Raw genomic sequence first — 71,235 nt, 5'->3', positions numbered from 1 at the left:
TCCAAATGACCAACAAGCATATGAAAAGTGCTCAACACCATTAGTCATCAAAGAAATGAAAAGCAGGGGTGTCTGGGTGGCTCAGTTGGTTAAGCATCGACTTTGGCTCAGGTCATGATCTCACAATCTGTGAGTTCGAGCCCTGCGGCAGGCTCTGTGCTGGCAGCTCAAAGCCTGGAGCCTGTTTCCGATTCTGTGTCTCCCTCTCTCTCTCTGCCCCTCCCCTGCTTACACTCTGTCTCTGTCTCTGTCTCTCTCTCTCAAGAATAATAAACATTTAGAAAAATTTAAAAAAAGAAATGAAAATTAAAACCACGCGAGATACTACCAATCCTCCCTAGTGTGGCTAAAATTAAAGAGACCGATGATGCCAAGTGTGTCTGAGGATGTCGAGCAGCTAGAATTCCCGTCCCTTCTGGTGGGGGTGTAATTGGTAAAATCACTCGGAAAAACGCTTTGGCAGTATTTACTGAAGCCAATGTACATCTACCTTATGACTCAGCAATTCCCTTCCCGAGTATATATCTAACAGAAGAGAAATACCCAACAGAAATCTGTCCACCGAAAGACACATAAGGGGCGCCTGGCTGGCTCAGTTGGTGAAACACGCGGCTGTTGGTTTTGGGGTCGTAAGTTCTAGTCTCACCTTGGCCACAGAGCTTACTTTAAAAAAATGTACAGTTCATAGCAAATTTTTTCACAGTATGTCCAAACTGGGAACATTCCAAAAGCCCATCGGCCATAGCACTGATAAATAAATTCACATATGTTCTGTGGAACACTACGCAGCTATGGAAAAGAGCAAACTAATGCTAAATGCAAAAACAAGCGAATGAATCTCACAGATGTAATGTTGAGCAAAAGAAGCCAGACCCAAGGTAATAATACTCCATTTACGTGAAGTTCAAGAAGAAGCAAAATTAATCTATGCTGGTAGTAGTCAGGAGATTCATTGCCTCTGGTAGGGGGCTGTTGCCTGAGAGGGGGCGTGAGGAAGCCTTCGGGGGTGCTGGAAATGTTCTATCGTAGATCTTGTTCTGGGCCATAGTAGTACAGAATACACACACACGTACAGATATCCCCTGCTTTTCCAGAATACACACACACACACACACACACACACACACACACACACACAGTCACACGCACATACATATAGGTAGAGATATCCTCTAATTTTCCAGAATACACACACATACAAGCACACATATATAGGTACAGATATCCCCTGCTTTTCCAGAATGCACACACACACACACATACAGATATCCTCTGCTTTTCCAGAATACACACACACACATGCACACACATATAGGTACAGATATCTCCTGCTTTTCCAGAATACACACACAAACACACATACACACACACACGTATGTACAGATATCTCCTGCTTTTCCAGAATACACACACACACACACACACATATGTACAGATATCCCCTGCTTTTCCAGAATACACACACACACATGCACACATATAGAGGTACAGATATCCCCTGCTTTTCCAGAATACACACACACACAAATACACACACATATAGGTACAAATATCTCCTGCTTTTCCAGAATACACACACACACACACACACACACACACACACACACACACATATGTACAGATATCCCCTGCTTTTCCAGAATGCACACACACACATGCACACACATATAGGTACAGATATCTCCTGCTTTTCCAGAATACACACACACACACTCACATGCACACACATATAGGTACAGATATCCCCTGCTTTTCAAGAGTTCACCTTACACCACTTGGCTTTTGCGAAAGACCTACATTAGTACCTGTTTTCACTAACCAAAAGAAATCCAAAGAGGATTTTTGCTTTTACAGAAAAAAGGCGCTCAGTGTTTGTTTTGCAGGGGCTGTTAGTTACAGAGGCAGAACTCACTTGGAGCAGCCCCTCCAGGCTCCTTCCCTGGGAACCACACACAACCTCTCAGCATCAAGATGCCACAACTCTGAACTGTGTCTGGGAGCCTTTGTGCTTTATCTCAATGTAATCTGTGCATCTGTTAACAAGATGTGTCCCCAGGCATCAGAAAAGTCTAAGAAAGGTTCTTTTGGGGATCTGGGAATGTTCAAAAAATTTTCTGCTCAAATGAATGGTAATTGCTTTTTTGCTTTACACCCCTTTGGCTTGCAAAGTTTTCCTAGGAATGCTCTGCTTTCTACTTTCAGATAGCGGAACACTCCTGTACGCTAATCTTTTTGTATGTACGTATCTTCATATATGCATATATATGTGTGTGTGTGTGTGTATATAATTTGTATATATTCTGTGTCTATATATGTATAGTATATATATTCATTTATACAGCTCTACATTTAAGATAAAAAATTTTATATACATGGTCTCTTGTTTGTTAAAGAATTATTTTGGAAAGAGTGCATCTTAAGAACTGTGATAAGGAGATATGGGAAGATTTAGATATTTCAGAGTACTTCAAGCCGACAGAACATGCCAAGCCTCCCTTGTTAGCATAATGAGAACTTTTTCCTCCAGGCTGAGAAGGCTGCTGCTGTCTAAATATCCCTGTTATAGGGCACCTGGGTGGCTCAGTTGGTTAAGCATCCGACTCTTGATTTCAGCTCAGGTTGTGATTTTGTGGTCCCGAAACTGAGCCCCATGTCCGGCTCCATGCTGAGCATGGAACTTGCTTGCGTTTCTGTCTGTCTGTCTCTGTCTCTCTCTTTCTTTCTCTCTCTCCCTCTACCCCTCTCCCCTGCTTGTGCTCCCTCTTTCTGTTTAAAATTAAAATTAAAATTAGGGGCGCCTGGGTGGCGCAGTCGGTTAAGCGTCCGACTTCAGCTCAGGTCACGATCTCGCGGTCCGTGAGTTCGAGCCCCACGTCGGGCTCTGGGCTGATGACTCAGAGCCTGGAGCCTGCTTCCAATTCTGTGTCTCCCTCTCTCTCTGCCCCTCCCCCGTTCATGCTCTGTCTCTCTCTGTCCCAAAAATAAATAAACGTTGAAAAATAAATAAATAAATAAATAAAATTAAAATTAAAATTAAAGATCCCTCTTATAAACTTGTACACGGTTGTAAGGCGAGAGCCAGTCTCTACACCTACCATCCCACTGCCTCAACAGCACACCCCGCAGGGTCCCCAGCTGCCAAGTCAAACCCTAAGGGGAAACTGACATGCAAAAATAATCTAAAGGCTTTAACTAATTTACATGAACAAAAGCCTGTAGAATCTGTGTGGGAATGGACTCTGAGCATGTTCCTCCCGGAAGGGAGGAGCGTAAGTGTACATCAGACCAATCCATCTGTGTTCACTTATCCATATTCTGCCAGCTAGGTGCTAGTTGAAACATCTAGGAGTGGTTCTAAATGTCTGCCCAGTCCATTAGCTGAACCTGCACTCAGTGGTGCTACAGGGTAAATGAGGTTGAATGCCGAGAACTTTCTGGTTTCATCTAGAGGAAGAAATCCAGGGATTTAGGGAGAATATTCAGACAGCTCATCCACCACCCCAGCATGTTCTCTGGAGAGGTTCAGAAGAACACAGCATCTCCAAGGACTGGGAAATGCACTGAGAATCTGATCAGTCGAGGCAGCCCTGGCATCTTTGAAAAGCACTCTGTAAGCCAGAGACATGGGAGGAAAATTCTACGATTGAAACGGACTTTCGGATTTCAGAAGGAAAGAAGAAATGGGGTCCTAGAGTATAGCAGAGGCCGAACAGTAACACTTGGCCCCAGAGGCCATACAGTTACCATGATGGACAGCAAGGCCAAGTGGAATCAGAATGGTCAGGTCTGCAGGGATCTTAGGCGTGGCCGATTGACTGCAGGCTGTCTAGGACAAAAGTACGTGTTCAGCCTACTAAGGTCCCATTCGATCTGTTTAACCCAAAAAAGAAAACTCTAGGTATATCCAATCATTAAAAAAAAAAAAAAAAAAAAAAAAAAAAAGAGGCCCTCAACAATAAACGGTATTTTGTGTAGTCATGGTAAAGTACAGACTAATTAGGGATTGCACTAGGATGGTGATAAAATATATTGGGGGACTGCAGAGAATTAAGAAGGACCATTCCTCAGATAGAAAGTCACTATGTGAGGGGCGCCTGGGTGGCGCAGTCGGTTAAGCGTCCGACTTCAGCCAGGTCACGATCTCGCGGTCCGTGAGTTCGAGCCCCGCGTCAGGCTCTGGGCTGATGGCTCGGAGCCTGGAGCCTGTTTCCGATTCTGTGTCTCCCTCTCTCTCTGCCCCTCCCCTGTTCATGCTCTGTCTCTCCCTGTCCCAAAAATAAATAAATGTTGAAAAAAAAAAAAATTAAAAAAATAAAAAAAAAAAAGAAAGTCACTATGTGAGAGGCGCTTGGGTGGCTCAGTCGGTTGAGCGTCCGACTTTGGCTCAGGTCATGATCTCACTGTCTGTGAGTTCGAGCCCCGCGTCGGGCTCTGTGCCGACAGCTCGGAGCCTGGAGCCTGTTTTGGATGCTGCATCTCCCTCTCTCTCTCTGAACCCTCCCCCATTCATGCTCTGTCTCTCTCTGTCTCAAAAAGATAAATAAACATTAAAAAAATTAAAAAAAAAAAAAAAGAAAGTCGCTATGTGATATTTAAGGCAGTAAAGTCAGGAATAATATCACAAGCCTGTCAACTGGAAATATCGAGGTGAAGACCAGAAGAAATGCTTGACAGAGTTCAAAGTGATGGCCTCTTGGGGGGCAGAAACCCGGAGGAGGGGAGGCACAGTGGGAGCCTGGTTTTGGTAAACCTCGACGGTGCCAGGCATCATTTAAATTTGAAATTCTTGAAACTTTAAAGGTTAAAAAAGATCATAAATAACTTGCAGAGCTACGTTCTCCTCACAAATCTCCTTCCCCACGGCAGCCACTCAGCAATCTGCAGGACAGGGCCTGTGTCAGTCAGTTAGCTCTTCCCCAGGTCAGATGCCCCAGTTCCCATTGGCCCTACCTCCTCCCCCTCCCCTTCCCCCCTCCTCCTTCTTCTGCCCTTCCTCCTCCTCTCCTCCTCCTCCCCCTCCTCCTCCTCCTTTCTCCCCCTTCCCCCTCCTCCTCATCCTCCCAAAGGGAGGGTGTCGTAGACTCTAAGTCTAAAGTTCTCTTTTGGCCGGCAAAAGAGCGGACGCAGGATTGAAGCGAGAGATGGCTAATGTCCGGGAAAAGACAAGAGCCCCGAGTAAGGGTCCTTGCCCCGTTTGTATGAGGATCAGTCATCGGGAGGAGGGTTGTTTACAGCAGACGCAAGGCAGCACCTCTGTTTATCTCAGCCTTGGGGATGAGACAGGCAGGGGGAGTAACCTCAGGGTGACAAGGCACCTGTTCTTTTGTTAATCATCGCCACTCCGGGCTGCTTTGCCTGCTGGCAGCGGTCCATAGTCCAATTCACCAATTTACCTGAACTGGCCCTATCCTCCTGTGAAAGCAGCTTTTCTGCCATAGTACTTACTAAATTAGGGTGCTTTCACCCTGAATAGCTAATCTTGTTAGCTTCATATACCTGGGTCTTGGGCACCTTTGCGTTGTTTCTATCTCAGACCTTGGCCTCTCCCTCTCTATTCTGGGGCTCTGCACCCCCTCTCTATTTTGGGCTGCCTTTGCACCTTCCTATTCCTGGTACCTTTGTGCCTCCTTATTCTCGGGGTGTCTTTGCACCCCCCTATTCTTGGGGTGCCAATCTGGTTTACCCAAACTCAGGTGTGAGCATTTGATGACTTTGTATTTCTTTATGCCTTGTCAACCCATTGGTGTAAGCCTGGGAGATTACTAAACTTATCCCCCACAGGGGAGGTTACCTAACATGCCCAAAGTCACAAAGATAATAGGTGTCACAGTCCAGAGTCACGCCTAGGTTTCCTTTGGCAGACAGCACAATAGGGACTCCCCCTCCCCCCTCAGGGCCAGGCAGTTCCCTTCGGCTGTGACTCAGTTCCTCGGGGTGAGAGAGAGACTCATCCCAGAGGGACCATCCCACACTCACTCCTGCCTAAGGACACCCCCTGGGAGCAGGGCCTGCCGGTCCAGCCCCACCCAAGCAGCACTTGCGTCCAGGTTTCTGGGGCATGTTCCTACATATTTCAAAATAAGCAAAGAGGCACTTTCATGAACACAGCTAATGGGGAAGAAGGAAGTCCCCGCTTTGTGGATGAGGAGATTGAAGTTAAAAAGAGAATAAAAGGCTTGCCCAAGACACATTGCGGATAGGGGTGCCTGGGTGGCTCTGCTTAAGTGTCTGACTCAGTTTCTGCTCAGGTCGGGACCTCCCGGTTTGTATGACTGAGCCCTGCCTAGGGCTTTGCACTGACAGGGCAGAGCCTGTTTGGGATTCTCTCTCTCCCTCTCTCTCCATCTCTCTCCTATTTGCTCGCACGCGCTTTCTCTGAAAATAAATAAATGAACTTAAAAAAAAAAAGACACATTGCAGATACAGTGCCGATTGGGACCCAAGCCTGACTCCAGTGCCCGTGTTCTTAGGTCACTGGGGTGAAGCACACCAACCCAGGTTTGAACAACACGGGCCAAGCAGCAGCTGCTTCGTGGGTTATCGTGAAGGTCAAATGAGATCTCACACGCAGAACCCTCGGGACGGCTGTGGGCGCATCATAAATGCCTTATGCACCTTCACTCATGACGGTGATGCTCGTGTCTGAGCTGTGACATGTGGGTTTGACCTGTTCAAGCTCGTGTGAATCTGAAATTCCTGAGGATTGAAAGTTAACGACACTCATAAATGTCTTACGGAGATAAATTCTCTGATAAACATAGCTAATGAAGCCGACGACACTTCTGAATTAAGTCTCAAGATCATGGTTTGCACACGAAGAACCCCTCAGGTGCCCCAGCACCTTCGGTTTTCATCCATGAGGCTGTGAGGCCTCTGGCTGATATTTCTAAGGTCTCCTGCAGATTCCGAAGCAGGCATCTGGCACTTGCAAACGAAGGGCTGACTCTCCTGGAAAGCGAAGAGACCTCTGGTTGCCTTCTGGAAAAAAAAAGAGAGACGCTGCCTGTCTCCTCCGTGGCCTAACGGGACACGGCAAGATCCACCTCTGGAAGCCACAGGGAAACCACAGAATAAGTCGGAGCTCGATCTGGCCTGAGGCAGGGTGGTCTTTGCTGAATTTGCACTCTCGTGTACACGTTCCAGGGCTGGTCTCTTTTTTCTCCTCTGCACCCCCGTGGGGGTGTGTGTGTGTGGGGGTGGTCCACTCCCCTCCGTGGTTGTCATCCGCATCAGTAGTTTCTCCCCGGGGCTGCCTTCCAAACCACTCTGCACCGCAGACAGAGGGACCTCTTCAAAGGGTACACATGATCACGGTCCATTCCTTTTGAAAATCGGCCCGTTTGTTTTGAGAGAGAGAGAGAGAGAGCATGAGCAGGGAGGGGCAGAGAGAGAGGGGGAGACAGAGAGAATCCCAAGCAGGCTCCGCGCTGTGAGCGCAGAGCCCAATTCGGGGCTTCAAACCCATGAGCCATGAGATCACAACCTGAGTCAAAATCAAGAGTCAGGTGCTTGACCCACAAGCCACCCAGGCGCCCAGGCGCTGGGCGCTTCTCCCCATTCATCTTTTGGCTGTTGAGATACCAATTCATAAGAGGGGCTAACATCTGGGACAATAAAGACGATGTTGGAAGCACTATTGGATCAACTACTCCGGGTGGGAGTTCTCCAAAAGGCATGCCTCGATGAGAAGGCGCTAGGCTGCCTTCCTGGGAGACTGGGTCCGGGTAACTCCCCAGCTTTTGTTTGCTTAATTAGGGTGCACAAATGTGGGTCAGATCGAAGTCGCTCGGGACAGGATGTGAGAAGCCAAGGGCCACCAACAGGAGCCCTTCTTCTAAATTCCCCCACGCAATGCTCAGGGTCTCCTCCAAGTGTTCAATTCCAGTTTTAGTTGACATCGAGAGCAAGCCCCACACATGACAAAAAAGGAACTCAGAAGAAATTTTTAAAATGCAAAGAATGGGCCACAGGAATTAATATCATGAGACAAACGAGAGCTATCGGATGCCTAAAGCAAGAACGCTGTGCTATGGGAAAGAAACGCAAGGCAAGAAAGAACCGTCAGAAATGAAATGAACTGAACAGGGGCGCCTGGGTGGCTCAGTCGGTTGGGCGTCCCTTCGGCTCAGGTCACGATCTCGCGGTCTGGGAGTTCGAGCCCCGCGTCGGGCTCTGTGCTGACGGCTCAGAGCCTGGAGCCTGCTTCGGATTCTGTGTCTCCCTCTCTCTCTCTGACCCTCCCCCATTCATGCTCTGTCTCTTTCTGACTCAAAAATAAATAAACGTTACAAAAAAAAATTAAAAAAAAAAAAAAACGAATCTGAGCTCAGTGGTTTCCCACCCCATGATTCAAGATCCGCTGAGATCCCAGATCCAGCAAATAAAATTCTTTTTTTTTTTTTTAATTTTTTTTTCAACGTTTTTTATTTATTTTGGGGACAGAGAGAGACAGAGCATGAACGGGGGAGGGGCAGAGAGAGAGGGAGACACAGAATCGGAAACAGGCTCCAGGCTCCGAGCCATCAGCCCAGAGCCTGACACGGGGCTCGAACTCACGGACCGCGAGATCGTGACCTGGCTGAAGTCGGACGCTTAACCGACTGCGCCACCCAGGCGCCCCCCAGCAAATAAAATTCTTAACGTTTTAGAGTTCACCAAACAGGGACTAACTCCCCTTGATACTAGACCATACTTGGCTTTTGATTCCAATGAACCAGGTATCATGAGACGCAAGGAACTCTTTCGGCCCTGTTAGTTACAACGCAAACTGCGACCCACCGTTTTCTTGGGCCTTGTCTGAAAGAGGCGGTCTCTAGTCACCCAAAGGCGACCGATCCCCAGAGCCGGCGTAGCCCACGCAGCAACAGAAGCTAACAGGTGTTCTTGCCCACCACCCACAGCCAAACCCCTGCTGGAGCAACCAGGAGGGGGCGGGGAGTGGATTGGGGACAGACCACCCACCTTTCATTCTTTCACCCCAGGGTAGAAGTTCAGGTCCTTTTACCTGAACCAGAACACGGATGTGCAAGGCTTTGAAAGGCAACGTGGATACTGACAGAACCCTTAGCAAGCAGATGACTTAACCAGGAGTGGATAAAAACCCTTTACACCGCATAATTACCCAGCAGGAAAACAGTGTCAACCAAGGGCCTTAAGACTACATAATTCCCTTTTTCAGCATGAATCCTCCAACGGCCTCAGGGAAGGGAAGCAGCCGCTGTTGCGTGAGGTGGGTGACAATAGTCACTGTTGCGTGAGGTGGGTGACAACAGTCGCTGGCAATCTTTTCATTCCACCTGGGTTCCCTCCCCGGAGGAAAACTGTCACTTGACAGTGGAAGTGACAGGGGATCTCAGGCCACATGTAAGGGCTCTCCTATAATAGTTCTCAGGTTCCTTATCTTCAAAATAGGGATAATGAAAAGAGACCTAACAGGCAAGCAGGTGCTCAAAATCAAAGACGCGTAGAATCATGGGAGCTTACAGCCAGACTTTCAGGCCCCACCCCCCGCCCCTGCCCACGGCAAGCTTCTGACAATGTGAAGGTCGAGGTTGAGTCTGCTTGAGTCTTCTGTTCTCCATGGCACACGCCTTTAGTTTATTTCACAGATGGCAAAACCAAGGTCCAGAGAGATCCGAGGACTCGGGCAAGATCACAAGCCCCAATTCACGCCTGACAGATAGCAGAGCTAGGGTCTTCTCGGAGTCTGATTCATACCCAACAGAAATGAGGAGGGGCCCTTTCCCCATGCTCAGTGCCTGGTCCTTGTTAAGGTGCAGCTAGGTGTGGCCAGGACCCCTTCTCTCCTCCCTTCTTCCCCACAGGGAAATCTTTAAATTGGTGAGTATCATTACTAGACGTGTTTTTGTACTTCTCTATATGCACGTATCCACAGACAGTTCAGAGTGTTATTTTATGCATTAAAAAAAATAATAACATTAATGGTATCATACCAGGGGTGCCTGGGTGGCTCAGTCGGTTAAGCCTCCAGCTCTGGATTTCTGCTCAGGTCATGATCTCACTAGTTCAGAGGATCGAGTCCCACGTTGGGCTCCATGCTGACTTGCCTGGGATTCTCTCTCTCGTTCTCTGCCCCTCCCTTGCTTTCTCTCTCTCTCTCTGTCTCTCGAAACAAATAAATAAACTTTAAACTAAAGAGATAAACGGTATCACACCTTATCTTCTTGCAACTTGATGTTTTTCAATCTGTAGCGTGTTCTTAGGTTATCTTTATTGGTTCATGTAGCTCTCCTTAAATGGTTTCTAATAGTATAGAGTAGTCCATTATCTGAATAAACCTTAGGTTATTTACCCATCCTTAACTGAGTGCTTAGTAAGTTTTTCACTATTATGAACAGAACTGCAATAAACATCCTTGGACATGTTGCCCTGCACCTATGGGTGAGGCTTCTCTGGGGTGAACCTCCATCAACAGATTGCTGGGTCATAGACAGGTTCATTGTCAAGTTAATGCAGTATTGTCTCATTTCTCTCCAAAGCAATGGCCTCCGTATGCACCCTTGCTGTAGATATATGATTTCTGGCTCTCCACATCTTGCCAACACATGACTAATGTTTTAAAGAAATCTATTTGCCTACCTCTCTCTCTCCATCAGTTGTTATATATGTCATTCAAGTTTTTGTATTCTTGTTTTTTTATTGTCTGTTCGACATACCATTTACTGGAAGAAGCATATCTAAAAATACCATTCTAATTGTACAGCTGTAGATTTCTCTTTGTATGTCTATCGATTTTTGCTTTATTTAATTTAAGGCTACATTATTGGATCCCTATAGGTTCATTATAACTTCCAGGTGAATTTTTTTTAATCCTTAAATGATGACTCTCTTAGACCTGCAATAAAGACTTGCCTGTAAATCTATTTTGTTTGTATCAATACTGATACAACAGCTTTCTCTAGGTCAATATCTGCCCATTGTATCTTTTTCTATCAATTTACTTTTCTCTTTTATGTCATTGTGTTTTATGTGTGATCCTTGCAAGTGGTGTGTACATATATCTTTTATTTGTATTTTTTTAATGTTTATTTATTTATTTCTGAGACAGAGAGAGACAGAGCACAAGCAGGAAAGGGGCAGAGAGGGAGGGAGAGAAAGAATCCCAAGCAGGCTCCACGCTGTCAGCACAGAGCCCGATGCAGGGCTTGAACTCACCAACCGTGAGACCATGACCTGAGCCCAAATCAAGAGTCGGATACTTAACCGACCGAGCCACCCAGACATCCCAATATATCTTTTATTTTTAATCCTATTCGAGAAACTGGTGCGTGTCATCCTTTGCACCTGTTGCGTTTACTGAAAAACATGCATTTATTTCTACTGTTGTATTTTATGTTTCACATGTTAACTTTATTGACATATCATCTCTGTATAATAAAATATACCATAGTATTTGGCATTTTGTTGTCCATACTTTTTCTTTAATATTTTTTGTTTATATATAATGTAATAAGTGAAACCTGAAGGGACTTTTGATACATGTAAAGCGCTTAGAAAAAGTCTACCACAAATTAAGTGTTCAAAAAAAAAAAAAAAGAAAAGAAGCTTCTGGAGCAGCTGGGTGGCTCAGTTGGCTAAGCATCCACCTCTCAGCCTCAGCTTAAGTCTTGATCTCAGGCTCGTAAGTCCAAATCCCGTATTGGGCTCCACGCTGGGTGTGGAACCTACTTAAAAAAAAAAAAAAAAAAAGAGCTTCTACTATAGCAATTACACTTGACCCTTAAACAACACGGTTAGGAAAGCTGACCCTCCCATACAGTTTAAAATCCACATACAACTTTTGACTCCCCCAAAACTTAACTACTAGTAGCCTACTGTTGACCAGAAGCCTTGCCGATAACATAAACAATCAGTTAACACATATTGTGTATCTTATGTGTATTACATACTGTATTCTTACAATAAAGGAAACTAGAGAAAAGAAAATGTTATCAAAAAACAATAAGGAAAACACCTTTATAGTACTGTACTGTATTTATTGAAAAAAATCCACACATAAGTGGACCCACACAGCTCAAAACTGTGTTGTTCAAGGGTCAACTGTATTGTTATTTACAGATGCTTCTTCTATCCATATCAGTCTCTTAAGTGAGGTGGAGGGACAGAAGAAAATAAAATGGGTGTTTCTCTCAGGCATCCTGAAATCCAGTGCTGGAGACAGAGATGTACACCACGCAGCGAGGGGATGGTATGAGGAATGAAAACAAAATGATGCCTCAAAAGGGAAAATGACTTGCCGTGGTCTGCAAATGGTAAGTGACAGAAGTGGGATTCGAACCCACGACTATCACATTCCTAAGCCGGAGGTCTTGAGAATGAGTCCCTGCCTTATAATGAAGTTATGAGATAATGCATGCAAGGCATTCAGCAAAGAGTAGGAGTCCAATAAATTGTAGATGAGCGCGACTGTGGCGGTGATGATAATGTTGGTGGCGATGACGACGTTGGTGGTGGGGAGGATGATGGCGATGACGATGGTGGAGGGGGGTAGAGATGATGACTAGAGTCATGACGGTGGCAGTGATGGTGATTTTATGATTTTACGGAAGCCCAGAGATTACAGAGAAGGCTGGCTGACCAGAGAGACTGGCGGAACAGGTTTGCCCAGATCTGAGGGGGATCCTGGGGACTTTCAGTCTGAGGGGGATTGTGGGGATGATGAGACTTTAGTGCTAAAACTGGAAAGCATTTATGACCGATCATGATGCGTTCATGAGAGATCTACAGAAGTGGAAAGTAGGGGACGCTCCTTTGTGGCCTCCCCAGCGCCCACCCCCAACCTCTCCTAGCACAGAGACTTTCCAGTCATTAGAATCTGGATAACATTGACCTTACCTCCGTGTGAGGTGGCAATTACATCTTTATCTTCACCAGCAGCCCACTAAAACGTGTTGTTTTCTCAACTACGCATATCGATAGCAAAGCACAGTAACATGAGTGGTACCCGAGTCATTGTCAGCAGCATTGATGGGAAATCAAATATTCCCATCAGATTACAGTTGTTACAAACATCTCAAAATATCATCTATGCTCTTCATCACTTCTTTTTAAAACAAAATTTTTTTTAGTGTTTATTTATTTTTGAGAGAGAGGGAGAGATAGAGCGCAAGCAGGGGAGGGGCAGAGAGAGAGGGAGACACAGAATCTGAAGCAGGCTCCAGGCTCCGAGCTGTCAGCACAGAGCCCGACGCGGGGCTCGAACCCATGAGCTGTGAGATCGTGACCTGAGCCAAAGTCCGACGCTCAACCGACTGAGCCACCCAGGCGCCCCGCATGGCTCACCTTTTCATACACTATATGGTCAAAATCATCTGTTCGTCTTCACTAGAAAACAAAACCCATGAGGACAGGAATTTCGGTCTGTTTTATTCACTGCTATCCTCCCTTGGATCTAGAAAAGTGCCTGATACACGTCAGCCTTTAATAAGTACTTGTTGGTTGAAAGAATGAATAAATTAATGAATGTACTTGCTATTAGCTCTCCTGGTTAGCTTTCTTAGTGAGGAGGAGCCAGGGACTGATAAAATACTTGTGAAGTTTTAGAATTCTAAATATTCTTGAAGCTCTCTATTCCCTGGTGTATAAAAGAGAAAGTTACGTAACATCTACTTGACATAGAGTTGTGTGAGGATTTAATGAGGTAAGTTACATAAAGAACTTATCATAGTGCCTTAGAAGCTACTCAATAAATGGTAGCGATTATTATGCAAAACTATATATGGTATATGGTGTTTGTTATGTAGTCTATAGGATTAATCATACCAAACCGGATGTAAAATTAAGAAGTAAAAAAAATGAAGCCAACATCAGAGAAGTCAGACCAGAGAGATGACAAGAAATCAGTCTCTTGGTGACATTGTAGGGCAGCTTGATCAAGCCTCACCTGCCGCCATACCTACCTCTAACCTTCTTAGTCACATGAACCAATAGATTCTCTTTGTTTTGTAAACCCAGTTGAATTCTGTTGGCTATAATTAAAAGTATCCTAAGTGGGGGCACGTGGCTGGCTCAGTTGGAAGAACATGCAACTCTTGATCTCAGGGTCATGAGTTCGAGCCCCATGTTGGGTGTAGAGATTACTATAAATAAATAAATAAATAAATAAACAAACATTTTTAAAATTTTTTTAACGTTTTATTTATTTTTGAGACAGAGAGACAGAGCATGAACGGGGGAGGGGCAGAGAGAGAGGGAGACACAGAATCGGAAACAGGCTCCAGGCTCTGAGCCATCAGCCCAGAGCCCGACGCGGGGCTCGAACTCACGGACCGCGAGATCGTGACCTGAGCTGAAGTCGGACGCTTAACCGACTGCGCCACCCAGGCGCCCCAACAAACATTTTTAAAAAGGTATCCTACATGATACATGGGCCATAAGCAAAACATGTTTAATCAATTCATACAGCAAACATTTAACCAGCACCTACGTGGGACATACACAAAGGTTGATAGAACCCTGTCCAGGGCTGGATCTTCCTGTTACAGAAGCTCATTGGCTACCTTTCCGTCATCGCCCTTGACACATATACAACTGCACACGTTGCTGTTGGTTACCGAGTGTAGTGCATCTCCTCCGTCGGACCTTCAGCCCCCTGGTGGCAGGCACAATGTCTGCTCCCGCCCATTATGTTCTCAGTGCCTAGAACAAGCCCTGGCATAGGACAGGTGCACCACACATAGTTGGATTGTGTGAACACATCGAATGAAGGTGTTATCATTGCCGCTTTACAGGGGAGGAAACTGAGTCTCCATTTGCTCAAGAAATGTGTTCAAAGTCACCTTACTCACCTGTTGCCATTGTTGCACATCAGGGTTCATGTACATCAGGGTTCATGAACATCAGGGTTCCTAGTAGACAGTGGATCAATTGTCCTACCTTGGTTTTTAAATGTTTTAAAGACCCCCAGCCGAGTGGAGACATCCTACTCAGACTGTGATAGGTGATCTGAACAGAAGATCTAAGCAGTACAGTAAAAGGAGGTCATGGCTCGGGCTGGTCTGTCTCCAGGCCAGCTGTTAAGATGTTAAGATGCTGTTAAGCCAGCAGTTAAGATGTTGCCGGAGAAACGCTCTATGTGTACGCATTCTGGTTGACCACCCCGAGGAGAAGCAGGATTCTGTGGGTAGTGGTATCCCGCCTTGCCTCTCTCTGGGCAGCCAGTGGCATGGTGTGGCCTCATATCACTGCAGGACACCCACAAATTCACAAACACATAACATGAGTGCCTATTCCTAGGTATACGTATATCCAAGAGAAATGAAAACACATGTTCGAACAAGCACTCATACATGAATGTTCATAGCAGCATTATTCATAATAGTTTAAAAGTGCAGACAACCTGACTATTCATCAGCTGATTAACTGGCTAAGCAAGATGGGGTGTATCCATACAATGGAATATTATCCATAAACTGGAGTGAAATATTGACACCTGTTATGAGATGGAGGCACCTCAACAACATCATGCTAAGTGAAAGAAGCCAGACACAAAAGGTCACATAATGTATCATTCCATGTACAGGAAATGTTTGGAACAGGTAAATCCGCAGAATCAGAGAGCACATTAGTGGTTGCCAGGGACATAGGGGAGAGGGGGGTAGAGAGTGATTGTGTGCTGGGTACGAGGCTTCCTCTGGGAGTAATGAGAACATTCTAGAACTAGAGAGAGGTGATGGCTGTGCAACACTGTGAATGGATTACATGCCCCTGAATTGTACACCTTAAAATTGTTAATTTCACATTATGTGAATTTTACCTCAATTTTAAGAATTTGTTTTTAATAGCTAAAATCTGGGGTGCCTGGGTGACTCAGTCAGTTAAGTGTCTGACTTTGGCTCAGGTCACCATCTCATGGTTCGGTTCATGAGTTTGAGCCCCGTGTTGGGTTCTATGCTGACAGCATGGAGCTTGGAACTTGCTTCAGATTCTGTGTCTGCCTCTCTCTCTCTCTCTGCCCCTCCCTTGCTCACCCTCTCTCTCTCTCTCTCTCTCAAAAGTAAATGAACATTAAAATAAATAAAAAATAAATTAAAAAATAAATATCTAAAATCTGACCATGGAATTGTTATGGAATAGTCAATGAATTCATATATTCAAAGCATTCAGAAAAGTGTTTACTCCATTTTATACACTCAATAGATGGTTGTTACTATTATTAATGACTTAGTTCTATACTTATCTTAGAGATGGAAAAAATGGAGGCAAAGAGCCGTGGAATGACTTGCCCAAGCTTACACAGCTGAAAAAAAATGGATGAAAATTCAAGCCTAGATTCAAATTCAAGTTTGCCTGGCTCCAGGGACCCTGCTGTTTCTGCAACACAACCCTGTCACTGTCTGAAGGTTGCTGTATCAGCCAGCATTCCATCAAGACAATAAAAGCCACTCCAGGAATTTCAAGCAGGAAGGAACTGAACACAGGGAATTAGGTATTTGCAAAGAGGGAATCAGAAATAAATCAGGAGAGGCCACCAGCTTCTAGGGTCAAGGGTTATCATACAGGTAAATGTGCTGCCACCTGGAGTAAAGAAACTCCAGGACATTGTGGGCCCTTTTGTGGTCAGCACTGCCCTACAAAAACTCCCATGTGCAGAAGCCCACACATCTACTTTTGGTGACAAAGGAGGAAGAATGTCTTCTACCCCTCTTCCACCTTCCCCCTTCCAAGTGTCATGTGAACATATTTCTTCAGGACACTGTGAACTCTATCCATAACCTTGCCATAAAATCTGGAAAAAGTTGTTCCTGAACTTCCAGCCCACATGCACGGTAAGAACACAGAAGAGGGCAGTATGGCTACCAGATGCCAACAGCCAAGTTCATGCGCAGGTTCCAAGGCCAGTCCTATTTGGTTAGGCAACCAGGTAGGTATTCTTTCATTCTTTCCACCAACATTAATATTTATGGAGGGCCTACTATGTGCCATGCCCTGTGCTGAGCCCTGGGGTCAGAGCAGTGAATGGGCCAAAGCCCCTGCACAGTCTACATGCTGTGTTCGAGGGAGATGGAAGCGCCATCTGAGACCAACAGGTCAGACAAGGTCAGTCTGGCCACTAGAGGGGAGTCTTCTGCTGAGGGAAATTCATCAACACCCATCCATGGAGCACCTACTATATGGAGACTGTGTGAGGCACTGGGGACACAGCGGTGAATTCGCCAACATGCGTGTCCACATGCCTTTCCATATTCTCTCCCAGGAAGAATTCATACAATCTGGTAACTGTACATGTGTCTTCTTAAGTCAGTGCCTCCAGCCCTGGCCTCTGTCCTAAGCTCTAGACTCTTGTATCCAATTGCCTGCTTGGCATCACTATCATCCTCATCATCACCATCATCATCATCATCATCATCATCACCATCATCACCATCATCACCATCACCATCATCACCATCATCACCATCACCATCATCACCATCATCATCATCATTGCCATCATCATCACCATCATCATCACCATCATCATCATTGCCATCATCATCACCATCATCATCACCATCATCATCATCACCATCACCATCATCACCATCACCATCATCACCATCATCATCATCACCATCATCACCATCATCACCATCATCACCATCATCACCATCACCATCATCATCATCATCATCACCATCACCATCACCATCATCATCATCATCACCATCATCATCATCACCATCATCATCATCACCATCATCATCATCATCACCATCATCACCATCATCACCATCATCATCAAGCAACATATACAATACATACTTGGACCAAGCACTGTTCTAAGCACTGTACATAAATTAACTCCTTTTATCCTCATTCATCCTAAGAAAGGAGTACCATTATTATTTTCATTTTACAGATGGTAAAAGTAAGACATCAGTTGAAAGTAGATTAAAGTAACTTGCCCAGTTATTACTAGGTGGCCAAAAATCCAACCCAACTAGTCTGGCTGCAGAGATCTCACCAGTAGCCCTTATCAGATGCTCTAACGGCATCCCAAGAGAAATTTCAACCCCCTCCCTGAAACCAATCCCAAGCTTCTGCACTTTGATAATGACATTTGCCCTGTTGCTCAGGCCAAAAGCCAGGAGTCGTCCTTGATTCTGCTCTTTCATTCCCACCCTCATGTCTAACCCCCCAGCAATTTCCATCAGTTTTGCCTCCAAAATATTCCCCAGCTCCACTCACCTCACACCATCCCCACCACTACCGCACTAGACTCTTTCCTGGTCTACTGGTCACTCTCCCAAATGGCTGCTCTGTCCCCATTCTGATCTTATCCTCCCCTGTAGCAAGACTCTTGCACAGAGAGTCGTGACCCTGAGGCTTTTCTTTCCAGGAAGCAACTTTATTCGTGCCGGCACGGCTCAGTTGGGTTCATACCGACAGAACAGAGCCCTGAACTCCACGTGGCGTAGCTTTTTTTTATATTTTTTTCACTTCTCTGTCTCCCATATATGGTAACACACAAACATGTTGTCTGATTAAGTGGTCTCATGTTACAAGGTCGTGAGGGATGTTGTCACATAGGCGTACAGCTGGGTTGCCTTGAGGTTTATTTTTTTCTTTTCATTCCTTAGGGAGGGGACCCTACCACACCCCCACCCCCAACATCATACTGGTCTCTTAAAATATAAATCAGTCACGTCCTATCCCTGCTTAAGGGCCTCTGATGGCCTCTTGTTGTGTGATAGGGTCCCCTCCCTAAGGAAAGAAAAAACACAAGGCAACCTAGCTATATGCGTACGTGACAACCTCCCTCCCAACCTGTAACGCAAGACCACTTAATCAGACTGCGTGTCTGTGAGTTACCTCATATGGGAGACAAAGAAGGAGAAAATATATAAAAAAAACTACGCCACGTGGAGTCCTAGGCTCAGTTCTTCGGGTACGAACCCGACTGAGCCGTGCTGGCATGAAGTTGCCTCCTGGGAAGAAAAGCCGCGGTGTCACGACTCTGGAAGAATGCTGCTACAGTTGTACTTAAAATAAAATCCAACTCCTTGGCGTGGTGTCCGAGGCCCTACGTGATGTGGCCCAGCCTATGTCTGCCCCTCTCTGCCTTACTCCGCTCCAGCCACACTGTCCTGTCCACTGTTCCTCAAACACTCCAGACGCCTTCTGGCCTCAGGGCCTCCGCACTTGCCTGGAATTTTCTTCCCCAGACCCTCCCATCGCGGTCTCCTTCTTGGTCTCAGCTCAAATGTCGACCCCTCGACGAGGCTTTTCCCTAACTACCCTTATTTAGATAGAAACTGTTTCAACTCTCCATTTCTTTTTTTTTTTCTTTTTTAAAAATTAATTAATTTTTTGGAGAGAGAGCGAGCGAGCAGGGGAGACGGGCAGAGGGAGAAAGAATCCTAAGCAGGCTCCACGCTCAGCACGGCGCCCAAAGCAGGCCTCAGTCCCGTGACCCTGGCATCATGACCTGAGCCAAAATCAAGAGCCGAACGCTTAACTGACTGAGCTGCCCAGGTGCCCCCCAACTTCCCATTTCTTTACTCAGTTCTATTTTCAGAACGCTTCTCGTGATCTGAAATCACCTTATTTAGTAATCCGTTGACCTCTTTAGTGTGTGTGTGTTTTTCTGGGTTGTTGTTGTTGTTTTAATGTGAGTTTCCTTACCATTTACTGAGCCCCTGCTTTGTGCCACCTTGCGGATGGCTGTCATCTCCAGCACCAAGGACAGAGCCCACGTGTGCCCACTAAACATTTGTTGGGAGGATGTGAATATAGTCCAGGCTCTGAGAGAACGGACATTTGCGTAGCGGCCCCCTGGCAGACTCTAAACCGAGAGTGGGTGGAGCCTCGGCAAGACTGAAGGAATGACCTGACCCGGAGGCAGTGGTTGAGACATCGATTTATTGGGGAAACTTACCTAGAGGGAGTCCGGGAGCAGCAGACTGGACAGAGCGTCCCCTGCAGGTAACTGCGTGCAGCAAGCTTTGATAGTGTAGACTACCTTGGCAACTATCCATAGCCCTTCCCTCCCCTGCACGGCCAGCGTTCCAAGGAGACCAAGGCCTGCCATGCAGACATTCTTTGTTACCGAGGAGACACCCCAGGTTAGCAACCTCCCGGAGCCCCTGATCTTGAATGCTGAACAACACGTTTTTCTGCATATTCTGTTTGATGAGAACGTAGAGGGAAGGTGAGATCTGTACATTCCTAAGATAGTGATATTATCAGGGGCACTCAGGGTGTGCTTGTACAAAGCAGCCTTCCGAGCAGGAGCCATACGGCAATGGTCAAAGGTCAAACGTCAGGTGTCATTGGCGAATGGGAAGGACTCGGTCAAGCTTGGGCATCAGGACATATGAGCCAAGACCTGAAGGATGTAGGTGCAGAGAACAGAAAGTACTCTGGCTAGTTGAAACAGGAAGACCTCTATTACAGAGGGTTACATGTTATAAGCAGTCAGCAGACCTGAAAGATACAAATTTAACACTGAGCTTTGAGGAGCGACTCCCATAATCACACTGTGAAAGCCGGCTGCCAAGGGAGCCGCCCCTGTCTCTAGACCCTCATACCTGCTAAAGCCACCAGGATCAGGGAGCTTCTGCTGCTGCCCCTGCTCCTGCCACGATCAATCAATTAATCAATCAGTAAGACTAGCAGACGCACCACTCTGCCCCGCCTCTCACCTGCCTGGACCGCGTACTGGAAACGACCACAAAAAATAACAAACATCTCCAGACACGGCTTGTTTGCGGAAACTCACTTCCACCATCCAAAGGTCATGTGTCTCCAACTGGCTGAACTGAAGTCACCCAGAACTGGAGCTCTAACTGAAAGGCAGTCTGGGAAATGTGTTGGCAGCTTTCTAGCTCCTGCCACAGGGTGGGCCCAGAGAGGCAGGGTGAATGGATATTGACGGGCAGTCCACTGTGTGCATGCACGTGTGTGTGTGTACATGTGCACACGTGTGTCCAAGCTACACAGTGCAGGTACACGTACTGTGTACGTGTCTGCCTGTGTGTGCTTGTGGGTCATGTTTGCACACGTGTGTGCATCCGTCTGTGTGATGCGGGGCTGTATGGGGAGTAGCAGGCCATTGAGACCAGAGAGAAGGAAGCATTGATCAAAAAGACCATCATAATGGGGCGCCTAGGTGGCTCAGTCGGTTACGCGTCCAACTTCGGCTCAGGTCATGATCTCGTGGTTTGTGAGTTCGAGCCCCGCATCGGGCTCTGTGCTGGCAGCTCAGCTTTGGATTCCACTGCTTCGGATTCTGTGTCTCCCTCTCTCTCTGCCCCTTCCCCGCTCATGCTCTGTCTCTCAATAATAAATAAACGTCAAAAAAATTTTTTTTAAATAAATAAGGGAATTGAGACTCAGAATCCCTGACCTGGCCGAGATCACACAGCCTGTAAGTATCTGGGCCCAGAATTTGAACCCAGTATGTCTGACTCCAAATGCGTGGTTTTAGAATATAGGAGGCATGACAGAAGAGAGCTTGGACTTGGGTGTCACCCACACATGTCCAAATCCTAGGCTCTCCCCTTACTAGCTGTGTGTCTTGAATGAGTTATAAACCCCTCCTTGCCTTGGTTTTCTCACACCCAAAATGAGGCCAGGAATATTTCCTGCTCGTGGAGAAGGTGAGAGGGTTTGACGATGTAGTGCATGGGAAGGGCTGAGCCGGTAGGAAATCCCCATTAAGCGTTAGCTGTGTTTCCTCCTAAGTCCTCAACCTGCCAGCCCCAGACTGCTCAGGCTGGAAGTGTGGGCAGAGGCAGGGCGGCTCCTCTGAGACCTTCCGAGGTCCAAAAGTCATGTCATTTTCCAGACTGATCTTGTAAGTAATAAAGAATTTAGGGGCGCCTGGGTGGCACAGTCAGTTAAGCGTCCGACTTCAGCCAGGTTACGATCTCGCGGTCCGGGAGTTCGAGCCCCGCGTCGGGCTCTGGGCTGATGGCTCAGAGCCTGGAGCCTGTTTCCGATTCTGTGTCTCCCTCTCTCTCTGCCCCTCCCCCGTTCATGCTCTGTCTCTCTCTGTCCCAAAAATAAATAAACGTTGAAAAAAAATTAAAAAAAAACAAAAAACAAAACAGTTATTTTACCAGCCAAGAAATAGGCTTATTCGGGGGTTATCAGATAATTCGGGACAAGCAAGCTATGGCACAAACCGTAGGCTAAGCCAACAAACAAAAAAGAGGAATGTTGTTTTATGGAGAAGAAGGAAGTCAGGAGGGATGGTTTTGAACAAAAGTCCACTGGAGAAAAAGCAAGAACTCAGGGCAATGGTGGTTTCTCATTGGCTGAGTGGCTGAGGTGGTCAATTTCTTGTAGGAAATTGAATGTACAGCTTTTCCTGTGGGGGGCCTGTAACTGATGATTCTGACAGTTCTTCCTGGGATCCACACTGAGTTGGTAGCCCAGGAAAGCTCCCCCTTCTGGCCTCTCCACTCCACTTTCATGAGGTTTCCCTTGACTGATTTTCACAGAATCTTCCCTGGCTGATTTTCATCTTTGCCCCTTTCCTATCATAAACTGTAACCGTGAGTATAGCAGCTTTCAGTGAGTGCGGCGAGTCCTTCTAGTGAATAACCAAACTTTGAAACCCTTGACTTTGCCATTGGTGTCGGAACTGGGATGGTCTTGTGCGTGGAGTTCTGGCGCCCGGGGCACGTGGAACGAATGAGTGCTTGAGCAGGATGTCCGGCGCTGCTCACAGCTGAAGTTAAACAGGACCCCGCAGGGCAGGGACTCCCGTTGACTGGAAAGGAAGCTGAGGGGAGAGGAGAGGCCAGGACGGGAGCCAGGCCTGCCAGAATCCAAACCCAGGATCTGGCCACCACAGGGCACTGCCCGTCCCAAGGGCCCTTCCAGCCTGGGACCCCTGGGAAACAGAACAGGGAAAGGCTGAGGCCAACCAAGCCCATTGTGCCTGAGGCATTTCAGAGGAGGGAGGACAGGTCTCAGGCCCCCGCAGTGCCCCAGCCACAGTCCCCTGGCCCTGCATCAGGGCTGCAAACAGAGGTCATCGAGGGCCGGGCGGGGCACTGACACGATGAGGCAGCAGGCAGACACTGAGGAGGGGACAGGTTGAGGGAGGGTGTGCTCCACAGAAAGACACCACAATCCTTGCGATGGTTCTTGTTTTAAAGCCAGCGAGGGCCAGGGGTGCCTGGGTGGCTCAGTCGTTTAAGCGGCCGACTTCGGCTCAGGTCACGATCTCGCGGTCCGTGAGTTCGAGCCCCGCGTCGGGCTCTGGGCTGACGGCTCGGAGCCTGGAGCCTGTTTCAGATTCTGTGTCTCCCTCTCTCTCTGACCCTCCCCCATTCATGCTCTGTCTCTCTCTGTCTCAAAAATAAATAAACGCTAAAAAAAAAAAAAAAAAAAAAAAAAAATTAAAGGCAGCAAGGGCCAAACCAGACCCTCCAGTCTGCAATCTCTGAAGCCTGGGCCTTCCCACGTCTGCCACGCACCCCTCACCATGATGCTTCAGCCCTTCAGCCCCGGGGCGGGCCTGCCCTCCCACTGCAGAGCCTCGGCCTAGCCACGCTGTGAGTAGACCTCATCTACTCTGTTGGTCTCAGATTCAAAGCCAGGCCCGGGAATTTTCCTCGGCCCCTGCACATCTCAGTAATAGAACTCAGGTCTCTTGACCCAGCCCAGGACACCTCCCCCTCTTACTTGCCTACAAACTCTCCAGCCTCTGCGCTTTCCGGAATCAACTAATAGGTTCATTCCGATGGTCAATCAGTCAATCAACTAACATGGTTCTTTCTCTTTATCGCACTCTGTTCTAGGCACCAGGAAAACTATAAACAATGAGGGTAGGTTCTTGCCCTCATTGGCCTTAGGAAGAGTCAGACAATCTAGTGATAATCACACAAACGGACACGGAATCATACACAGTAACAACGGCTGTGCAGAGAATCAGGGCACTGAGAGAAACGGGGAGGCTGATTTAGAGTAGCGGGTAAGGAAGACTGGGGAGTCAGGGTCCCCATCTTCCTTTTCCCTAGCGGATTTCTTTCTCCATGCACTAACAGGCTTGCTTAGGGATTAAAGCTCCTTGCTCCAGGCTGGATACACAGGAACCATTCAATACACATTGGCACCCGTTATCATTTTTCTCCCCACCTGCTGCCACCATCATTCACACTCGCCTCGAGAGGGGCAAAGGGCTGCTGTCCCTGGAGGCAGAGGGAGGGCTCAGGTGGCCTCATCTGTTGGTCTAGCCTTTTGGCTCAGTTCCTGAGGACTGACAGCCAGGGACAAAAAGAAGCCACCATTCCTTCTGCTCCCACTCTGGGCCCGGAATGGTGCCAGGCCCTTTGTGGACATACATGCTTTCGCTGACCACGGCGACATCCCATAGGGTGGGTGCTACGATAACCCCCATTCTGCAGATGGGGACACTGAGACCCAGAGAGGCCACACAGCGGCTAGGGGCAAAGCCAAGGTAAGAACCTAAAGGGTTTTGGCTCTGGAGTCCATGCTCTTTCTGCAGCCCAGGAAGCGGCCAGAATAAACAGTATGGCTGACAGCAGCAAAGGCAAAAGAAAACAGAAAAAAGGAAACCGCTGAAGACAATGTAAATGCCCATCAACTGAGGCTCAGTGAAATAAATCATATTCATTCAATAGAATCCTCCGCTGCTGCTTGAAAAAGCGAAGCAGATAAATGCTTTTCACACTCTTGTACTGTTTGTTTGCCCCTCCAAGATAAGTGCAAAAGTCCTGGGGTCACGTGTAGCAGCGAGGCGGGGAGTGGGGAGAGGGGGCGAGACCAGTCGCCAGGTGGAAACTGAGCTTCCACTCCCTCCACACACACCCCTCCGCAGGTCCCAGCAGCTCCCCCAGGCTCTGCCCAGCTCCCCCAGCTCAGCAGGAAACCGGGACCCCCACCCTTGCTAACAGAACCCACAGCCCCCTACCCCCTCTTCTGTCACAGAGAACTTCTTTAGGGTCTGGGAGAAATGGTCTCATCTCTCATCGAGTTTCTGCAAGGGCTCTTCCTCTCTCCTCTCCCTCCAGGAGGCACCTGTGCTGCCCCCTCACTGCCCCTCCCCCACTGCCCAGAAGCTTCTCAACAGACTGGGCTTTTGGATACCAAAGGTAGGAGGGGAAGGGTTATTTCGCAGGTAACCTCTCCCTCCCGCTTCCCGCTCTCCCTCAAACCTCCCCCAAGGCAGCGAGATCTAGAACTTTCTTCTCTCGTGTGTGTTTGGGAGAGCACAGAAAAACCAGTGTCTCAAAAAACGATCTCGTCACAGTTTCTCCTGCTACTAAACAGACATGCATGGTATATAAGTACATAATATATACATTTATTTATAAATATATCTGTATCTATGAGTGTGCATGCTACACTATGGCTACCCAACAGTCCTGGGATAGTTTCTCTTGTTTATTGTTTTTATTATCACTAAAATTAACGATCACGTCACATGTTATGCCAGAAATACATTCAGCTGCAGGGAACCGTATACCCAATCAACAGGGGCTCCAATATATTGACATTGGTTTTCCTCGCGTCACAGAAGCGTGGAGACAGGCAGCAGCTCAAGGGCGCACCGAGGACCCAGACTCCTCTGTCTCTCGCCCCACGGTCCTCTCCCTCTGTTGGTTTCCCATCGTCAAGCTCGGTGCCTCACGGTCCCAAGGGAGGCTGCTGTAGCCCCAGGCATCACATTTTGTGTTCAGACAGGAGGGGGGGGCGGGTGGGGGACGAACAGTGCCTCGTAAGAGAAGCAGCCCCTCCCCTAGAATGACTCCTTACCATCCCACTTGGCTGTCATCGGCCACAATGTTGTCAGATGCCCCCTTCTCTCAGGGAAGCTGCAAAGTGACCGGCTGACTTCGCCAGCCCCTGCGAGGGTGGCAGGAAAGGGAGGAGGGGGTTGGGAACGTCTGCTGCGTTACCACACCGCGCGGCCCACCGGGGCACCATGCTTTTATGGTTCACAGAACCGCTACGGCTGCCATTGTACCAAAGCTGCAGCTGAGGCTCAGAGGCCGCGACAGAGCTGCCAAAGGTCCCATGGTGCGGCGGCCGTGCAGAGATGACCGGAGCGGAGCCCGCAGAGCTTTCCAGTACACCGCACTGCCCGTTGCCCCACGTGATCTGTGGGCTTCACGCTCGCTCGGCCCAGAGAGTCAGTCCATGGCCAGGTGAGCGAGTGTGGCCATCGCCTTCCTGGAGGGCAGAACAGGGACTGGGGAAATACCGCTGGGGGCCGAGAGAAACCCAGGTGGCTTCTCAGAGGCGGTGACCCCCAAGTTGGGACCTGAAACTCCTTAGCCAGAGATCCAGACTCTTCCGCCTGGCCTCTGCCTCCTTCCCTGCCAGGCCCGCCCCCGGCCCGGACCCTGGCCCAGAACTCACGCTCGGTGCATGTTTGTTGAATGAATAACTTGAAGACTATAGAGCAAGAGGACACAAAAGCAGGACAAAACGGTCCACTTCTACAAGCTTGTAAGAAAGGTTAGCAGGAGCACAGCGTGGGCTTTTTCTCCCGAAGGTGAAATGAGGAAACAAATGAAATGTTGGGTGGGGTGGGTGGGGGAAGGAACAGGCTGCCTCATGGAGAGGGTTTCCTTGGGCTGAAAGGCACCCAGGGCCAACAGCATCCCCGGGGTCTGTCCCAGGGTTGAGAGAAGCCTTCCTGGGCCCCGCTCCAGACCACACCCCCACCCCCTGCCTTCTTTCCCGGGCTCTGGCACCTGTCCCAGCTACCACACCCTCCATTTCATCCAGGGGAATCCTTCTAAGATAACAACCCGTCCATGTCACTGCTCAGCTCGAAGCCTTCTGGGGCTTCCCCGTGATTGCCTCCCACCTTCACCGCTCCTACCCTGCTCCAAAACCCTCCATGGTTCCCCTCTGCACTGAAGATAACATCTGATCTCTTCAACAACGGCCCCCAAGGGCCTGTATGATCCCGGCCCAGCCCATCTCTCCCAGCTCACACCGACTCCTGACCGCCCCCCACCCCCATGCCCTGCACACCAGCCACCCCGCACTCCTCATTATCCTGGAACGCCTCTCTCCCTCTCTCTCTCTAAGAATTTTTCACTTATTTATTTTTTGTTTTAGAGAGATTGAGAACATGCGCGGTCAGGGGAGAGGCAGAGGAAGAGAGACAGACAGACAGACAGACAGACAGAGGGATCTATCTCATGACCCTGGGATCATGACCTGAGCCAAAATCAAGAGCCTGATGCTCAAGCTACTGAACCACCCAGGCTCCCTCCCCCACTTTCTCTCTTGCTCACATGATGTCCCCTCTGCCTTCTCCCATTCCTCTTGACCTGGCTGGCTTCCACGCATTCTTCAGGATGTCTGGCCTGACTCCTGGCCCGTGTCAGGTGTCCCCGCAGTGCACCCCTGTGCACCTGTGCTGCCTCCACCCCTGCACCCCCCCCCCGCCACAATCCAGGAGCTCCCTGGAAGACGTGTCCCTGGCCACTGCACCCCCAGCACCCGGCAAACCCAGTCACGTCCATGCCGATCTGTCACACCCACACAAGGAAGTGATGCTTGGCCTACGGTCAGTCGTCGTCGGCTCACACCAGGCCCTGGGGCCGAACCAGGAACCTGTCTGTAGCCCCTCTCCCTCCCGGCATCACCGTGCACCTTCGGAGATGGGAACTGATCGTACTCTTTGAGCACCTGCCAGGCACGTCACGGAGGCTGCTTCATCCGTGCCTCCCAACAGCTTGGGAGTGGGTGGCGTTTTCCCGGCTGATGGATGAAGAGCCAGGGCCCAGAGGGGAAAGACTTGCCTGGAGTCCCACAGAAGCCCCACGGCTTCCAAGGTTCACTGGGTCCGAGCCAGCTTGGCTGACTCAAGTGCACGCTCTTCTCCACAGCACACTGGGTCTGGGTGATGGGTCAGATTCTTCTCCGCGTTCCCTAGGGCACCTGACCCAAAGCAGGTGGCAAGGACTACGGCTACAGCAGGAAGGAGCCAGAGGTGGGCAGGGGCTCAGGGCTGGCACTGGTAGGACACCAAAGATGGCCTCCTCAGCCGCCCTGCACAAACTCCCCTCTCCAGCCTGACTCTGGCCTCACCACCCCTCGTGCAGACACTGTTCCAGGCCCTTTCCTGGCCCCGACTTCCTTTTTCCAAAGCCTCTCCTTCTCCAGTAGCCTGCCCCGCCTCCACCCCAAGGCTCCCCACGACCTACAGAACAGAGCCCAGGTCCCTCCTCTGACCCCCTCAGCTCTGACATTCTGTGTCCACCCCCACACTGGCCCCAGATGGCATGGGGGCCGCACCCAGGGTGAGGGGCACAGAACAGGGGGAGGCACGTGCACTGGCTTGTTTATTGCATAAAGTCTTGGAGACCCGGTAAGGCACGGAGTCCGGGAAGGGGGCGGGGTGCCCTGGGGGACGTGGTCAGGAATATCCAGGCCTCAGTGCTGGGCACCCCATCGTGGGGAGTGCTCCCACTCTCCGAGTGGCTCTGAGTGGTTCTCTCCTTCAGGACCCTCTCCTGGGGAGCCTGAGCATAAGGGGCCCTTTTTTTCCCAAGAGGGGAAGTACAGGTGACAGGGGACAAAGGTAAGGAAGAGGCAGCTCTGTGGTCTGGATCTCATCCCTGAAGGCACTAAGAACAGGGGGCCCAGCTCAGAGGCGAGTCCTGGAGGGGGGTAGGGGTAGGGGCTCAGCGTGGCAGACTCACTGAGCCCGGAGACTCTGAGCGGGCTGGCTGCAGGGGGCCGCTTCAGCTGAAGTCTCGGTTCGGCAGGAGGAGGGGGGCCACCAGGGTCCACAGGTAGAGGAGCAACCCCGCCCAGCTGGCACAGATCTTCACCCACACGGCCGTCCACGTGCTGATCATCTTCCGGGCCTCGCCGGGTCTGCGACACACCATGATCCCAGTGAGCCGGGCCCCCGGCGCCGTGACCGCAGATCCGGCCCTGCCCTTACGACCCCGGTGCGACCTCTGACCTCGACTCTGGCTCTGACTCTGCAACCCTAGCCCCCCTCTCTTGATAGGTTTGACACCTGGCCTTAGCTATGTCTTTGACCCCAGATGTAGCTTTCGACAAATACCACCGACCTGACCCTGACCTCAATTTCAACACTGACCCCGTCCTAGACTATGTTATAACCTCACTTGGGGACCCTGGAGCTCCAGTCCTGACCTCCAACCTGGCCTCTGACCCTCAATCCTGTAACTCCATCCCTGGCCCCTGGTCTTATGACCAAGTTCTGATATCTCTGACCTTAAATCTGCCCCTTGACTCTTAAATCGTAGCTCCTTGACCTGGAAACTTCAATCCTGGCTTTACGGCCTGCTAGCCCCAATTTTAACCCAATGGCCAAATCTGTGACTTTGTGTGTGCCCAATCCCAACCCTTGACCTCATGACTCTTACTCTTGACCCTGTGACTTTGATTCTAACCCCACACCCTAAATCCTAACCCTCCCGCCGTGAATCCCAACTCTGACCTCAGAATGCAAATCACCACCCGTGATCTGTACACCCCCTTGTGCCCTGCACAAGCCCGCGGTCGCCTCCTTCTCGGGGGCTTAGTGAAGGTGCCAGCTGCCGAGCAGGGAAGCTGGGGCACGGACGGGCAGGCTCTGTGGAGGGTCCTGGACATCACCCAAGCCTTGAGCATCAGGAAGAACCCAGGGAGGGGCCAGAGGAGAGGACACGCGTGCCCCACACATCCTGGCACGGCGGGTTCCATCCGTGCGCGGCCAGGCTGCACGCACCTGTACCAGTTGGTGAGCGTCATCATTATGTGCAGGGACGCGAGCACCAGGCAGAAGTGGAAGAAAGAGTAGCTGTAGGCGACGCCATCGTGCTCATTGTCGAAGGCCCGGCCCCCGCAGGGCGCCACCTGCTGCTGCTGCGTGGCCTCCAGCGCGGACGGGCACTCCTCTGTCTGCATCAGGTTGTTAACCTGCCGGTGGTCTGAGGAGCGCAGACTGCGGGGGGAGGGAGGAAGGAGGCAGGTGGGCAGTTCCAGGGGGCCTCGTGAGCCAGGGCGTCGGTCACAGCAACGGGCACAACGGTTCTGGAACCTCGGGGCCCGGTGACCTGCTGTTTAGGCGCTGGGCCCAGAAATTATCTAACTGCTTTGACTCTGAACTCCACTCCCACTCCCTCCGTGGCCTGAGGCAAGACACGTGACCTCTCTGAGCCTCTGTAAAATTGGGGAGAACGGCACCTCCCTCTCAGGCTTGCCAGGAGGATTAATAAGGTAAAGCCCCTTGCACTATGCCCGGCACAGAGTATAAACTAAAGAAACAAGCACTGTTACTCAGGTTGTCCATTCGCCAGGTCTGTAAACAGGTACTGAGCACCCAGTACCGCCAGTGACATGCCAGGTATGACATTCACTAATAATGTTAATCGTTAAGAACGCTCATTTGCTATCAAGTTCGTTTTCCTTCTACTGGGTGAGCGCTTTTACCAATTATGTCCCCTTTCTTCATGTTTATAATTTAAAAATACAAGAGTAATGGTTTTTTGTCATTTCTTTTCTGTAATGAGGTCTTGGTATTTTTAACAGTATTTAATAGTTTGAGACACAAGGCAATTTTGCGGATCCAACTTGCATTTAGAAAAAAAGTGACAAGAAGGAGCTCTGGGCCCCAGCCCCACCCCATCAAGTGGAGAAGTCACTGACTGAGCTTTCGCTGACCCCGATCACCAAAACATCATGCTGACATCTAATACACAGGAGCCCAGGTCCCAGGGACGTAGCTGGGCATAGCTGTTCACACTTCTTTGCTTCCTGGGTTCTAAGAACCATGCTAAGAGCAGACAGGCCCCTGGGGTGCCTGGATGGCTCGGTCATTTAAGCATCTGACTCTTGGTTTTGGCTCAGGTCATGAGCTCATGGTTGGTGGGTTTGAGCCCCACACCAGGCTGTGTGCTGACAGCATGCAGCCTACTTGGGATTTCTCTTCTCTCTCTCTCTCTCTCTCTCTGCCCCTCCCCGGCTTGCTCTCTCTCTCTCTCTCTCTCAAAAAATAAATATATCAACATAATAAGAAAGACAAAAATTAAAAAAGAACAGACAGTCCCCGGGGCTCTCAGAGCCGCTGCCCAGTGACCACAGTCTGGGGAGGCGTGCGTTCCGGAAGCAGCGGGCAACAGCTCGGTGCCTGGATCGCCACCAGCGGGGACCATGTCCTCAAGGTCTGCGGCCACCGCATGCTCACGGCCTCAGACAGGCGGCTGCTCCTCCTGGGCCTCCAGTCTCCTTTTCTGCAAATTGGAGGTGATGTGGGCCTTTCCAGGTTGAAAAAGGGATCAAATGAGGTGATGAAGAGAGACGTTTGCGAACTGCCCAGGCTTGGCTTGGAGAAAGGGTTTTGAAAAAAAGGTCAAAACAAAACAAAATGTGCAACGGCCTCAAAATGTTCCGAGACAGGTGTGCTGCTCTTAGGGGAACGGGCCCTGACCGGGATGGACGACGCGGGGAGAAGAGAGGAGCGGCACAGAGGCTCCCTCCTGGCCGTGAGGGGAGACATGGGAAGCGGCGCTGGGAGCCATGTGGGGCCTCGAGGAGGCAGTAATGAGTCAGCCAGATTGAGCGTAAACAGCAGTTCTGCTCAGTATTAGCGTCTGGTGACCCTCGCAAAACAGTCACTCACCGCCACCCAGCTGTGCAAATAAATGTTCACAGCTATTGGCAATAAAAGCAAACACTTGGCTCCCACTCCCTGCCAAGTTCTTTTCTAAGTGCCTTATACATACTGACTCATCTATAATCTTTCAACAATCCAGTGAAGTAGGTGCTATTTTTATCCTTATTTTACAGACCAGCAAACTAAGGCACAGAAAGAAAGGTTAAGTGACCTGCCAGAGATCACCCTGTTGGTGAGTGGCAGTGACAGGTTCAAACACAGGCAGTTTGGCTCCAGGGTCCCTACCGATAAACACTTGCTAAGATGCCCCTTTAAAAAAAGTTGTAATTGGCACAAACAACAGACACTCAGATCAATGGAACAGAATAGAGAACCCAGAAATGGACCCACAAACGTATGGCCAACTGATCTTTGACAAAGCAGGAAAGACTATCCAGTGGAATAAAGACAGTTTCTTCAGCAAGTGGGGCTGGGAAAACTGGACAGCAGTATGCAGAAAAGTGAACCTGGACCACTTTCTTACACCATACACAAAAATAAACTCAAAATGGAGGAAAGACCTAAATGTAAGACGGGAAGCCATCAAAATGTCCGAGGAGAAAGCAGGCAAAAACCTCTTTGATCTTGCCCACAGCAACTTCTTACTCAACACGTCTCCAGAGGCAAGGGAAACAAAAGCAAAAATGAACTACTGGGACCTCATCAAAATAAAAAGCTGCTGCACAGCGAAGCAAACAATCAGCAAAACTAAAAGGCAACCAATGGAATGGCAGAAGATATTTGTAAACGACATATCGGATATAAAGGGTTAGTATCCAAAATCTATAAAGAACTTATCAAACTCAGCACTCAAAGAAAAAAATAATCCAGTGAAGAAATGGGCAAAAGACATGAATAGACACTTCTCCAGAGAGGACATCCAGATGGCCAACCGACGCATGAAAAAATGCTCAACATCACTCATCATCAGGGAAATAAAATCAAAACCACAATGAGATATCACCTCACACCTGTCAGAATGGCTAACATGAACAACTCAGGCAACAATAGATATTGGCGAGGATGCGGGGAAAGAGGATCTCTTTTGCACTGCAGGTGGGAATGCAAGCTGGTGCAGCCACTCTGGAAAACAGGATGGAAATTCCTCAAAAAATTAAAAATAGAACTGCCCTAGGACCCAGCAATTGCACTACTAAGTATTTATCCAAGGGATACAGGTGTGCTGTTTCGAAGGGACACATGCACCCCCATGTTTATAGCCATACTATCGACAATAGCCAAAGTATGGAAAGAGCCCAAATGTCCATCGATGGATGAATGGATAAAGAAGTTGTGGTATATATATATGTGTGTATACATATATATATACAATGGAGTATTACTTGGCAATCAAAGAGAACAAAATCTTGCCATTTGCAACTACATGGATGGAACTGGAGGGTATTATGCTAAGCGGAATTAGTCAGAGAAAGACGAATATCATATGACTTCACTCGTATGAGGACTTTAAGACACAGAACAGATGAACATACAGGAAGGGAAGCAAAAATAATATAAAAACAAGGAGGGGGACAAAACACAAGAGACTCTTAAATATGGAGAACAAACAGAGGGTTACTGGAGAGGTTGTGGGAGGGGGGATGGGCTAAATGGGTAAGGGGCATTAAGGAATCTACTCCTGAAATCATTGTTGCACTATATGGTAACTAATTTGGATGTATATGTAAAAAATAAAATTTAAAAAATAAATTAAAAAAAAAAGTTGTTATGTGGGTGCCTGGGTGGCTCAGCCGATTGGGCATCTAGTTCGGCTCAGGTCATGATCTCACAGTTCGTGGGTCTGAGCCCTGCATCGAGCTCTGTGCTTGGAGCCTGGAGCCTGCTTTGGACTCTGTGTCTCCCTCTCTCTCTGCCCCTCCCCCTCTTATTCTCTCTCTCTCTCTCTCAAAAATAAAAACAGACATTAAAAAATTTTTTTTAAGTTGTGTGATCTTAAGTATGAGCTGCCCCCTCTCAGGTGACACTGTAGGGGTCACGACCACTCTGGGCATTGGAGGTTACCCTCTTCATTTTATGAAGAGGAAACTGAAGCTCAGAAAGACCACACAGCAGGTGAGTGACAGAGCCTGTACCTGCTGACCCCAGTCCAGGCTTCTCCCCTGCCCCCACAGGCGCCTGCCCCTACCGAGCTAGGCAAGTCCCTGGCCCAGATGTGCAAGAAGCGTCCCTGGCCCAGGAGGCAGCGTCCAACCCTGCCTCCGCAGCCCAGTCATGCTGTGCCCCCCTGAGGGACTCGGTTTCTCCACTAGCACAATGCTGGACATGCACGTGTTGAGTGCGCCTCCCGGCCTGGTGTCTTGGCTCCCACATCTTCCCCTTGCTCGCGCCATCAGGCCCCGCCAACGTGACACTTCCCCAGAAGCCAGACCCCCCCCCACTCTACCTGATGAACACGGTGCACAGGATAAAGATGATGAGCCCCACGACGCTCGGTGCATCCCACCAGTGAGTCTCGTAGCCCTCGGGGCCTGCCAGGATCGTCCCGTTGCTCAAGTGGGTCAGCAGGTGAGGGTTGCATTTCTGGTCTAGGGATGGGAGACCAGTCCCCCTCAGCCCATGCAGGCCAGGTCTGGGGTAGGGCAGACAGCCAACCCAAATGGACAGACAGACATACAACTGACCGTCCAAATCCCAGCGACAGACAGAACTTAGCAGACAGATGACAGGGAAATAGATCCTGGAACAGAGAGGGTCCTCCTACTCCCTGAAGGACTGGCATGAGGAACAGGCTGGGCTGAGGTGTCCCTGACACCTGTGAGGGTCCCCAGCCCCCCCAGAAGGTCGCTACTGACCCAGGAATGAGCCCAGGCTTCCTCGAATCCAGGCCTGTACTCACCAGGGACACTGGACAGGGCCAACCAGGTGACAAATGTGGTGTAGAGCGTGATGACGGAGGCCTGCAGCAGACCCGAGTTGGGCTGGGCGTCCTGGCAGAGGCAATCCATCAGGAAGACCCCGTCAGACGTGGGGGACACCCCACCCACACCTAGCCCACTCCCTCCCAACCAGGGGACCTCAGAAAGCCCCAGCACCCTAGAGCCATCCCACCGCACACCCTTCGGGAAAACACAGTACCCAGGCCACCCACCACCCACCCCGGCTGCCCAAACATGGAGTCTCCATTCTTCCTCTTAACAAATCATCTCAGTCGCTCCCCTGCTGAGAACGCTTCACTCTGGATTAAAGCCCTCCGTGTTCACCCCTGCTTTTTTCTCCACCTGGCCACGCCCCCTCAAGCTCCTCCCCACCCACCTCCCACCGCAGGGCAGCCACAGTGGCCTCCTCTCTGTCCACAGAACCCACCAAACCCTCTCCCCCACTCAGGGCCTTTGCACTCGCTATGCCTGCATCCGACTCTAGATTTTGGCTCAGGTCACGATCTCACTGTTCATGGGTTCAAGCCCCACATCGGGCTACGTGCTGGGAGTGCAGAGCCTGCTTGGGATTCTCTCTCCCCCCTCTCTCTCTGCCCCTGCCTCCGCTTGTTCTCTCTCTATCTCAAAAAGAAAGAAAGAAAGAAAGAAAGAAAGAAAGAAAGAAAGAAAGAAAGAAAGAAACTAAAAAAAAAGCACAGGGTCTGGAGACAGTCTGCCTGTTCCACCCCCTAGCTCTGCCCCCTACCAGCTGGGTGACCTCAGGCGAGTGTCTTTCCTCCTCCAAGAAAGTATGAAAGTGGAAAGTGGGGACGATGATGGTGCACGATTAAATGACAGGACAGATGCCATCGACTGGTAGCTATTGTTATTCTTCCCCCTCTTCTCCACAGCTGTATCCCCAACACCTACAAGAGGGCCTGGTACACAGTAAGTGTTCCGGAAGTATTTGTTGAATGAATACTGATTGCTGTGTGAGCTGGGACAGAGGGATCACCCTCTGTGGGCTTCAGTTTTCTCACCTGGAAATAGAGGCTCTGACCAGAAGGGAGGTTCCCCACCTTTCTGCTAAAGACCCTCAAAGGCTACCCAAGCTAGCTGTGAAGTCCCTGGTGGGGCGAGATCCCCAGCCACGAGGCACCCCTGGGCTCAGAGGCTTTCTGAAAAGCACACGATGACCTGGGGAGCCCCACCCATTACCCTAGACGTTCTGGGACTAGAAACTGTGGAACTCCCAGCACCCCTTGTTGAGAGGTCTAGGAATCGTTGCTCGGTGGTCCTCCCTGACGGTCTCCCGATTTCCATAAAGACAACAATGATAACAACAGTTAATGTCTGATGGATACTTCTACTCCCGACCCTGTTCTGTGTGTTCACAAACTCTATCTCCATCCTGCAAATAACTCCAAAGACTAGGTATTATCCTCATTTTTACATTTGAGAAGAGAAAAGCACAGAGAGGTTAAGGCACTTTCCTAAAGACACCCAGCATGTAGATGTGCAAACTGGGACTCCAACCCAGGGAGGCTGACTTGGGAGTCCACACTCTTAGCCCAAGCCTCTGTGACTAACAGCCCTGTCCCAGGACCCCAAGGTTCACACCAGAAGTCCCACACACCAAGGGGCCTGGCATCAGGATGGGCAAAGACAGGTGGGCTCACCTGGACCTTGGGCAGGACGGCGACAATGGAGACGCAGACACAGAGAGTGAGGTTGAGGCCGATGAAGACCTTGCCCTCGTAGCAGGGGCCGGGGTGGGTATAGTAGATGAACAATAGCGTCACGGCCGCAATGGACAGCGTGTAGAAGAGGAGGGTGAAGAAGAAGAGGCCTGGGCAGGAAGGGTGGCAAGCAGCAGAGTCAGGAGGCACAGGGACCCCCGAGCCCTCCGGGGGCCTGTCGGGCAGTTCCCTGTGTGAGCCCTCAGCTTCCTCATTGGAGGAATGACATCGGAGTCTCCTGAACGTCTGTCATTCACCAACACCTGAACTGAGACGGCTCCCTTGCCATAAAGAAGTTAACCATGCAAAGAAATATGGCGAACACACAACAGTCTTTTAAAAAGCCAACTGGAGGGGCACCTGAGTGGCTCAGTCAATTAAGTGTCCGACTTCAGCTCAGGTCATGATCTCACGCTTTGTGAGTTAGAGCCCCACATCGGGCTCTGCACTGACAGTGCAGAGCCTGTTGGGATTCTCTCTCTCCCTCTCTCTCTCTCTCTCTCTCTCTGCCCCTCACCTGCTTGTTCTCCCTCCCTCTCTCTCTCTCGCAATTAAAAAAAAATGAAAAGTCAACTGGATGCATAGTGACCTGCTGAAGCCCTGCTCTCTGTCAGAGAGACCAGCCTGAGAGAGGCGTGAAACCAGACCAGCTCCTGAGTGAGCCTTTCTCCTTGATCGGCTCAGAAAGACAGCTGAACAGGCACCCATCCTGCCACGGGGGCTTCAGTGACCGAGTGTCATTTGGCTGGGTCTGGGCTGGCTGTGCGTGGCCCGTGCTGTGGGAACCGCTGAACTCAGACCCCGCCAAGGCCTCTCCGGTTCGGCTCTCCTCTGACCACCCCTTCAAGTGACCCCAGAGCCAGCTGCCCCTTCCCTCCATCTGCCCTGGACAGTTCAACTGCTGCCCTGGGGCAGGGGGCTGTTCCAGATGCCCTCGAGGCTTTCCTGTAGCTGCGGGGACGCCCTGACGCTCAGGAAGTCCCAGTCCCCGGACTCTGGAGGCTGAGTGGCGGTGCTCACCTGCATACCAGGCCCGGGAGTCACGTTCCTCGGCCTTGCCCAGCCACCTCTGGTTCCAGGAGTGCGCGAAGTCGATGAACAGCACCAGCTGGATGAGGATGAAGAGGAAGGAGCCCACGACACCACAGTAGAACCAGACTGGGTGGGGAGAGGGGAGGGAGAGGTGAGGGGAGAGGAGGCGAGGCGGTAGGGGAGCAGCCTGAGTGCCGGGCTTCCTGGGATTCACGCAGCAGGCACGCTCCCGTTGTCTCCCTCTCACACACATTTATCCAGTCGACAACCGTTCATGCCACGCCCCTGCGATGGCGACACTGAGAAACAGCAGAGTCCCTGCCCTCAGGGATGTCCCTAGCCAGGCACAGAGATGCTGCACAGAGATGGCAGGTGGCAGGGTCAGGCTGAGGCACATTCCGCAGATCCCCCCACGTTGTCTAAAGGCCATGTGGCCAAGCACCAGGGTGCTGTCTCCCTGGGTGGGGGGGGGGGGGGCAGCGACCGGGCCAGCAGCCTGGGGTCCGTGTGCCGAGGCAAAGAGCAACCCCCACCAGTGCTCCTCCCTCTGGAGACCCCACCTCCCTCCTGGGAGCCCCCATCCCTCCCGCCAAGGCTGCCTACCGTTGGAGAAGGAGCCGTCAGGGATGTAGAATGCGCCCACGGTGATGCCCACGAGGACCAGGAACTTAAAGAACCAAAATCTATTGGGGGTGGGGAGGAGAGCCAGGGGGGCTAAGTGGGGGGTGGGCCCCAGAACTCCCACCCCCAAAGAGCAGGTACTGGGACAGGTGAAGAGGGACTTTCTAGTGGTCTGGTGGGCACAGAAAGTCTGTCCCGGCCCTTGAAAAACCCTGAGGGGCAGAGGGAAGGACCAAGCTGGAGTGACAGTGATCACCCAGGTTCCTGCCCCAACCGTGTCACTACAGTGCTGTGTGGCCTTAGCATGTTCTTGCCCTCTCTGACTTACTCATCTGAGAAGTGGGAGCAACTAACTGAGCTGATCTCTGTGCTTTGGTGGCTCCTGAGTGGGGGCAGGGCCTGGAGCTGGAGTCGGGCAGGGGGTCCTAGCTGCGGGCAGGGGCGCCCTCACCCGTTCTGGATGGCAGCCCTGGGGTCCCGGCTGCTGCGCACGCAGAGCATGAGCAGGGTGAAGAGGAAGAAAAAGGCTGCCGTCGCAAAGCACATGCGGTAGACGGCGCGGTGGCCGAGCAGGGAGCCACAGTCGATGTGGCCCTGCAGGACGACGGGGGTCCCGGCCCCCTCCTCACACACCCACGGCAGCTGAGGGGAGAGAGAGCAGCGTGAAGGCCCCTGCCCCTGGAACCCCGGGCCGACTCTGCCAAGGCCTGCCAGGAGGGAAGCCCCCTCCTTCCCCTCCATCTGCACCCCTGCCCACCGCTGGGGCTGAACTCCTAAGAGTGAGCATCCCCTCCCCACCCAACCCGGGACAGATGGGGACACAGGGTCCAGTCACGGGTCGTTACTCTCTGCGTGTCTCCCTGCTGTCGCACCTGCAGCCTCAGGACCTCATGGCTCTGTCGAAAGCAGGGTTCCCCCTAGTGCTCTCCTCCATCACCCACATCAGAACACCCGGAGATTCTGGGGGAAAGTGAGATTCCAGGGCCCCTCTCGGAGTCTCTGAGGCGGGGGCTGAGAGTCTGCATTTCTAGCACACTCCCCAGGGCATTCGTACCTTCACACACGCGCACACGTGTCAGAGCCACTGGCCCAAATGTCGCCCTGGATCTGTGCCAGGCTATGAAACGCGGAGAGGAAGGGAAGAGAGGACCCCAAACGGGGCTTGAGCACGAAGGAGGGGACAGCATGCCCCGGGGCCAGTGTCCAGGGGACAACGATGATTAGTAAGATTCTCCAAGGGAGACTTATGAGAAACCAGAACTCCCACGTGAGGTTCAAACTCTCCTCCCCACGTGAAGAAACGCCCCTGTCACCAACCCGGGTCACTCCTGCCCAGCGTCCTCAGAGGGCTGGGCACCCCCAGCCTGCAGCAGCGGGGCCTTCGCTGCGGGCCAGTCCTCCAGGCCACCTCGCTCCCCTGCCTGCCCTCAGGGCCGCTCACCTTGTAGAGCTGACTCTCCACACCAGGGCTCAGCATGATGATGGACACCAGCACCCCCAGGAAGAGGAAGGCCGTGAAGATGAGGCGGGTCACGGTGGAGTTAGGACTGGAGGGACAGCAGCTGCACAGGATGCAGGGGGCAGAGCCGCAGAGGCAGGACGCCTGCAGGGGAGGGCAGGACGGCACCCTTACTCCCCCCCTCCTCTCCCCTTCCCCATCCAAGCAGGAGCACCCATGACCACCCCCCCTTCCCTGTCCCCTAATCCTGGCGGAGCCTGCCCTCCTCCTGCCAGACAGGGGCGCACCTCCTCCCCAGATATTATCCCATTTAACTTACAAGCCCCAGAGGAAAGCAAGCCTCGAAAAGGTTGGGTCACACTGTTTCTGATGCAGGGGGAAGCAGAGTGGTAAAAGATAGATAGATAGATAGATAGATAGATAGATAGATAGAGCGATCCATCTAGAAGACCAGCTCTGGCCCTGATAAGCTGTGTGACCATATTTAACTCACTCAACCTCTCTGAACCTCAGTTTCCCCTTCTATAAGGTGGGAATCATAATGGTACCTACTTGTCACAGGAATTTTATTTCATTTTGTTAATGTTTTATTCATTTTTGAGAGGGAGTGAGCAGGGAGGGGACGGGGCGGGGGAGACAGAGTATCTGAAGTGGGCTCTGAGCTGACAGCAGTAAATCCGATGCGGGGCTTGAACTCACGAACTGTGAGATCATGACCTGAGCTGAAGTCCGGACACTCAACTAACTGAGTCACCACATGCCCCAGGAATTTTAAATTGTAACCTGCTCAGGCTTCCTTTCTCCGCTCCCTGCTTAGTTTCTCTCCATAGGACTTACTGTCATCTGACTGGCCTTCTATTTTATTCATGTGTGTCCCCCCCCGCCCTGTTTCTAGCACGTCAGCTCCACCAGGGCAGGGGTTGTGGTCGTCCCAGAAAGCGGGGGATAGTGCCTGGCTCACAGCAGGAGCTCAGTGACTACCTAGTGAACAAAGGCAAAGTGTCTGGCATAGCCCCAGACATATGTTAAGACCTCAAGAAACATTCAGAGAAACGCCTGCTGAATGAATGGAATGTAGAATTGTGAGTGGCTGTGATTTCCTGCTGCGGGGCGGTCTAACCCTTTCCCTCTCCCGGCTCCTCTGCCCAAGCTGGCGCCAGTCAGCCCCTGGCCTCCCTGGGACTGGCTGAAATCACTCTGGGGGCTGCTGATGTCACAGTATTCACAGCTGGCGCCCCAAAAGAAGGCTGACCCTCCTGGGAACCGGGCCCGCCACCAGATATACCTGGTCACCTGTCTATCTTCCCCCAAACAGCCCCAGCTCCTCACCCAGGCATTTAAGAGTCAACAGCAAGAAAGACACCGGCTCTGCCCTCCTACAGGAACACACTCAACGATCATTACACCTGTCCTGGTAGGTGCTGCCCTGAGAGTCACTGAGGGGGGCCCACTTTAGACGGGGGGTAGCGGGTCCCCTCCCTGAACAAGTGACATTTAAGCTGAGCTGAAGAACGAGGAGGCCCTCTCCCGACCAAGGGGAAGAAAGAGTGTTCCAGACAGAGGGAACAGAGGCAGAGGCTGCTCTGGGGCAGGCAGGAGCCGGACGATGGAGGAAGAGAAAGAGGCCGTTGTGACGGAAGCTTTGGCGAGCAGGGAGTGGCGCGGTTGGCCAGGCTGGCGGGACCCGGCAGCCATGTGCAACCTCAGAGCAGAGGGCCTCCATCAAGGGGTTAAAGCTGGGGACAGGAAAAGCCTTACGCTGCGAGACTGGCTCTACGGAGAGCAGGCTGAGAGGGACCCAGCACCCTACTTTCTGGACTGGTCATCAGACACGCAGCACACTCTGCTTGAAATGTAGCTGCCCTCCCGTCTCCCCTTCCCTTCTTCCCAAGAATAGAAACGCCCCTGGAAATGCCCCGTCACCCATCTCTCTCACCCGCACAGCCAAGTACAATGAAATGAAATACTTGCAGAATGAATTTCTTCTTCATGGTCCAAATCATAACTTGTCCAGCAACTCACGGTTACACGTTGCGGCACTCACCGCAAGCCCTGCCTCCTACCCCTGGCCACCTTCTGGGGGGTGAGGGGACAAGCAAATGCCAGAAAAGTGTTTTACAGACATAAAGAACATCCTGGCTATCAGACAGACTGGCTATTAGTCCCATTTTACAGATGAGGAAACTGAGATCAGAGAGGTTAAGAATGTGCCAGAGTCACCCGGCAAGTGGACAGCGGTGCTGAGAGCCAAGGAGTGATAGTGACAGCTATCCTTTATGAGTTATCCGCTCCCAGGCACCCTGGTAAGCAAGCACCTTACCTACATTAAGTGTCGCTGACACTATGGAGTAAGTGAGTCATAACCTCCCACGTACAAATGGGGAAAATGACTCAGACAGGCGACACGACCGAGGTCATACATAGCAATTAAGCTGAGGACCTGGGGTTTGAGCTCATGTCCGTCTGTACCAAGGGCTCACTAGCTCATCAATGGCAGTCTCATTTAATGTCAAAACAGTCCCTCCAATGCCAGAAAAAGCCAACGGAGGCCCACAAGCACTGATCTCGGGAGCCAGAAGTTGAGGTGCCCGAGTCAGAGCCTGGCTCTGGCTTGTTACCATCTCCGTTTGAGACCTAAGAAAAGCTTCCCCACTGCAATCGGGGAAGGGGGAGGGGGCTTGGCCTTTCGATTCACTCTAATTCTGGGAGATCAAAATCCAGGTGTTGCTGACACTCGAAACCTCGAAATTTTCCCAGGGCCGGCAGCCAGACAGACCAGACCGGGGAGAGAAAGACACACACGAGCCGCCACCACCAGCGGCTTTCCGGTGGGTTCTTGGGCACCTTGCAATCAATCGTTCCTACATTCTGACCGGGTCACTCCACCTCCAGCATCGCTCCTACAAGAACCTCTTCCTACAGAGCTACCAGCTCACGCGAGCGAGGGCAGACACGTGCATACACGCATACACGCGCGCACATGCAAGACCATCGCGGCACTGTTCACACAAGGAAAGGACTAGGGGAAAACTGAAAAGAACTAAATGCCCATCAAGACATCGTGGTCCTCCCCTAAGAGGGATTCTCTGCTGAATGCAGCAGATGCATAGATGATACTTAAGTGGGTACGTGTAGCTAAACAGAAGTCAATATAAATTATGCCTCAATAAAGTTGATTTTATTACTAAAGAAGAAAACTTTTAAATGAAGACAAGGGGCGCCTGGTTAAGCGTCCGACTTCAGCTCAGGTCATGATCTTGCGGTCCGTGAGTTCAAGCCCGGAGTTGGGCTCTGTGCTGACAGCTCAGAGCCTGGAGCCTGCTTGGGATTCTGTGTCTGCCTCTCTCTCTGCCCCTCCCCGGCTCTCAAAAGTAAACAAACGTTAAAAAAATGTTTTAAATTAAGACAAAAATAAAATGGACGCAAAGTTTTAGGTTTTACGGGCCTATGAGAATCTCAAAAGACTGCAAATAACCTAAATGTCCTGCACCAGGGGCCAGGGGTGGTCCATTTACTCCAAGGACCGTAACAGGGGCAGGAAAGAAAAAAGTCACCGGGCTGCAGAGCAACACGGACTAACATGTATGATGCAATGTGAGAAGCCAAGGCAGCCACGGAGCTGCTCCTGTGCTACGATTACAAACCCCCTCCCCCAAATGCACTCAGGGGAACCGCAGCAAAAGAGAGGCACCAGAACACTGGCTGTGTCCTAGCAGCAGCCGGGTCCTCGGGAAGGGGAATCAGGTAGCCCCGCGTCTCAGCGTTTTCAGGCTGCAGGGCTCCTTGGCATTCAACTGGTCCAGACTTTCTAATGAAGAATCACCCGGAAGGTAGCCCCTGCCGTTCACACACTGCCAACAACGAGGAGCTCACCTCACTACTTGAGGAGCTCAAGTCATCGTCTCATGGTTTGTGGGTTTGAGCCCCACGTCAGGCTCTGTGCTGACAGCTGGGAGCCTGGAGTCTACTTCGGATTCTGTGTGTGTGTGTGTGTGTGTGTGTGTGTGTGTGTGTGTGTGTCTCTCTCTCTCCCTCTCTGCCCCTCCCCTACTTTTGTGCTCTGTCTCTCAAAAACAAACAAACATTAAAAAAAAATAAAGCTGTATTGTTTAAAACCAACTGGCCCTCCACTTCTGGGTATTAGTCAAAAGCAAGGACTCAAACAGGTATCTGCACACTCAAGTTTATAATAGCGTTATTCACAACAGTCAAAAGGTGGAAGTCAACCAAGTATCCGTGGACCACGAAACGCGGTCTATCCATACAGTGGAATATTACTGAGCCTTAAAAGGGAAGGAAGCTCTACACATGCTACAACACAGAAGAACCTTGAGGACATTACAGTGAGTGACACAAAGCAGAAAGACAGAGAGCAGACTGGGGGGTTACCAGAGGCTGGGGAGAGGGAGGTGGGGATTATTACTGAATGGGCAGAGAGTTTTCAATTTGGGAAGATTAAAAAGTTCTGGAGATGGAGGGCTGGCAGCACAACAATGTGAACTGAACCCCCACACTTAAAAATGGCTACACTGGTCAGTTTCATGTGATGTGGATTTCACCACAAGAAGGAAAAAGGAGGGGGCAGTTTTCAAAGAAGAGTGAGCACTTAGCTAGGTGGGGAAGGGAAAGGTGTTCCTACAAGGGGATTGGCACCTGCTAAGCTGTGAGAAACACTGTTGCTTCGGGGCAGCTGGCAAGAGAGGCTACAGGGGTGACGGAAGTGACGGCCAAGGTCCCTGCGGGCAGTGCCAGGGAGTCTGCACTTTATCCTGAAAGCCATGAGCAAGACTGGTGCGGAGGAAGCAGAGCATCAGATCTGCATTACAGAAATGTCACTTTGGGCACAGACGGAAGACAGACGGAGGGGGTGGTGGGCGGTACCTCTGGGAACAGGGCGAGAGCGCTGGTGGAACAGATTCCAAAAGGGAAGGAAGACAGATCCCAGAGTTTTTGTTGTGTGCTTTAACCCACGATATTTCCCCCTCTTGTTCATCTGGGATGGTATCATTTCGATATCATAAAAACAGACCTCCATTTTAAATATATATACCATGTTTCCTAAGATAAATTACAAGCTCCTTGAAAACCAAAAAATAAAAGGTTAAAATGCAATCTTTTTAAGAAAAAAAAAAATTTGTTTAATGTTTATTTATTTCTGAGAGCGAAAGAGCACGAGTGGGGTAGGGGCAGAGAGAGAGAGAGGGAGACACAGAATCCGAAGCAGGCTCCAGGCTCTGAGCTGTCAGCACAGAGCCCGACGCGGGGCTCGAACTCACATGACTGTACGATCATGACCTGAGCTGGAGTCAGACCCTTAACTGAGCCACGCACAGACGCCCCGTTAAGATTTTATTCTTAAGTAATCTCTACACCCAACCTGGGGCTCAAACTCACAACCCCGAGATCAAGAGTTGCATGTTCTTCACTCATATGAGGACTTTAAGAGACAAAACAGATGAACATAAGGGAAGGGAAGCAAAAATAATATAAAAATAGGGAGGGGGACAAAACATAAAAGACTCTTAAATATAGAGAACAAACAGAGGGTGGCTAGAGGGGTGGTGGGAGGAGGGATGGACTAAATGGAGAAGGGGCATTAAGGAATCTGTTCCTGAGATCATTGTTGCTCCATATGCTAACTAACTTGGATGTAAATTAAACAATAAATAAATTAAAAAAAAAAAAAGACTACAGACTGAGCCAGCCGGGCACCCCTAAAATGGTAAATTTTATGTTATGGATATTTTGCCACAATGATACAAAAAACTGGTCCCAGCAAGGATGGGATGCACCTTGTAGACTTCTTGAACAGCCCCATTACTGGCTGAGCCAACCTAGGACTAGACGAAATACAAGAGAGAAGAGATCAGCCCCCAAAACACTCAGTGCATGCTCACTTCCCCCTGCAGCACTAAGAGTAATAGCCTTTTCCCCACCGTGGAACTCAGTTTCCTCTGCCATAAAATGGGCTCCTGTGGGCAGGACGGTGAAGTGGCTCAGACAGAGCCCAGGCTCTACAATCAGACAGCCGGGATGTCACGGGCTTGACCACTTCCTCGAATGTGGTCTTGAGCATTTTACCACCCTGGGATGCTTCGAGTAGCCACTGCAGGCCAGCCTCCTGCTAAATATACTGGCGTGTTCATCTCAGTTCCATTTAATCGTCCCAACTGAGAGAGGCCCCACTGTCCTCCCCACTTTCTAATCTCTCAGCCCCAGGGAGAGGGGACCAGTGACTGCCCACGGTCACACAAGCAGAGGAGATGGAGGGGCCGAAGTCACTGCCCTCACCAGGATCTGAGTCCCATAGTCTGACCCCTTCCTGCTCCCTCACACGTACAGGGCAGAGAATTAGATTCTACGGCAGGCAGATATTCAAGGAGGCCCTCCCGAAACATTCGGCCGTGTGCTGGCTTGCCCTGTGACTCCCATCCTGTTGTGCGCCCATCTTTATTTTATTTTATGTATTTTAGAGAGAGAGTGAGAGAGAGGACGAGCAGGGGAGAGGGGCAAAGGGAGAAAGAGAGAATCCCGTTGTGGGACCATCTTATCTTCTCTGAGCCAGGACTCATGCTCGGCCCAATACAAATGCTGACCGAAGGGCATGATGGGCAGATGCAAATACGTCAAGGCTAGGAGTCTTCTCCAGGATCCTCAGACTCCAGAATGTTCCAAAGATGCCCAGGAGCCCCCTGTTAGAACTTTGCTCCTATGGGGCAAATCTCCATTGAAACAGGTTGTTATCAGTGTCCAGTCACACCCAACTGCACCGCTTAATACTGTGTGGCTGTGGAGAAATCACCTTCCCTCTCTGATCCAGTTTCATCATTTGTGAGAATGATTAACTACCTCACTGGGGTCACTGTGAGGACTGAATGACGGGATACATATATAGTGCTCACTGCAGTGCTGGCCTGTGCCACCACTGGACAGCGCCTGGACCAGGAAATCAGATTTTAATCTTGACTGTGCGGTTCCCTATCCGTTCACTGTGCAACCTTTGGAAAGTCAGCTAACCTCTCTGAGCCGCAGTTCTCTTCATCTGCGTGTTGAGGGTTCGAGCAAACCTGTCATGTGGCTTCTGGTCTCAGCCTTGTCGGATTCTGTGACTCAGTGACCAGCTTAGGCTCCAGAGGGAAGTCTCCACCCACCTTTCCAAGATGATAATAACAATAGCTCCACTCACTATTGGCCAGGAACTGGGTGGGGCACTTTTCAATCTTCCTCAAATGGCATTATGAAGGAGGCGGAGAGACCAGGCACAGGGGATTGGCAGGTCGCCCCTCAACGGGTGCCACTCCCAAGCTAGCGCAGCCAAATGGAAATCTGGTCAACTTGGAGGAAGCTCTCCCTCCCCCACCAGGAAGCAAACCCCTCTTGGCCACCGAGAGCCAGCCCAAACCTAGAATTCACTGGGCAGAAAGGGATCTCGGGGACCAGCTCTTGATTCTGCACATGTGCGCCCACACAGACTTCACAGGTGGGTAAATGGAGGCCCAGAGAGGACAGGGACTGTCCAGAGACCCACTCTACAGCTTTTCTGTGCAGATATCACTCTCAGAAAACGGTTGTGAAGTAAATCGCTAGATCCCTAAGTTGCCACCCTTACATCCCATCCTAACGCACACACAAATCAGGGACAAAGGAAAGCAAGTCCTGAGATTCAGCAGCCACCAGACCCCCCTCTTCCTCTCTGTTCCTCTTTGTGTAGGGCAGAGGAGGAGGGAGCTGCCTGAATGAACCTCGGGTTTAATGAGGGGAAGAGGGAAAGGAGAGGGGGCTGGGAAGAGGGAAAGGAGAAGGGGCCTCCCAGCCGGGGTCTGGCTGAAGCTCCTCCCCTTTGCTGGCTGCGGGGCCCCAAAGCAGAGGCTGGCTGCCCCCCACCCCAGGTCCCTGGGCCCAGGCGCCCAGGTACTCCCCCCAGTCTCTCAATTCCTGGGTTTTCCAACCCAGAGTTGGGCCCGGTGGCGGTGACAAACCAAAACGACCTCACTCAGGGGTGGCTTAGAAAGGCGGATGGGGGCTTCCTCCCCACCCGCATTTCAGGCTATGGGGCCCAGAGTGGGAAGGGGCTGGGGTTCCTTGGGGAACTGCCCGGCACTTAGCGTGAACCAGGCTGAATGAGGCAGAGACGGACGCAGAGAGACAGAACTGGACGGTAGGACAGACGGACAGACACCCGTGAGACAATAACCGATGGAGCAGCCACGGGCGGACAAAGACAGTCGGATAAACGAACGGACAGGAACAGATGTCAGACAAATACACATGGACAAACTGAGGCAAGCGGGCAGGGCGACAGGCTGACGGACGGACTGCCGGAGGGACAGAGAAAGACACACCGCAGAGAGGGGCAGGGACCAGGCGGGCCACACAAAGAATCATAATGTCCGAGAGGGAGACGAGGGGCGCCCCGCGAGGAAGTTGGGCCAGCGGGGGCCGCGGCGCGCACCCCCACCCCGGGCTCTGGGCCTCAGTGTCCCCAGTCCCCGGGAGGGGCGCCCGCCCAAGGCCCTCCCCTCCCCCCGCAACCCCGGCGTGCCCCAACCCCTCCCCCCGGCGGTAACCCGAGCCCCGGACACCAGCTGTCCCCGGCGCCCGCGGGTCCGGGATGGGGGTGGGGGGACCGAGGGACACGGGGACCCGAGGGGCGAGGTGGCGGGGTGCGGGCCCCGAAAGACAAGTTTGGAGGAAGGAAAAAGAAGAAACTATTTGGAGGAAGACGACGGGACAAAAGTGCGGGGCCAAAGAAGGAGCCGGCGGCGCGCGGGCGGGCTCGGGGCTCGGGACTCACGCAGCTGAGCAGGGAGCAGGCGCCCAGGCAGGCCCCCATGGCGGCGGCTCGGGGCGCGGGGCGCGGGGCGCCGGCGGCGGGTTCGCTGGGGCTCCGGACGCCCGGTCCTGGCCCCGCCCCCGCCCCGCCCCGGCCGGGCCCCGCCCCCGCCCCGCCCAGCCCCACCTGCCGAAGCCGCTCGTCGCTTTCCGGCGGCGCTCGGAGCCTCCCGAAACTCACCTGGGGCAGGTGCGCCCGGGCGAGACCGGTAGGGAAAGTGAGCGGGGGGGCCAGGATTCCCCGCGGCCGTGCGAGCCGTGCCGCCGACCCGACTCTGCCCCGGGTGCAAGTCCTGGTCCAAAGCGAGGGTTTGGAAATACCGAGACCCGGGTTCGAGTCCGAACGAGGCCACGGTGCGACCTTACAACACTGCCCCCCTCCCAAGGCGCTGAGGCCAAGTTGTGATCACCCCAAACCCCTCGGTGTAGAGCCTCTACCCAAAACATAGGTGTTGAATGGCGCATGATTGGATAAAGAAAGTTGGGCAAGTCGCTTCTCCTCTCTGAGCCTCAGTTTCCCCATCTGTAAAGTGAGGATGCCCACCTCATGGGGCTGTTACGACACATAATAGATGCCTGACAAATGTGAGCTCTTCATCATCCCTGTTGCTCCTAAGACCCCGGCCTCACACTCTTTCAGCCATCCTTCCCTCCATCCACCTGTTGACTCCTGTCTTGGGCCACCCGCTACCCTGAGCCATTCCTGCTGGCCGGCTTATTGCCGCCTAGAGATGCCCAAACTCTGGCCCCCAGCTAAGGAGGTCAGAAGGGGTGGGTGGATCACATTTCCAGCCGACCACACTGCAGGGTAGGTGGGAGAGACCCAGAAGGGGAGCTCTGTAATTACTCTCAGTTTACCCTCCAGCCCTCTCCTCACCCAACCCTATACAGATAATGTTAGGGCAGGAGGTCTAGGTGCCTCACAGCTGGCCCTGGGGCCAAAGATCCGGCCTGACTGCCTCCTTGGGTGATTCATAGGGTGTCAGGCTATTACTTGTGACCAGGACTGTTCCACAATCACACCCTACAGTTTCCCTCCTCCACACTTTTGTCCACATGACTGCCTCCCCCGCCGCCACCGGAAAGTCTTCCCCACTCCCAGAAAGTCTTTTTTTCTCCTTGCCCCCCTTTCTTGGAAGACTTTTTCTCCTTGCCCCCCACCCCCTTGGAAGCCTTGCTCGCGTCCCATACCTACCTTCTCAGTAAAGAGAACGACCAACACCTCCAAACCACTACCCGGCCCAATTAGGGACGAATATCCGCCAGCTTCTATGTGTTTCTACCAAGCAGGCCCCTGTTATGGCCTCACAAATAACTAAAGTTACCACAAAGCTCGAGCATGTACCAAATTCTGTCACCCACACGGTCCCATTCAAGCCCCACAATAACGCTGAGAAGTAGACTAATTGCCCACCCCAACCAATTTGCAGATGAGGAAACTGAGGCTCAGGGAGGTAAAACGATGTGCTATATGGCAGCTGAGCACGGAACGAACAGTGGCCGTGACTATGGCGTGTTCTCGTTATCGTTACTCAAGGCCACACAGGTCAGAAGGGCGGGGCCGGAAGACCACCAGGCCTGGCCTTGACCTCAGAACCCAAGGTCTGCCCCTGACATCTCACTGCCTCTCTTGGAAAGCAGAGGTGACGATACCCTCTCTTTCTCTCCAGTAATAAATAGGCGCAGTGCTGGCCTGGTCTGAGACCCTCAAGAGACTTTGTCCAAGTCGCGTCTATGCCAGCACCAGGCCTGGCACGTAGTAAGTGGTTGGTGCTTGTTGAATGAATGCATGTCTGAATTCTACTGTAAGCCTAGTTTCCTCAGCTTGGTTGTGACTGGTCTGATCCCCAAAGAGCCCATTCCCAGCCCTCTTCTCTCCAGCCATCCTCTGTGTCTGGAATGCTACCAAGCAGTCTGAAGTGAGCCCTTCTCACAGTTGTCCACCCCTGGGTCAGCTTCTTCTGACACGTGTGCCCCAAGGGCCTAAGGCTTCCTTCCTGAGCCTCTCCCTGTCTCCCACAGCCTGATCCAGGAGGAGGCATCCAAAACCAAGATAAGCAATAGCTGGGGGGGGGGGTGTCACTTCACCTCCGTCACCTCCCCTGAAATGGGGGTGCTCATGCTGCTTAACTTCACTGAGCAGTTGTGGACATGGAGAAAGCACTCGAAGCAAGAAGCAGTCGTCTGAAAGGAGGGAGGGATTAACAGGACCCCAAATACAAAGACCCAGCCGTGTCTGGTTTTAGGTTACCATTTTCCAGGGCAGAGTGATGCACAGCCATTGTCCCGGTACCCCCCTCCCCGAGATCCCCAAGACCGAGGCGCGCGGCCCCCACAGCCCCCACGGCACCCTGCATGGAGGGGCCGCCCGCGCTGTGGATAACTCACTGGGCTGCTTTCTCCCGGCGACCCCTCCTCCTTCAGCCTCATGCTTCTCATCTGTAAAATGGAGACCATGATTTTTGCTTGAGCTATCTCAGGGGGTTATTGAGAGGTGAAATGAGGAGGTAGATAAAGAGGCTTCGTTTCTTGCATCTTGCGCAGCCCGCCCAGCCCTCTCCCAGTCTTGAACCTCCTGTGTGGACCAGAGTCACTCTGTCTCTCACGCCTCCGGAGGCAAGATCACGGTCAGCAGCTTCTCTGAGCCTCACTGGAGGTGGGGGACTCAGGATCATCACAGCTTTTCCAACCACATCAAACTATGTCAACTGTGCCCATTGAGAGAAATATGCAAGAGTTCTTTGGTCCATCCCTCTGTGCCTCTCACCCAACCCAGGCAGGTGCTCAGCTCTCCAGATGCCAAAGGAAACAATCTCTACCTTCTTTGCCACTCACCCCAAGGCTTCTCCAATCTGATCTCACCGGGCCTCAGTTTTCAAATCTCAATATAAGAATAATCCCCTGATCAAGCTCCCAGTGACCCCCAGCATTCCCCGGTCCATTCTTGTCCCATCCTTTCTTACCATTCTTCCGTCCATAAGGACTCAGATGCACTCCCTTTGATCCTCCTATCTGCTGGGCCTCGCTCTCCCCACTGGCCTCCACTTCCTGCTTCTGACCCATTTAACAGAGTCGGGCTGAGGCTATCTCTCATGAATATGCATGTGGGATAATGAGGGCTTGGGACTGGAGGAGGATGTGGGGAGTGGTGTTCACCAAGCACCCTCCACCCGCTCTCCCCCTACCCAGCCCCCTACCAAGGCTGTCCTCCCCCCTCAAGGTGCATGGGAGTTTGGGGCAAAGGTTGAAATCATAGTCATAATCATAATCATAATCCACAGCAACCATTTTAAAGTGCCTACAACACGCCAGGCACCCTGCTAAGAGCATCTCCTGTAAGATGCTTTTAAGGTGGAAACCATTCTCCCCCTTTAACAGATAAGGACATTGATGCTCCAAGAAGTACGGCACACGTGAGCCATATGTAGAAGGTACACGGTGATTACATGCAAGGCAAGGACGGAACCCAGGTTTTGTCGGGTACTCCTAACCCCCGCCACACAGATGCACAGGACCAAGCCCAGAGCCCTCCCTGGTCGTGGGGTCACATTTGGACCTCACACCCCAGCAAATGAGCTCATAGTGGTCTTCGGTGGCCAAGGCTTTGGGAAAGGATCCAGGTACTGGAATCGACTCCCTCTGTGTGGAAACAGGGAAACAGGCAGACAGGAGTGTGCACGCAGTGCATGGTCCCACGTGTGCAGATGTGTGCATGATGCATGTGCGAGCATCGATGAACGCACAGAATGTCGTGCGTGCCTGGGCGTGCGTGGGACGGGGTGCCCCCGAGGCTGCTCGGTGTATGCACTGCTCTGCCACATTTGTCCCGTTTTCAACCAACACTCGGAGGGGGCCTGCCACGTGCTGGGGACTCCTGGAGGGACAGTCTGGTGGGCTTTGCACCCATACCCATATGGAGGGACCATACGAACTTTGCACCCATCGGTAACCCTCGGAAAGGATCTTTGTGGGAGGTGCTCTTTGTGGGGACGGGGCTAGGAGGTGAAAGAGAAGGTGGGTGAAAGCAGGAAGGGTGGGACACGGCAGGGTAGGAGCTGCCGGGGAGCCCCTGACACTTGCCACAAATGAGGAGTGAGGAGCCAGCCAGGACCTGGCATGGGCTCCATGAGGGTCACAGGTCTGAGGGGTCATAAAGGTCTCTGGATACCTTCCCTCACAGACATCAGGGGGGTGCCGTGAATGCACATGTGGGCACCGTGTGTGTGTCTGTGTGTGTGAGTTTACACGTGTGTGCACGGGTGTTTATGTGCGGTGTTTGCTTGTGGAAACGCATACATGGAGTACACAAGTGTGCATAGGGGACACGGGTGAATCATACACGGTGTGTGTGTGTGCACATGGGGGCTTTACATGTCAGTGTGTGTGATACGTGATGTGTGTGCAGCAGGACCTGTGACTATCAGGGAGGAGGAGGAGAGAAGAACGTCATTTGGCCCAGGCCTCTCATTCAGGAGCCTCAGAAATTCACCAAAAAATATGGGGCGCCTGGCTGACTCAGTTGGTTGGGCATCCGACTCGATTTTGGCTTGGGTCATGATCCCGGGGCCGTGGGATCAAGCCCTGCGTCGGGCTCCACACTGAGCATCGAACTTGCTTGGGATTCTCTCAATCTCTCTCTCTCTCCTCCCTCTTCTCTCTCCTTATGCCCTGTGTGCACACGTGCTCTCTCTCTCTCTCCTTCTCAAAAATACATATAAATAATTTTTTTTTTTTTTAAAGGATGGATGGGGGCGCCTGGGCGGCTCAGTCAGTTGAGCGTCTGACTTCAGCTCGGGTCATGATCTCACAGTTCGTGAGTTCGAGCCCCGCGTCGGGCTCTGTGCTGACAGCTTGGAGCCTGGAGCCTGCTTCTGATTCTGTGTCTCCCTCTCTCTCTCTCCCACCCCTGCTCATGCTCTGTCTCTGTCTCAAAAATAAATAAACATTAAAAAAAATAAAAATAAATAAAAATAAAAAAGGATGGATGGAGGGATGGATATGTGATGATGCAAATATTGCAAAATGTTTATTGTAGATTCCAAGTGGGGAGGGTGTGGGTATTCACTGTACAACTCTTTCAAACTTTCTGGATGCTCCACGTTTTAACATAATAAAATGTTAGAAAACAATGCACATGCAAAAGGGGGCTGGCTGTCTAGTCCCAGAGAACCATGCACAAGATGGCAAGATTTGGATGCCCCTCACGCAGTTGTAAACTTCCGGCCCGCCGCTAGACTATGCGCAGCACTGTGAGCTCGTATCTTTCATAATTCCTGCAATTATCTTACGAATCTCTCAATTGCACGGTATTGGTGAGTGTGTGTGTGTGTGTGTGTGTGTGTGTGTGTGTGTGTGTGTTAAAAAGGTTAATGTGTTAAATAAAAACATGTAAAACATCACAATTGCGAGCAGCCTGCTGAGGCATTTCTTCACTCAAAATTTTTTTTGATGTTTATTTATTTACTTGTTTATTTATTTTTAAGAGAGACAGAGACAGAGCACAAGCAGGGGAAGGGCAGAGAGAGAGGGAGACACAGAATCCCAAGCAGCCTCCAGGCTCTGAGCGGTCAGCACAGAGCCCGATGTGGGGCTCGAACCCACCAACCCTCAGATCATGACCTGAGCCAAAGTCGGACGCTTAACTGACAGAGCCACCCAAGTGCCCCCGTTTCTTCATTTTTAAACGTATGGGAATTTGCAAGAAAACAGAACTGCTTGGGCCTCTCTCGGCCTGTGAGAGTCCCTGCTGCATGAGGGTGTGTGGGTTTGTGCCCATGTGCACGAGAAGGGATGTGAGCACAACAGGGTGGCTGAGGCTGATGCCCATGTGAGAACCTGCCCGGCAGCTCAGCCTCCTCTAAGCCCCCATAAGGTCAGCACCACACCTGGGGTGAGGGGACGTCTTGGGGCTGAGGAAGGGCGGCCACTAGCCCCAGGGCAGCCTTGGGCACCAAGAACACTGTCATTTGAGGCTTGGACACGCTCAGGCCAAGCAGCGTCCTCGGGCCAGCAGCGGGAGTGTGGGCGGGGTGTCCCCCGGAAGAGATGGGGCACAGGTAGGGAGGTGTCCTGGGGCTTTGCGGCTCCTCCCCCCCCCCCATGCGTTCTGTCCTGTCTAGCCATTCTTCTTCCCCAGCCCAGGGCCTGTAAGCCCAACTGTCGGCACACTCCCCCATTGTACAGATGGAGAAACTGAGGCCTGGAGAGAATAGAGCCACCGAGGCTACCCAGCAAGTCAGCAGCAGAGTCAGAATGGAGATCCACCGTGGACTCTATTCTCTGTATCCACTGCCTGCCATCTCTGTGTCTCCCTTCTTCAGTCACTGCAGGAGAGGCCTCCAGGCCCAGCAGACACGGCAGGTGAGGCCCCAGAGTGCCCTCCTGCCTGTGCAGGTCACACACGGGATCCAGGAGGCCATGTGGGCACTAGAAACGTGTGCGGCTGGGAGGCTGATGATTTCCTATGGACCCTGTCAGAGTGACCCTGGACAGCTCCCTGCCCTTCTCAGGGCCTCAGTTTCTCCATCCATAAGATGTGAACTACAGCACTGGCAGAACCCCCAGCCCCCTACAGGAGTCGCTGCCCTGGTCAAGGAGGGAAGAAGTGGGTCTCCACCCCCCCCCCCCGGGGCCCCTCACCTGCTCTCCCCCAAGAAGCTTGCCAAAGAAAGTCCCACCCAATCGCAGAACCAGTGGATAAAAGATGAGGCTTCAGCACAGAAGCAGGGGCCAAATCCGGCTGGGCCACTTAACTCACTGCGTGGTCCCTCAGCACCGAGGGCAAGGCCCTCCTGGCCTCAGTTTGCTCCTCTGTAAAATGGGGATAACGATACCACCCTCCTAGGGCTATGTAAGATTAAAGGATTCATTTCCAGTGCTTGTACACGATGAACACATTAAAATTCGAGCTTCGAGTGACAGTGGCTGTAACCACTAGTGACTGCAGCGGAGAACCACGCACGAGTTCACTGTCCTCACCATGAGCTGCATGTGTTGTTCCGGACCCCAAAAATGATGCATGTGGCAGCTGTTACCCCCAAATTTCTCAGCCCATCTGTCTCTGCAGCTGTTCCAGAACAGCTGGGCAAGCAGAGGTTACTTCGGGGCCAGGCCTGGGCCAAGGCCCTGGGGAGGGGAAGCACAGGGCTCCCTGTAATCAGCCCAGGCGTTGGAGCAGGGTCCGTTTCATCTGGACAACCAAGCCCCCAGCAGGCCATCATTAGCTCCCCCACCCCACCCCTGCCCTGCCCCAGGCTCTGACCTGTTGCCAAAGTCCCAGGGAGAAGGCAGCAGGTATTTAGATGGAGCCTTTCATTCCCAGGGCCCTCCTCAGGGCCACTGGGGTCAGGGAAGGGTGCCTAGTGACACAAGTGGGAGGGAAAGTCTGCCTGAAGGCAGCCCCCCCCCCCCATCAGGCAGCAATCTGCCCTGCAGGAAGACAGAGACTTGCCCTTGAGAATCCTACATCGTGGGAGCTGCAGGGAGCTCAAAACCCACCTGATGTATATATATATACATATATATACACATATATATATGTATATATATATATACATATATATACATATATATACACACATATATATGTATATATATACATATATATACATATACATGTATATATACATGTATATGCATATACATGTGTGTATATATTACACACACATATGTATATATATTATACACATATATGTATATGTGTGTGTATACATATATATGTATACATATACATATACATGTATATGTATATATACATGTAATGTATATATACATGTGTGTGTATATATATATATATATACACACACACAATGGAATATTATTCAAACTTTGCAAGGAAGGAAATGGGGACCCATGCTGTAACACGCATGTACCTTGGGCACATTATGCTAAGTGAAATCAGCCAGTCACAACAGGACAAACACCGTGTGACTTGTACGACTACCCAGAGTAGTCACATTAATAGAGACAGAACGTGGAGTGGTGGGAGTGGTGGGTGCCAGGGGCTGGGCGGAGAAGGGAAGGGGGAGTTATAAAAAAACAAACAGAAACCCCCTGACGGGGCGCCTACCTCAGTGGGTTATGCGTCTGACCTCAGCTCAGGTCCAGATCTCACAGTTCTTGAGTTCGAGCCCCGCATCCAGCTCCCCGCTGCCAGCGCAGAGCCTCCTTCGGATCTTCTGTCTTCCTCTCTCTGCCCTTCTCTTGCTCACTCACTCTCTCTCAAAAGTAAATACACATAAAAGAAAACAAAAAAACAAACAACAAAAAAAGACCACACGTAGTGTCTCTTCTCATTTAACAGCTGGGGAAATTGAGGCCAAGACAAGGGGGGAAAGGACTTACACAGTGGGTGTTGGGAGGTGCCTCCTGGCTTTCTTCTCCTTCCCAAGGAAGCCCCATCCCACACCCTGGTTAGCCCAGCTGTTACACAGCCTCCTAACTGGACTCCAAGCTTCCATCTGGCTCCTTGGTTCACCTCGTTTTATTCATCTTTCTAAAAAATAACTTTTCTTCTCTCCTCTGGGTTTAGTTCCTCCCGATTATAAAGTCAGGCCTGTTCCCTGAGAGCAGGGACCTCATCTGTCGGGTTCACCCCATTTGCATCTGGCGGGGCATTGCACAGGCGGAATACGTGCATTTTAGAAAATTGGGAAAGTACAGGAACACTTGAAAAAGTGAAAAGAAACGGTTGATGGAGTCCCACCCTCTCTCTGCTTTAATGTGTCTTATTCTAGGGGCGCCTGGCTGGCTCAGTCAGTGGAGAGTGCAACTCTTGATCTACACCCGTGTTGGGCATAGAGATAATTTAAATCTTAAAAAAATCTTAAAAATCTTAAAATCTTAAAAAATAAAATAAATCTTAAAATCTTAAAAAAAATCTTAAAATCTTAAAAAAATAAAATAAAAAAAATCTTAAAATCAAAAAAATCTTAAAAATCTTAATCTTAAATCTTAAAAAAAAAATAAAATAATTAAAAAAATAAAAACAAAATCTTAAAAAAATATAAATAAAAATATATATTATTAAATATTAATTTAATAATTAATATTTAACTGAGAGTGGCTCATCAGTGCTCATTGGCCATTCAGAAGTCACCTTCTGGGGCGCCTGGGTGGCTCGGTCGGTTAAGCGTCCGACTTCGGCTCAGGTCATGATCTCACGGTCCGTGAGTTCGAGCCCCGCATTGGGCTCTGTGCTGACAGCTCAGAGCCTGGAGCCTGCCTCGGATTCTGTGTCTCCCTCTCTCTCTGCCCCTCCCCTGTTCATGCTCTGTCACTCTCTGTCTCAAAAATAAATAAACGTTAAAAAAAATTAAAAAAAAAAAAAAAAAAAAAAAGAAGTCACCTTCTTAAGCAAGGCCCCTGGGACCACTCAGGCTAAATTAGCTCTCCAACCACCTCACTTGATTTCTATCATGACAGTATCATATCTGAAAATATCTCACTCCGTCGCCTGTTCACTAGCATTATCATCTGTCTGCTTGTTACACTGTCCCTGGGGCCGTACGAGCTAAGGGACCATACGAACTGAAGCACACTGGTCCCCAGCACGCGGCTCCCCTCGACAGACATTTAGAGAGCGGGTGCCAGGCACAGTCCAGTGAACCCGTGAATAGAACAGACAGAAATCCCTACCCTTATAGAGCTTACACTCCAGTGGGGGGAAGGAATGAATGAACGAACGAACGAATGAAAACTAATGATCGAATTCAACTACCTCCTGTTGTTGGACATTTAGGTGAGGGCTCCTTAAAACTTTTCCCTGCAGTACCTTTAATGGGCTGTCAGCAGGCAATTCCTTTAAATTCTCATATCTTATCATTAAAATGAATGCAAAGCTTGCATTCTATGCGGGGCAACCAGCTCCTCCTGTCTTGCCTGGGGCTGTTCTGGCCTTAAGCACCGAAAGCCTGTGTCCCCAGAAAAAAAACCTCCAGCGTTGGGCAGATTGGGACAGCTGGTCACCCTACTTCTATACCGTACTGTAGCCACGATTTTGTAGAAAACAACTTTATTGGGGGCCGCCTGGGTGGCTCAGTAGGTTGAGCATCCAACTTCAGCTCAGGTCATGTTCTCATGGTTCATGAGTTCGAGCCCCACATTGGGCTCTCTGCTGTCAGCACAGAGCCCACTTCAAATCCTCTGTCTCCCTCTCTCTCTGCTCCTCCCTCCTTCTCTCTCTCTCAAAAAGAAATAAACATTAAAAAACAACTTTATTGAAACACATACCACGCACCATAATAGCCACCTATTTTAGGGGCGCCTGGGTGGCGCAGTCGGTTAAGCGTCCGACTTCAGCGAGGTCACGATCTCGCGGTCCGTGAGTTCCAGCCCCGCGTCAGGCTCTGGGCTGATGGCTCAGAGCCTGGAGTCTGTTTCCGATTCTGTGTCTCCCTCTCTCTCTGCCCCTCCCCCGTTCATGCTCTGTCTCTCTCTGTCCCAAAAATAAATAAAAACGTTGAAAAAAAAATTAAAAAAAAAAACAAAACTGTACGACTCAGTGGGTTTTCGTACATTCACAGAAGTGGGCAATCGCAACCACCATCGAATTCCAGAATGTTTCGGCGCCCCAAAAGGAACCTTCAAGTCCACCAGCAGTCGTTCCCCATTCCCTCCCGCTCCTCCCCCAGCCCCTGGCAACCGCCAAGCTACTTTCTGTCTCTACGGATGTGCTTATTCTGGACATTCCGCATAATGGAACCGTATGAGTGCGTGGCCTTCTGGAACTGACTTCTCTCACTTAACATCCTGTTTTCAAGGCTCATCCCTGCTGCAGCCTGTGACAGCAATTTTCCTCTCTTTTATTACCAAATAACGTTCCATTATACGGATAGAGCACACTTTATCCGCTCGCAAGCCGGTAGATCTGTAGGTTACTTCCACTTTTGGGGAAGTTATTGTATGCACACGGACTTCTGTTTCTCTTGAGTATAGACCTACGAGTTGAGTTGCTGGGTCACACAGGAACTCTGTTTAGCAATTTGAGAACAGCCAAACTGTTTTCCGAAGTTGCTGCACCCTTTTACGTTACTGCCTTCTCGTTAGGCGGGGCCAGCAGGGGGTGAGCTCTCTAATTTCTCCACACCCTTGTCCAAACTTATCATTGTGTGTATTTAAAAAAAAAAAAAAATTTTTTTTAACGTTTATTTATTTATGAGACAGAGACAGAGCATGAACGGGAGAGGGGCAGACACAGAATCGGAAGCAGGCTCCAGGCTCTGAGCCATCAGCCCAGAGCCCGACGCGGGGCTCGAACTCACGGACCGCGAGATCTTGACCTGAGCGGAAGTCGGACGCTCAACCGACGGAGCCACCCAGGCGCCCCCATTGTGTGTATTTTTAATTGTGGCCCCCTTTGTGGTGTGAAGGGCCATCGTTGCTCCAATGTAAAAATTTCGATGTAAATTACTTATCATCAAATACAATTGATCTCCTTTGAATGTGCCTGATGTCAATCATGTGGCTCAGAGGACCCCAACACACTTCCCAGTACCTAGGAGGACAAGGGTACCAGCCTGATGTGTGTCAATGAAAGGTACTTCCTGTGTGCCTGGGTGGCTCAGCCAGTTGGTTAAGCCTCTGACTTTGGCTCAGGTCATGATCTCACGGCTGGGGGGTTCGAGGTGACCGCTCAGAGCCTGGAGCCTGCTTCGGATTCTGTATCTCCCTCTCTCTCTCTGCCCCTTCCCCACTCACAGTCTGTCTCTCCATCTCTTAAAAAGTAAATAAACATTTAAAAAAAAAAAAGGTACTTCCAAAGTTTTGATATTGTAAACAATACTTTTTTTTTTTTTTTTTGAGAAAGAACAGCAACAGGGAAGGAGCAGAGGGAGGGAGAGAGAGAGAGAGAGAGAGAGAGAGAGAGAGAGAGAATCCCAAGCAGGCTTCATGATCAGAGCAGAGCCCAATGCAAGCCTCAATCCCATGACCCTGGAATCATGACCTGAGCTGAAATCAAGCTCGAATGCTCAAGTGACTGAGCTACCCAGGGGCTGGAACACTTTTTGATGATAACAAAAAATTAGTGGGTTTTTTTTTTTAGCTTATTTATTTATTTTTGAGAGACAGAGAGAGAGTGAGCGGGAAAGGGGCAAAGAGGGAGAGAGAGAGAATCCCAAGCAGGCTCTGCACTCTCAGTGCAGAGCCAGATGCTGGGCTTGAACTCACAAACCGTGAGATCATGACTTGAGCCGAAGTCAGACGCTTAACCGACTGAGCCACCCAGCGCCCCAGGAGAGAGAGAATCTGAAGCAGGCTCCACACTGGCATGGAGCCTGACGTAGTCTCACAACCTTGAGATCACAACCTGAGCCAAAATCAAGAGTTGGACACTCAGCTGACTGAGCCACGCAGGTGTCCCTGAAGTTCTTAACAAATTTTTAACGAGAGATCTTGCATTTTTATTTTTCACTGGAACCTGCCAACTATATAGCTGGTCCCACTTGTTTGCCTTCTGCCTCTTGCACAGGGTAATTCACTCTTTTTTTTTTTTTTTTTTTTATTTAAGTAATCTCTACACCCACATAGGGCTTGAACTCACGACCTTGAGATCAAGAGTTGCATGGTCTTCTGACTGAGCCAGGCAGATACCCCAAGATAATATACTCTTTGACCTCAGGGTCTGCTCTACTCTCTGTGCCCCCAGTGCTTGGCAAAGCCAGATGAATGAAGGCCCAAAATGTATGAATGAAATGAATGAATGAATGGATGAAAGGGGAAGGAAGGAAGGAAGGAAGGAAGGAAGGAAGGAAGGAAGGAAAGAAAGAAGGAAAGGAAGGAGCAGGGTAGAGAGGGAGGGAGCAGAAGGGGACAGGGAGGGAAGAGAGAGGAAGGAAGGGAGGGAGGAGGGGAGAGGGGGAGGGAAAGAGGAATGGAGGGAAGAGGAGGGAGGAAGGAAGGGAGGAAGGGGGAAGGAGGGGTTAAGGGGGAGGACTGAAGGGGGGAAGGGAGGGGGGAGGATTTGAAGGGGGACAGGGAGGGAGGAATTGAAGGAGGAGAAGGGAGGAGGGAGGGAGGAAGGGAGGGAGGGGGTTGGGGAGAAAGAGAGAGAGAGGGAGAGAGTGGAAAGAAAGGAATTAGTCTGTTGCACCTTGAAGAATAAAGTCAGGGGCATTTGCACTGCAAACAAAGTCGAAATGGTATTCCAAGCATGCTAAGGGAACAGGGTGGACAAAGGCACCCATGGGTGAAAATTCTCCAAGGGCAGCACCAGGAGGACCTGTGGTTTCAATGCCCTCAGCTGAATCCCCAGGATTTAGGGGAAGTGGGAGGATGGAGGCAATGCCTGCCCTCTGGAAGGAGCTGTCTCCCTGTCTGTGGGCAGAGAGAAAGTCCTGGAATCCAGAAGAGGATGTGCCAATTAGTGCCCTCACAGGGGCCTCTCCTGTCATTGGGGGGTAGGAGAAGTCAGTCCAGGAAGTTGAGGGGAGCCAATGGGACAGCTTGGCTCAGGGCCAGGCCTTCAAGGCTGGATGATTTTCATGACTCCAATCAAAATGCCTTTGCCACCACTGGGCCAGACCTCAGGGCCTCTGACTCAGGGGTCAGCACCTCCTGCCCGGCACCCCATGAGCAAAGAGTCTTCTCTGGGCCTCAAGCTCCACCTTGGCCCCCTTCGCCCGGAAACTGGTGGTCACCAGAGTCCCAGAACCAATAAGAAGTTCGAAAAGGCCCTGGCAGTGGGTGCCCAGCTGCTGGGCAGAGAGATAATGACCTCTGGGGGGTTGTGGGCATAGAGCTTGGTCCTGCCTGGCAAGGGAAAAGGACCAGAAGTCTGGGTCCCTCTACTCCTCCCCACCTCCTACCCCCCCCCCTTCATTTCCACCCTCCTAGCCCCCGTAGCTTTCTTTCCAATGCGCTTGATAAATCCCGCTCATTCTTGTTTCAGGGCCTTTGCACTTGCTATTGCCTGCCTGCAACGCTTGTCCCCCAGCTCTAGCATGGCTGCTATCATTAGGCAGGTCTCAGCTCAAACACCGCCTCCTCACCAAAGGAAACTGTAAGCGTCCTCCCCAGCTGGACGCATAACCAGCCCCTCTCCGCCTCGTGACCTTGTTTGACTTTCAGCTTGCTGGCCCAGACTCCTACCCCTATCATCTCCTAGCTTGGGCGACTTGCCAGACCCCTCTGTGCCTCCATTTCCTCCCCTGTGAAGTGGGGATCCTTGCGGCATTTACATCCTCGTGCTGTTGGAAGGAGTAAATGAGAGGACACAGGGTCCGGCACATAGTAGGGACTCCGTAAAGAATGGCCATGATGACCATCACTGACTGCCCCCCTCCAGCTCCCCTTGAGAGAAGGGACTGTGTCTGTTTGCCCAAGGCTGCAACCCCAGGGCCTGGAGCAGTGCTTGGTACATCAAAGGCGCTCCGGAAATAGGTACTGATGTAACTGATCTGTGTCTTTCTCTCCTGGTATTTTGCCCTCTTCCTACACTATCCTCCCAGTACAGGCAGGCGAGAGGCCTCCCCAGGCTGGAAGGCGAGGAAGGATGGAGGAAGTGCTGAGGACAGAGACATCAGTGGCCCTGCAGAGGGCAGCCGGAGTCCCAAGGGAGGACCTGCCACAAGGATCCCAAGCCTCAGTGTGACCCCCAACTCAGCAGAGTTGTGCCCTCCGGTATAACCCGGAAGTGGAGAGAGAAGTCGGCCACAGAAGAGCCATTCAAAGCAAAAGGGACAACAATGTCACAGAGGTGAGCTGTATGGACAGATGACTGGGAAACACATGGGCCCACCCAAGCCCGAGCTCTATAGGGATTCATCTCCCACCCTAATTTAGACAAAACCCATTGAGGAAAAAGAAAGTTCTATTTGTTGCACCCTTGGGCGGTGGCCTGGCAACTGGACCTGGTGCCCAACTAGAACGTTACATTGTGTTGCCCACTGGCTGACCTCTCCGAGCCTCAGCTCTGTCATCGGTAAGGTGGAGGGAGTTTCACCCCTCTCCCAGGATGCCAGCACAGGTTTTAGTCGTGATAAAAAGCTCCCGAGGACTTTCTGTGCCTCTCACTGAATCCTTTCAACAACTCTAAGGACGACTATGATCTCCGCTTTACAGTTAAGGAAACGGAGGCACAAAGAGCTGAGTCACCTGCTCTGAGGTTGAGTAGTGGGTCTGACGGCAGCCCCCCTGGTCTAACCCCAGCCCCACCCTCTCCTCCACGCAGACAGAGCAGATATGCAGAGAGCGCCCCTGTCCCCGAAACCACAGATCTGGGCTGATAAAAGGGAGGGGAGGGGACGGGGTGCCACTGGACACAGCAGGGACCAGGCAGAGGTGTGGCTCAGCACAGCCTGGCCCAGGACCACCTTCCCAGGGCTGCAGATCGTTAATGAAAGGAAAAGCCCCGCCCCCAGCCCCCTTCAGCCATCCATACGGCTGGTGTCAGGAGGCCTGGGTCAAGTGCCAGTTCTGTCTCTGGCTCTCAGGGTGACCTTGGCAAGGACCTCGCAGGACCTCTCTTTTGGCGGCCGGCCCCCAGTACAGATGAACCAGGGCTCAGTGAGCAGATCACTCTCCCAGCTGGGCTCGGTAGTGCCCCCTGGTGGACAAATGAGCGCATGCTTCTAGCAGCTCTGAGACTGGGACCCCTGGAACCGCTCCTCTTCGCCCTGAATGCATGAAGGAGACACCCTCAAGTCTCATTTCCAGGCCCCAGGAGGAGGGGGAAGGTCCGGAGGAGATCTGGGTGGGCCAGGAGAATTCTCTGGTTTTGTCCTTCACTTGCTGTGTGGCTTTGTGCTCACCTGCCTCTCTCTAGGCCTGTTTTCCTGACTGTTAAGAAGGGAATCCTTTAAAAAAATTTTTTTTAATGTTTATTTATTTATGAGAGAGAGACAGAGTGTGAGTGGGAGAGGGGCAGAGAGAGGGGGAGACACAGAATCCAAAACAGGCTCCAGGCTCCGAGCTGTCAGCACAGAGCCCAACACAGAGCGGGGCTTAAACCCACAAACCCTGAGATCAGGACCTGAGCTGAAGTCAGACGCTTAACCGACTGAGGCACCCAGGTGCCCCATCTAAGAAGGGAATCCTAGGGGCACCTGGGTGGCACAGTCTGTTAGGCATCTGACTCTCGGTTTGGGCTCAGGTCATGCTCTCACGGTTTCTGGAGTCCGAGCCCCGCATCACACTCCGCGCTGACAGGGCAGAGCCTGCTTGGGATTCTCTGTCTCCCTCTCTCTCTCTCTCCCTGCCCCTCTGCTTCTTGTGCTGTCTCTCTCTCTCAAAATGAATAAATAAACTTAAAAAAAAAAAAGACAGGAATCCTGATCTGGGAGGCATAAGGTTTGAATGAGCTGTGCGAGCTTGGGCAACTCCCTGCCCTTCTCGGACCAAATGGCCTCAGGTCCCCTCTGGCTTTGACATTCAGAGGTCCAAGGGGAAACTATGTATTTAGGGAGATTTAAGAGGAGGTGCAGGGGTGCCTGGGTGGCTCAGTTGGTTGACTGTCCAGCTTCGGCTCAGGTCATGATCTCACGGTTTGTGGGTTCGAGCCCCGTGTTGGGCTCTGGGCTGACAGCTCAGAGCCTGGAGCCTGCTTCGGATTCTGTGTCTCCCTCTCTGCCTCTGCCCCTCCCTTGCTCATGCTCTGTCTCTCTCTGCCTCTCAAAAATAAAGAAACGTAATAAAAAAAAATTAAAAAAAAAAAAAAAAAGAGGAGGTACAAGGGGGGGAACTTCCTTGAGGGAAGAACTGAGTCCAAATCGTCTCCCAGGGCTCAAAGGAGTCCACCTGGCATTGGCTACGTATTCAGGTTTTTTAATTTGACATATTTAATGAGAAAATATCCAGCGCCAGACCCTGCACGAATCGTCACTGTCCACACAGTAACATACAACACACACAGTCTTTGCCCTTGAGGAAAACTTGACAGCCTAGTCGAGGGCAGTGATTAGTGGGCAGACATTCACATTCTTGTCTCAAGTAACAAGAGGAATAGGGACAAGTCATAGCCACACCACTGTTGGAAGATGAGGCTTCAGAAGAGAAGGGGCGTGTGAGTGGGGTTTTGAAGAATGGACAGGAGCCTATCAGACGCTGCGTTCTTTTCAATTTAAACAGCTTTTTCCTGTCACACTGGCTTGTGCAAAGATACCGATCTTAGTGAGAGTTCCGCCTTTCCCTGGGGAAGAGAGTTGTGATGCGGGTGGAAAAACCTAACCAACAAGATCTGGCTGCTCCCCTGGGGGTCTGGGGTGAGAACAGGCAGCTACTGACCATGATGAGTGGGGTGAGTTTCAGGCACAGGGTGGGAGGCAGAGGTAGGCTGAGGCCACGGGTCAGACGCCTCACATGTTGATGTGGAGGAAAGAAAAAGGCCGTGACAAACCAGCTGTGTGGATGTGTCCCGCCCTTAAGTTTGCCCTTGAATCTCTTCGCGTCAAAGTTTCTTCCTCTGCTCCAAGGCACAAACCAGCTCAGACTTTCCCAGGGCAAATGGGCCTCACCAAGTCTCTCCCGCCACGGGAGTCTCTTGTTGCCACTGTGCCGCGGGATGCCTTTGGGTGGAGACGTGTCCGCAGTGCTCTGGAGCTGTCTTAGCAATTCACGAGTTGGTGGAGTTTCAGGAGTTTTGCAAACCAGTTGGGCAGTCATCATTAAAAATGAAATAACCTAACTTTACAATCAACTAATCTTTACAATCAAATGCAGTTTATTAAAATAAAGACAAGACTCAAAACTCTTCACTTCCTCGTGATTTTACATTTTGCCATCATCGAGTCTCTTGAGGTCATCTGCGTCGATGGTATCTGTCTACCGGAGACTTGACATAACGACGTGCTTCGGCACATCTCTTCCCAACTCTGTGTGTGGTGACATCACATTGGTAACTTGAAACTGGCCAAGGCGGGATTATTTACTACCCGGAAATTGGTAAACGCTGCACATCAGGGCTTGATTTGCTGTTTTGACTTTCTAAAGAAAGTGATGGACAAAATGGTAATGGCACAGACTATACCGAAGCGATGAAATATAGTATGACAGTAGTTCATGTATCAGACCTAATGACAATAATTTATTGAGAAAAGAGTTAGGAGACCGGAATGGAACCCCGCTGCAAATTTTGATTGAGTTGCAACCATAGGCTGACCAGAGATACAAGGGTTTGGCAACAATTAACAACAGCATTCTGTGAAATTAATGGACTATACAGAATGTACAGTCAAGGGTGCATGCCCTGTGTTATTTGTAAACTGTGTGCAACACATCCTTTATATCCGTGAAATTCATAATAGACATACATCCGTGTATAATGAATGTCTTTGGATTTCTGAAGAACCAGTCGTCAAACATTTGCCAGCACACCACTGGACAAATCTAAATCCAGGTTTAATAAAGTCCTTTTCAGTGCACGTTTCTTCTGGGGGAAGCCCTTTTCACCACAGGGAAGTGATTTCAGGACAAAGAGACAGGTGACCTCACGCTTCCATTGTGGACATTCCCCTGACCTCGGTGGCTCTGTGCCTTTGAGCTCCGTCATTTTCAACAATGACAATAAAAGCAACACATTCAGGGCCTTTGTGGTACTTTATTTACATTTGCCAACTGAAGCGCCTTAAAAAAGGCCGATTTGACCGCAAGTAACAGCAATTTCGCGGGCTCCTTGAAACAAGGCAGGAATTGCCGGAAGTATGAATTCGGGCAGAGCGCGAGAACTCTCCTCTGCAAACCTTCATCACTCCCTCACCCTTCCCCGGCCTGCGCACAGCTTCCTGCTTCTTTTCTCTTGTGCAAACAGCAATGAGGGGAAAGGCAGTTACTTTACAGTCAACAGGTTGACCCTTTCTTAGGTCAGGGACCAGCCTGAACGAGTTGTGCCAGTCCGTATCCCCCGAAGGATCTGATTGGCCCGCTTGGATCAGGTAGGCTTTCCTGGACCAATCAGCCGCGGCCATGGGCGTGGAGGGGCGGAGTCACACGCGCGTCGCCCTGGCCTCCAGGTCAGCGCCACCGACTCGGACGGGAGGGGCTCCTCCGGGGAGACGGAGGGTGGAGCAAGGGCTGGGCCAACGCTCGGAAGGTCGTGTATCAAAGGAGGTCACACGTGAAGTGCAGCCGGGTGGACGCCCAGGACTCCCCGGCAGGGCCGATTTCCTTTCATTCCCAGGGAGAAAGTCTTCTGGGTAACAGGCCACCTCGTGCACTGTCCGGTATCACATTCAGTTGCCTCTGAATATGCCTTAATTACACACTTGATAGTTTTGTCTGTAAAGAGGTGAAAAACACATATGGCTCGCGCTCAGATAGCTTCTAAATATTGAGATCGAAGTAGAAGACAGTCATCTCTGTTTCTGCGGTCTGGTGACCATCCTGGGGCTCCCAGGGTTGCCCGTGGGTCCCCATGGGGGGGGGGGCGGATTATGATGCAGATTATGATGCTGCGTCATAATCATGTTGTTTCCTTACTTCACAATACGCCCTGAGCACCTCCCCGCCCCCTTGCCCCGGGTGGGCCACAGAGCCACAGGGTCCACAGGGCCTGGCACACTCCAGGTACTGAAGCAGCTGACAGAGCAGGCTCTTCCGGGGGCGGATGGCCTGCCTGGGTTCGAATCCCGACTTCCCTACTAGCTGTGAGAGTCAGGCAAGTGACAACTATTCTGTGCCTCAGTTTCCTCACCTGTAAAATCGAGATAAATAACTGTGCCTACTACATATGGTTGTAAGGACTGAATGAGTTTGCTTTTTTAAATTTTTAATATTTACTTATTTTTGAGAGAGAGAGAGAGAGAGAGCGCAGGGGAGGGGCAGAGAGAGAGGGAGACACAGAATCCGAAGCAGGCTCCAGGCTCCGAGCTATCAGCAACAAAGCCTGATGCAGGGCTCGAACCCACGAACTGAGAGATCATGACCCAAGCTGAAGTTGGATGCTCAACCGACTGTACCACCCAGGTACCCCAATGTTCAAGTCTTAAGTATTATTATTATTATTAGCATTAGCATTCCACTCTCAGCTGCACCCCTGCAGACTGGCGTGCAGAGTGGCTGGAGGGGCTAGCATTTGCCGTCTCCTCTGTCATCCACTCCAAGCCGGCAGGCAGGCTGGTGTGTGTAGGGGGAGGAGCTGTGTGGGGCAGAGGGCAGGAGAGAGATGGCAGTCCTGATAAGGGGTGAGTGTAAGGGCCCTGGGGTGGCTCCATCTGGCCCTCCGGGGAGAGGCCCGGGCTCAGGGGAGGCTCCAGCAGCACAGGGGCCCTTACAGCGGCGTGTTTGGGGTGTATGGCCTCAGTGCGGTGAGTGTAGGGGTGCGAATGTCTGCAGGTGAGTGTGTCTCCGGCCGGTGTCTGTGGGACTGTGGGTCCCGAGGAATGGCCTGAAAGCCCTGGGGATGGGACCACCCTCAGGGGTGTGCAGTCTAACAGCGCCTTCTGCTCTGAAGGGCTCTGCTCTTGGTCTAATGCTTGGCTGTCACCGTCTCGACATTCTTAACACATTTTTTTTTTTTAACCAGGGGCCCCTATTTTCACTTTGCAGTAGGCCCGCCAGTTATCTAACCAGTCAAGGGTCGGGGGTACGTGTGTATGTGTCTGGGGGTGCGTGCGAGGTCATGTGCGGTTTTAGGTGTATGTGTGTCACGTCTGGGCTTGCATGTGTGTCTCTGGGATGGGTCTTCCTCTGGACTAGGGGACCAGGATGCTGGTCTCTGTGGGAATTACCTCCCCCACCCCCACCCAAGACACAGAGAAAAGCCTCTCGCATCAGTTCCGCCCTGCACCCCCCAGCCCAACCTCACACCCACACCAGGACCCCTCTGTCTCTGCAAGATCCCAGCGCCCCACCGGACCCCTAGTCCTGCCCCTGTGGGAAGATGGGAAGAGAAAAAAAAAAAAAAAAAAAATCAGTCCTGGGGAAAGGGCTGGGAGAGGAGAGGAGAAAGTGTGGCCCTGACAAGGGACCACGTTCACCAACCCAGCGGCAGAGCCCGAGCTCAAACTGAGTCTTCCCGCCAACCTTGCCCCAGCCTCTGACCCCCTCCACGCCTCTGACGGCTGCGCCCGCCATCACTGCCTCTGAACTATGAGCAGGATTCTATCTCTCTTGGGAAACACGGCACCCATAGCACAGTCTCCACCAGCCCCCATCTCTCCTCCGGCCACAAATGAGAAAGGGGCTGAGGACATTGACATCATCGCGTTCATCCCTCGTTGTTCAGACGGGGAAACAGAGACCCAGAGAGGCATAGCGGCTGCTCCAGATCACTTACCCAGGGTGGCACCAGGAGCTTCCTAACCCCAAATCTCGTGGTCTTGTGCTCAGTACTCTCCTCATTTCTCCTGTTGCTCAGTACTCTACACTCAGGTAAGCACCCAGAGGCCCTGGCGTCTGAGGACTCTCTCTGGGCGTCCCCCCCAACCCCCGCTCCAGCCCAGGGACCCGAGGGGTCTTCAGGGGTGGTGATTGCTGCCAGCTCCCAGGGATAGAAGGGCAACCTAGGGTGGGGGTTCTGCCTGCTGTTTGTCACAGCTGCCTGGACCCCCATCCCCACCCCGCCTCCACCCCAGAATGCAGAAAGAGCAGGCGGTGGGGGGGGCGGGGGGGCAGCCAGGCCCACAGAGGCCCAGAGATCCGGCCGGCACTCTTCACCAGCAAGGGCCAGGCCCCTTCTCGGCTTCCACCATACAGCCTTCTCTTATCTCCTGGACGTGCATCTAAGAGTTTGTTTGAAGACAGCGTTCTCCGGTGTAAACGTAGATCACCTGACCCCCCCCCCCTCCCCCCGCCCCGTTAGCTCTCTCGTCCCACCCTGTTTTACAGTCCGCAGCCTGGGGACTGGAACACAGGCCAGATGAGGGAGAAGTCAGGACAGCAAGTGGCTGCAACGCTCCGCCCTCCTGGGAGGGGTCACACTATCATCTTTGGCGACCCATCCCTCCCGGGTGTTTAGCCCTGCAGATGCAGCCCAGTTTCAGAGCCAGGACAAACATCTTCTCAGCCACGTGGCCAGAAGGCTGGGCCAATCTCCAGCTTCTGGGTGGGAAAACCGAGGTCCGGAGAGGGGCAATGGTGGCTGGAGGCCTGGGCTCACACAGCAGCTATGAGCCTGAGCCCCGCTTCAGGTGCCCTTGACTCAAAACTAACCACGTCCTCCTGGTTCTGGGGGATCTGTAGTCCCGTGAGAAGGAGCTCAGGGCTGGGCTGCCTCTGAAACTCCTGAGTCCCGGGGTATCTTTTCTTGAGCTACCTATTCTTTGTTGTTGTTGTTGTTAATGTTAAGATTAAGAAAAAAAGTTTTATTTATCTTTTGAGAGAGAGAGAGAGCACAAGCAGGGGAGGGGCAGAGAGAGGGGGGTGGGGAACAGAGGATCTGGGCTGACAGGCTGACAGCAGTGAGCCGATATGGGGTTCGAACTCCTGAACCGCAAGATCATGACCTGAGCCGAAGTCAGACGTTGGGTTTCCTATTCTTGAATCCCCTCCAAAATCAACCTTTCTTTTCCCAACATCTTCTCCCTGCCTCTTCTGCCTCAGCTAAACCATTGGTTTAAGGGGTGGGGGCTGGATAGTTCCAGATGTCCCAGCCATACATCAGCCCCCCTATGGGTACCTCAGCCCTGCCAGGGCGCTCAGGCAGAACCTGTCCCCAGAACATCCCATTGTCTCAGAAACTAAAGACAGCCCTGGACCTCATTGCGTGCCAGGCTCTACTCTAAGACTTGGCGTATCAGCTCGTTGTGCCTCGACGAGGTGACGGAGGTGCAGAGAAGGCACGTAATCTGCCCACAAAGCTCACATGGTAAGGTAAGGCTTTAGCTCAGGAAACCTGGTGTCAGAGAGAGGACTTTTAACCACTGTGTCAGGGAGCTTGTGTCCCGTGATGGCCACCCTCTCTGTTTTCCAGACTCACAGGCCGTCCAGAACAATGACCATGTGTCCCAGTTTCGCTTGCAACTAGATGTGGCCACGTGCCTCATTTCTGGCCAAGAGGGAGGCCATAAGTGCAGCTGCCAGGTCACGCCTTTAATTAGGAGAGGTGTGTCCTCCTCTGTCCCCTGCCTGCTGGCTGCTGGTGAGAGCCTGGGATGACTGCCATAGCCTCCTAACTAACCAGTGTCCAGTCCA

The 71,235-nt window shown here is 51.3% G+C and overlaps 1 protein-coding gene across 2 annotated transcripts; it reads right to left on the bottom strand.

The window, feature by feature from the left end:
- Positions 1-28,265: 28,265 nt before the first annotated feature.
- On the bottom strand, positions 28,266-51,202 carry SERINC2 (serine incorporator 2). Of its 2 annotated transcripts, XM_086716282.1 has the most exons (11): positions 51,135-51,202; positions 50,560-50,610; positions 39,322-39,483; positions 38,332-38,522; positions 37,863-37,942; positions 37,248-37,385; positions 36,168-36,337; positions 34,470-34,560; positions 34,017-34,158; positions 29,687-29,902; positions 28,266-28,821 (listed from the first exon to the last, which is right to left on the bottom strand). In XM_086716282.1, the coding sequence occupies exons 1-11, from the start codon at positions 51,147-51,149 to the stop codon at positions 28,686-28,688; spliced, it is 1,392 nt and encodes a 463-aa protein (XP_086572408.1). In that variant the 5' UTR covers positions 51,150-51,202; the 3' UTR covers positions 28,266-28,685. The 2 variants fall into 2 exon arrangements, with proteins under 2 accessions (XP_086572408.1, XP_025790119.1); XM_025934334.2 differs by lacking the exons at positions 50,560-50,610; positions 51,135-51,202 and adding an exon at positions 48,134-48,259.
- Positions 51,203-71,235: the final 20,033 nt, after the last annotated feature.

The sequence above is a fragment of the Puma concolor genome, chromosome C1 (genome assembly GCF_028749965.1).
Source record: "Puma concolor isolate L17-30 chromosome C1, mPumCon1.1.hap2, whole genome shotgun sequence".
NCBI classification, from domain to species: domain Eukaryota; kingdom Metazoa; phylum Chordata; class Mammalia; order Carnivora; family Felidae; genus Puma; species Puma concolor.
This window is presented reverse-complemented; position numbering and strand designations above follow the sequence as displayed.

Excerpts from the sequence above, each read along its gene's own strand:
- SERINC2 (XM_086716282.1), bottom strand. Across the intron at positions 39,484-50,559 it reads CGCCGGGAGAAAGCAGCCCA|GCGTCCTGCCTCTGCGGCTC; the intron begins GTGAGTTATCCA and ends CCTCCCCTGCAG. Across the intron at positions 36,338-37,247 it reads CTCCCGGGCCTGGTATGCAG|GCCTCTTCTTCTTCACCCTC; the intron begins GTGAGCACCGCC and ends CTTCCTGCCCAG.